This window comes from Gracilinanus agilis, chromosome 4 (genome assembly GCF_016433145.1).
Source record: "Gracilinanus agilis isolate LMUSP501 chromosome 4, AgileGrace, whole genome shotgun sequence".
NCBI classification, from domain to species: Eukaryota; Metazoa; Chordata; class Mammalia; order Didelphimorphia; family Didelphidae; genus Gracilinanus; species Gracilinanus agilis.
In genome coordinates this window covers 294,987,202-295,059,290 of record NC_058133.1, presented here as the reverse complement: position 1 = coordinate 295,059,290, position 72,089 = coordinate 294,987,202, and the positions used below count along the sequence as shown (strand labels likewise).

At 38.5% G+C, this 72,089-nt stretch overlaps 1 protein-coding gene across 1 annotated transcript; it reads right to left on the bottom strand.

Moving 5' to 3' along the window:
- Positions 1–13,253: 13,253 nt before the first annotated feature.
- On the bottom strand, positions 13,254–40,464 carry BEND6 (BEN domain containing 6). The gene is made up of 7 exons (XM_044675354.1): positions 40,269–40,464; positions 39,987–40,147; positions 38,136–38,231; positions 35,121–35,298; positions 18,143–18,360; positions 15,566–15,758; positions 13,254–13,396 (listed from the first exon to the last, which is right to left on the bottom strand). Exons 1-7 carry the CDS (start codon positions 40,462–40,464, stop codon positions 13,254–13,256), a joined length of 1,185 nt encoding a protein of 394 aa, XP_044531289.1.
- Positions 40,465–72,089: the final 31,625 nt, after the last annotated feature.

Here is a 72,089-nt window from a genome sequence, read left to right as displayed (position 1 = left end):
ATGGAAGAGATCTGGCAAGAAAATAACAGCTTAAAAGGTAGAATCTTGCAAAAATCACATGATTATCTCAATAGACGCTGAAAAAGCCTTTGACAAAATACAGCATCCATTCCTATTGAAAACACTGAAAAGTATAGAGGACCTTTCCTAAAAATAATAAACAGTATATACCTAAAACCATCAACAAACATCATATGCAATGGGGATAAATTAGAAGCCTTCCCAATAAGATCAGGAGTAAAACAAGGATGCCCATTGTCACCTCTATTATTTAACATTGTACTAGAAACACTAGCAGTAGCAATTAGAGAAGAAAAAGAAATTGAAGGTATCAAAATAGGCAAGGAGGAGACTAAGCTATCACTCTTTGCAGATGATATGATGGTCTACTTAAAAAATCCTAGAGAATCAACTAAGAAGCTTGTAGAAATAATCAACAACTTTAGCAAAGTGGCAGGATACAAAATAAATGCACATAAATCATCAGCATTTCTATACATTTCCAACACATTAGAGTGTAAGAGGTAGAAAGAGAAACACCATTTAAAATCACCCTAGACAATATAAAATACTTGGGAATCTATCTACCAAAACAAACACAGCAATTATATGAAAACAACTACAGAACACTTTCCAAACAAATAAAACTGGATCTAAACAATTGGAAAGCCATTGGTTGCTCATGGGTAGGACGAGCTAACATAATAAAAATGACCATTCTACCCAAATTAATTTACCTATTTAGCACCATACCTATCAAGCTACCAAAAAACTTCTTTACTGAATTAGAAAAAACTATAACAAATTTCATTTGGAATAACAAAAGATCAAGAATATCAAGGGAAATAATGAAAAAAAATGTGAAGGAAGGGGGCCTAGCAGTACCAGATATTAAATTATACTATAAAGCAGCAGTCATCAAAACAATATGGTACTGGCTAAGAGACAGAAGGGAGGATTAGTGGAATAGACTTGGGGTAAATGACATCAGCAAGACAGTGTATGATAAACCCAAAGAGCCCAACTTTTGGGACATGAATCCACTATTTGACAAAAACTGCTGGGAAATTTGGAAAACAATATGGGAGAGATGAAGTTTAGATCAACATCTCACACCCTACACCAAGATAAATTCAGAATGGGTGAATGACTTGAATATAAAGAGGGAAACTATAAATAAGTTAAGTGAACACAGAATTGTATACTTGTCAGATCTCTGGGAAAGGAAAGACTTTAAAACTAAGCAAGAGTTAGAGAAAATTACAAAATGTAAATTTAAATGGTTTTGATTATATTAAACTAAAAAGCTTTTGTACAAACAAAAACAATGTAGTCAAAATCAGAAGGGAAACAACAAATTGGGAAAAAATCTTTATAACAAAAAACTCTGACAGGGCCAAATCCCGGGGCCCGAGGTCCCCTCTTCTACTACTGCTCTCCCAGTCCGCGCAGTGGGCCCTATGATACCAGGGGGCCCTCTAGTCCATCAGTATTGGCCTTTCACGTCCAGCGATCTTTATAATTGGAAACACCAGAACCCACCCTTCTCTGAACAACCCTAGAAACTAATTGACTTGATAGAGTCAATCTTTTTGACTCACGGCCCCAGTTGGGATGACTGCCAACAACTCCTCCACACCCTTTTTACCTCGGAGGAACGCCCCACCGTGGATCCCACTAGCCTCGATGCTGTTTTTCCTGTTAACAGCCCAGACTGGGACTTCACTATGGAGGAAGGTAGGGAGTGTCTTCGAATCTACAGCCAGACTCTCTTGGCAGGGCTCCGGACATCGGCATGGAAACCCACTAATTTGGCTAAAATTGAATCTATAAGGCAGGGTCCTGAGGAAACCCCAGGGGCGTTTTTAGAACGCCTCCAGGAAGCATTCAGGATTTATTCTCCCCTAGAGCCCACTGCACCCGCTAGTCAGACTGCAGTCCTGCTAGCATTTGTCAATCAGGCAGCCCCAGACATTAGGAGAAAGCTTCAAAAGCTGGAAGAATTTGTTAACCAACCTCTCTCTAGCCTTCTCAAAATAGCTGATAGAGTCTTTAATTCACAGGAAACCCGGGAGGAAAGGGCAGAGCGGTTCAGACAGGGAGACCTTGAGTGTCAGTTACAGTGCACGAAGGAGGAGGAAGAGAGGGAGAAAAAGAGACAGGAGGATTTTCAGGTCCGGGAGGACAGATCCAGGAAACAGTTCCTGAAATGTCAGCAACAGACAACCCACATTCTAGCTGCTGCCCTTGCTTACTCCCCACCCCAAGATCCCCCTGTGGGGCGTCTCAGGGCCTTGGGAGGCTGCTTCCACTGTGGGGACCCAGGCCATTGGAAACGCCAGTGCCCTCAGTTTCAACGAAGGGAGGGACCATGCAGAACATGCCGCTCCCTGTGGCACGGCCATCCCTACCTGGCCCTCACCGTCATAAAGGAGGATTGAAGGGGACGGGTCTCGGGCCCCCTCCCCGAGTCCTGGGTAACGGCAAAGATTGAGGGGAGCTCACTTCCTATGTTGGTAGACACAGGAGCTGAGCACTCGGTTTTAAAGGTCCCCCTTGGGAAGTTGTCTTCTAAGTCCTCGTGGGTTCAAGGGGTGGCCAGGGTCAATCAATACCCCTGGACTAGCTCTCGTACTGTCAACTTAGGAACCAGACAAGTCACTCACTCCTTCCTGGTCATTCCAGACAGCCCTGCCCCCCTTCTAGGGAGAAACCTTTTACACAAAATTGGGGCTCACATCCAATTCTCTGCAGGGAAGGTTATAGTCACTGACAACTCTGGAACTCCCCTACACGCCCTGACCCTCTTCTTGCAAGATGAACATAGGCTCTTTTCTACACCAGCGTCTGAGGGCATTCCCCGCCATGTTCTCCCCTGGGTGGACAAATTCCCCACCGTCTGGGCAGAACGGTCAGGGGTGGGCCTCGCTGTCAATCAAGCCCCCATAGTGATAACTCTCAAGAGTGGGGCTATGCCAGTACGGGTCAAGCAGTACCCCATGTCCATGGAGGCGCAAAAAGGCATTCAACCTCATATTACTCGTCTCTTAAAAGCTGGGATCCTAATGCCTTCCCAGTCCCCATGGAATACCTCTCTGCTGCCTATTAAGAAACCTGGGGGAATGGATTACAGACCAGTACAGGATCTTAGGGAGGTCAATAAACATATTGAGGACATACACGCTACTGTCCCCAACCCATACACGCTTTTGAGCAATCTCCACCCCTCCCTAATTTGGTACACCACCCTGGACCTGAAGGATGTCTTTTTCACTCTTCCTCTCGCACTGGTTAGTCAACCTATTTTTGTTTTTGAATGGTTTTCCCCTGATTTCCAGGCTACAATTCAACTCTCATGGACCCGCCTGCCCCAAGGCTTAAAGCTCAGCCCTTCTCTCTTCAGTGATGCCTTGGCTCGGGACCTACAGCCATTCAGTGAGCAGAATCCCGAGGTTACCCTCCTACAATATGTTGATGACCTCCTTATTGCCACACGAACTGAAAACTCTTGCAAGGCTGCAACGGAAGCCCTACTCCGTTGCCTTGACTCAGCAGGTTATCAGGTGAGTGCCAAGAAAGCCCACATTGCTCGCACAGAAGTCTCCTGGGATATTGCTTGCGAGATGGGTTGCGTTGGCTCACCCCTGAAATGACTCAAACTATCCTTTCCATCCCAACCCCATCAAACCTCCGGCAAGTCTGGGAATTCTTAGGGACAGTGGGGTACTGTAGGTTGTGGATACCTGGATTTGCTGCTTTGGCCAAACCACTATATGAGGCCACCCATGAGTCCTCCTCCTGGACATGGACTATTGACATGGACACTGCTTTCCAGCGCCTTCGTGCTGCAATGCTCGAGGCCCCTGCTCTGGCTCTTCCAGACCCAGATAAGCCTTTCCACCTTTTTGTGGCAGAGGCCGGCGGAGTGCCAAGGGAGTCCTTACTCAGAGACAGGGACCCTGGGATTGGCCGGTGGCATATTTGTCAAAGTGCCTTGACCCTGTAGTCGCTGGCTGGCCAGTCTGCCTCCGGATTATAGCAGGAATAGCCCTTTTGGTCAGGGATGCTGATCAACTTACCCACGGCCAGCCTCTAGTCATTGCTACTTCACATGCAGTGGAGAGTGTTCTCCGCCAGCCTCCAACCCGCTGGATCTCCCACGCCCGCCTTACACACTACTAGTCCCTCCTCTTGGACGGGAGCTGACTCTCCTTTCGGGTAATGGCCGCCTTAAATCCGGCCACCCTTCTGCCTACCAGCTCGGGGACAGGCCCAGTGCACTCCTGCCAGGATGTGCTCGTGGCATCCATCTCCGCCCGGCCTGATTTGAAAGACACCCCCTTACAGAATTCGGATTTCACCCTTTTCACTGATGGCAGTAGCTTCATTACCCCAGCCGGTTGGCGGGCTAGTGCAGCGGTCGTGGATGATGCTGGTCAGATTCTGTGGTGGGCCGCCCTCCCCAATGGGACCTCCGCCCAATGAGCTAAGTTGGTTGCTTTGACTATGGCCCTGCGTTTGGCTAAAGGGAAGCAGCTGACAGATTACACCGACAGCCGATATGCCTTTGCTACATTGCACGTCTATGCCCCAATTTACCGGGAATGGGGATATGTCACCTCAGCAGGTAAACCAGTGTCCCACCTCCAGGACATCCAGGAGCCGTCTGGGAGCCTGTGGAGAGCCGTTGGATGTAGAAATGCCATTGGAGAAATAGGATCAAATTTAGGGTCTGTTATCTGGATTCCCTACGTGACCAATCCAGACTGAGGCAGTCTTTGTGTTTGGTTCTGGTCACCTGAGCCCCAAAAAGCTCTGGTACCAGCAGATAGGTTAATCCAAAATCAACTTGATCCCTCCAAGAGGCTATTAGGAGTCATTTAGAGAAACAGAGTCTGTAACAGATATTTTATCTGGATCCCATTACAAAATCATCGGCAAGTAAAACTGTGTGTATGATTTTTCTGCACTGCATGTCAGGTCAGACAGAATGGGCCATCTAAGATAAAAATCTGAGGCTCCTCTTTTGACTCAGTCTTTGATCCCCACCTTTCTTAGAATTCTTATTGGAGAGCTTTGAAGTGGCAGACCAGCATCTACTGAGTTAATGATTCCTTTCCTTGATAATTATAATTGAGAAGCCTGAATCCTAACAAATGTTACTTAGATAAGACTGCATATTTAGATTAGAACTGGCTCCTTTAGTCTGGACTTCATTTGCCAAATGTAGGATTTGACTGGTGAGCATCTCCATGGGGTATTTCCTCTCCCAGAATTATCCCCTACTAAGTTGGTGGTTGAAATTTGACCATTTGTCTTTGCACCTTTACTCTTTAAACTTCAATGGGTTATGTGTGATTTATTACCCCTTCACAACTGTGATTCCTTTTGGTGTTCTTTGCTTGAAATCAGTATATAATAAACTCCCAAGCCCGCAGAATTCGGAACAGCATGGGCTAACCACTAGTCTAGTTGTTCTCATTTTCTTTCTCCTGCCTTAACCATCCTATGCCACCGTGGACCCCAAAACCATATAGGGGGCTGGCCCCCTATAGGAGCCCAAAGCAGTTGTGGTAGTACATACCCCAGGTACGTCCCCAGAGGCAACGGGGAATTGGCGAGCTGATGAAGCTGCCAAGGAAGCAGCCCTGCAAGCACCACTGTATGAACTTACAATTGTCACAGATCCACCTGGACTTTCCGACCCCAGTGCTAGTATCCCTGCCCCTCCGTTGGACCCACCTCAGTATTCTCCCACTGATCTAGAGTGGGTCTGGACCAAGTCAGGTCACCTATCGGGCTCTATGTACAGAGATCCGGATGGCAATCTTCTCCTCCCACAGGCTATGGGCCAGCTTCTCTCTACCCACCTGCATCATCTTACTCACATGGGAGCCACTAAGTTATGAACACTACTCCAGAAGGGGCGGGTTCGGTTTCATGGGTCCAGCAACTTTTTGGAGGAATTAGTCCAAAAATGTAAGGCTTGTCAGCTGACCCGTGCTACAAAGAAGGATAGCCATCCTGGAACCAGACTCCGCGGCACCCGACCTTGTGAAAACTGGGAGGTCGACTTCACAGAAATTAAACCTGGGAAATATGGGTATCGGTACCTACTGGTTTTTATAGACACCTTTTCGGGCTGGCCGGAAGCTTTCCATACCAAGTCTGAGATATCTCAGGTGGTGGTCAAGAAACATGGAAGAAATCATTCCTAGATTTGGGGTGCCCATTTCTTTGGGATCAGATAATGGGCCTGCCTTTGTGTCTAAAGTCATTCAATCCCTGACTGAGTCCTTAGGGGTTAAGTGGAACCTTCATTGTGAATACAATCCCCAAAGCTCAGGTCAGGTGGAACGCAAGAATTGGACCCTAAAAGAAACATTAACTAAAATGGTCCTTGAGTCTGGTGGTGACTGGGTGACGCTCCTACCCCTAGCCCTCTTCAAGGCTCAGAATACACCGGGTCCCTTATCTCTATCTCCTTATGAGATATTATATGGATCATTGTCTCCCATTCTATCTTCTTTTCCCTCCCTGGATAATAGCCCAGCCCCACAATTGTGTGATTTTGTTCTTTCTTTCTCTTTGCTGCAGCAGGAACTTTGGCCCTGCTTACAGGCTCAATTCCAACCTCCCCTGCATGATCCACATTCTTATAAGCCAGGGGATTGGGTCTGCGTCAGGAGACATCGGAAATGGGCCCTTCAGCCTCGCTGGAAGGGACCGTTTGTTGTCCTTTTGGTCACCCCTTCAGCTCTCAAGGTCGACAGGATCGGGCCCTGGGTTCATCATTCTCACGTGCGGTCTTCAGAACCTCCTGACTCCAAGCCTGCTGCCTGGATCACCTGTAGCCGACCTGATAACCCCCTGAAGCTCTGCTTAATTCGCAGCTGAACTATTATAAGCATGATCTCCTGGGTGGCTCTCCTTGCCCTACTCCCCCTTACCCTACCCTTACCAGCTCCTAACCCCCACCAACCTTTCAAATGGGTGATTATAATGGGGCTAACAACCGGGTTTTGGCCCAGAATATAACAACCTCACCTGCACCGCAGTTTCAGTTGCACCCTTGTGACATATTTGGGCCTGGGTTGCTTTCCTGTTTTGGCACCCCTCCCGACATCTATTTCTGCCCAGAGTATAAATGCAGGAACATTGCCGAGTTTTTTTGTCCACACTGGGGATGTGTGTCCTTGTTGACCCCAGGTGTTGGTTCCCCACAGACAGATCCAGATCTTTCCTTAACTTATCTTGCTAACGATCCTCTTCCCCTTTTGTTCACAGTTATTCAGGGGGCCTCTGGGTGGGAGGACCCAGGGTGGATTACAGGAAAGACTTGGGGAGTCTGACAATATGTCATTGGCCCTGATACGGGAGTATTCCTCACCATTAGGAAGACCTCGAATACAGCCCCGTACCAATGGGTCAGTGAACAGAATAAGCTTCCATCAGACCATCCTGATTGCAAGTGGGAACCAGGACAACCCACCAATCCCTTATACCGACAACCTTTGGGCCCCAATACAGTGCTCAATCCTCTGCAACCAATGCCCAGGCCACCAACCACACCCACCTCAAATCCTTTCCTGACGCAATCCAGGAAAAACCCTATTTCCACAGCTCCGGCCTTGGTTGCCATGGGCCCTGGGCCCCTGTGGCCCTTACTGCAGGCTGCTTATACTACCCTCAATCGCACCTTTTCCAACATGACCAGGAACTGTTGGCTTTGCCTTGACTCATGACCTCCTTATTATGATGCTATTGCTCTTAATTCTACATACACCACCTCCTTAAATCCTAGCCCTGCGGCTTGTGACTGGGGGAACCGGCATGTTGGGATCACCATTGAATCCATTCTCGGTCAAGGTATTTGCACTGGGGATCCAGACCTCATTTCAAAATTACCACAGTGCCTCCCCCATTCACAGGCTGTGACTTCAGCACTTTGGTACATCCCCCCTGAGGGTTCCTGGATCTGTACTACCACAGGCCTTACTCCGTGCATTTCCAACTCCGCCCTGGCATGGGTTGGGGAGACATGCCTCTTGATGACCCTATTACCCAGGATCCTCTATCACCCAGGGGACCAGTTCCACACCATTTGGGCCCAACGAGCTTCCCGTCCCTGCCTCACAGTATCATAGTCAAGTTGAATGTCCTGAGGTCACAGTATACTGAGAAGGATTTCTCACTATGACCAATCAGAAGTGGGGAATGAAGTAGCTGAAACTAGATTGTAGCTCATAGGTCAAAGTCCCCTGCCCCTTTACAAAATGAAGAGACAAAGAGAAAAATAGCCATAGCTGAAACCAGCTAGAAACCCCCTACATGTTTGGGGAAAACAGCCAAAACCACTAACTACAAAGGCTCTCCAACTACAAAGGCTATAGAAGTTACGCTTCAGGAACTATAGGGCGCCCCTAAGTCTGTCAATACCCGCCACCTTACGGGCCATCCCTTGACCTCCCTTAACCACCAGCCCGGACCTTACCCGCCACTTTACCTGCCATCCCTTGACCCCCCCTTAATCACCAGCCTGGAATCCCAAACGTATATAATCTTTGCTCTGAATATACATCACTGGAACTCCTTTGCTGAGCTCTCCTAGCGCGCACTAGAAATAAAGACTTCCCTTTGCTTGGATTGCATTGTCTCCATGTGCTCCTTGGGCGGCAATCCATTTGGACCCCAACAAAAACAGAGAGAAAAGAGTATCAAGGAAGAGAGGATGCTCAACAGAGTTAAAGGCTGTATGGATATAGAGTAGGAGAATAGAGAAGAAATCATTGGATTTGGCATTTAAGAGCTCAAGAGCTCATCGGTAACTTTGGAAATTACTGTTTCAATGGAAGTATGTCTTCTAAGAGGTTAAGAAGAAAGTAAGAGGAGAGAAAGTGAATTCGCTTTTATAGATGGAATTTTTGAGGAATTTTGTAACAATGAGTTAAAGGAGGATAAGAGTCATGGATGGGTTTATAGGCAATATAGAAGGAGCCAACAGACCCAGAGAGAGACTGAAAATAAGTGATAGAATGGGGATGACAGGAGGGAAATCACTTGGAGGAGATGGAAATGGAATGGGATTGCTTGAGAAGATAAGAGGTAATACACTAGGAAAGTTGCTTTATTCTAAGGTTAAGGGGAGAAGTTACAAAATTAACTAACCAATTATGTATTACATTCCTCTCATATGCTAGGTCAGCACTGGTGATACAGACAAATAAGAAACATCATACATTTCTCTTTTTTTAAAAACTTTTTTATAATTTAATTTTTTTGTTTTTACATGGTCTAAATTTTTCCTTGTCTTTTCTCCTCCCCTCTCCAAAGAGCCATCCCAGTAACAAGGAATTTTACACCCTAACTTTCTAGAAATGATGGTCTACATTGCATTTCTTCACCATTTACTCATTCCTCAACCCCTTATAATCAGGCTTCAGCTCCCTATACTTCTAGAGAAACTGCTTTCTCCAAAGCCTCCAGTAACCTTTAAAAAACAACAACAAATCTTTACCTTTTATCTTAGAATCAATACTATGTATTGGTAAGGGCAGGGCAATGGGGTTAAGTGACTTGCCTTGGGTCATATAGCTAGGAAGTATCTGAGGTCATATTTGAACCCAGGACCTCCCATCTCTGAGTCTGGTTCTCAATCCATTCAGCCACCCAGCAAACTCCTCCACCCCTACCCCACCTATAATATTTTAATCACATTGTACAAATACATTTTCGTTGTCTTTATCCTCCTTGGCCTTAGTCTTTTCACAACAAATTATATCACTGGTAATTCCCTTCTTTGTGATACTCTTTCCTCCTTTGGTTTTTATGACATTGTACTCTCTTGATTCTTGATCTTAGAGATAGCTGCAGAGTCTCTTTCACTGAATTCTATCAGTTCTCTTGCCCATCCCATCCCTATACCCCAGGGGAAGGAGCAATGTCAAATTGGCTGTTCCATTTTTGATCTAGGGTATTTATAACATCAAGCCATCAAAAGCAGCATAGTAAATGGAAGAACACTAGTTCTGAACTTAGAAGATGAGTATTCATAATCCTGCCTCTGATTCTTTACTATTTCTATGACTGTGGATTCAAATCCAAGCTATAACAACATCATAAAACATCTGCTTGTTGAAAAGGGACATTTAAGGTTTTGCTATTGGTAGGTGGTCCACAATTACATATACTTTTTTTTGGTAATACTTTATTTTTCCTCCAATTACATGGAGAAACAATTTGAGTTCTATATCTCCCTGTCTCCTTCCCTTCCCCCCTTCCAGAACTGGTAAGCAATTTGACATAGGTTATAGATGCACACACATTACTATTAACTCATATGTCCAGAATATCTAAACAGTGAAGCTCCCTGGGCTTCAGTTTCATCTCTAAAATGAGAGTGTTGGATTAGATAGCCTATGAGGTCCCCTATGGCTTTAGATCACCAATCCTTTTATAGCCCAGGAGTGGACCACAAAGGGTTAATTAATATGTTCTATGCAAATATGTGGGGATACTAGTTCTTCTAGCAAATATTGGGGGAGAGAGGGAAAAAAAACCACACTAAGCTTTTTATGCAAGTAGATTAATATCCAGTGGCAAAATAATGGCATTACAGTCAAGTGAGAACTTAGAAGAAAACTCTGGTGGGCTTTTCTTTGGCATGATATGAGTCCATATGTCTATTGTGATAATGAGATTAAATCTACCTTACCCATTCTCAAATCTAATCACCAAAAGTGTAAACGACTCCACTTAACTCACAAGTTGGGAAGTCTGTGACCCCCTTGTGCTAGAGTGAAGAATCAGAATTTACTGACTGCCTCCTGGGCAGTCCTAAGAAAAGTGGCTGTTGTGATTGGACACATAAACTAGGAAGAAGGCACAGGAAGTGATGCAAAAGAAGCCCCTGTAAAAGAGAGTTCGGTGAGTTTAGTTTTGCTCTTCTCCTTCATGTCTTGGACCTGAAGGAACTCTTCTTGTTGGTGGCTTGGACTTGGAGGAGCTCTGGCTGGGACCTTGAGACCTTGTTGAATGAAAAAGGCTGACTGACTACTTTAACTTCCCTGGAGGTACTAGCCTCCAAGAGGCTCCCTTGATTGGGAGAAGCCCTAGTGGCTAAACCCCTTGTTAATTGACTTTTAGGCTCTCTGGCTAGGCCTCTGGAGTCCTGTTGGAGTAAAGCCCAGACTTGAATACAAATCTAGTTCGTTAAATTAGATCTCTTACTCTACCCTCTTCTCATCTCTCTACTTCCACTCTCTCCTATATTTTGTAAATAAATTACTAAAATCATTTTAGTACTGTATCTGCTGTAACTCTTAATTGCTCTATTAATGTAGGTTATGATTTGTCTTATATTTATCATTAATAGCTAATAATGGGTAACATTTGTGTGGCATTTACTATATGCCAGGCACTGTGCTAAGCATTTTACATTTATTATGATCTCATTTGAACCATACAACAATCCTGAGAGGTAAATGCTAGTAATATCCCCATTTTATTTTATTATTATTTTTTTTAACTTTTTTTTTTAACCCTTAAGTTCTGTGTATTGGCTCCTTGGTGGAAGAATGGTAAGGGTGGGCAATGGGGGTCAAGTGACTTGCCCAGGGTCACACAGCTGGGAAGTGTCTGAGGCCGGATTTGAACCTAGGACCTCCTGTCTCTAGGCCTGGCTCTCAATCCACTGAGCTACCCAGCTGCCCATTATTATTATTTTTTAAACTCTTACCTTCTACCTTAGAATCAATGCTGTGTATTGGTTCTAAGGCAAAAGAGTAGTGAGGGCTAGGCAATGTGGGGTTAAGTGACTTTCCCAGGTTCACAGCTAGGAAGTGTCTGAGACCAGATTTGAATCCAAGACCTCCTGTCTCACTGAGCCACTCAGCTGCCCCACATATCCCCATTTTAAACATGAGAAAACTGAGGTAAACAGAGGCTAAGTGATTTGCCTAGGGTCACACATGTAGTAAGCCATAATGGAATTTTCATCTTCCTGACTCCAAGTCCAAAGCTCCACCATTGCACTGCCTACCTGAATTCATATGGTTCCTTTCACTTCTTCCTTTTTTGGGAACATCTCAGACTTTTGAGTTCTTTCTATAATTTGCTAGTTTCTGCAATTTACTAGGATTGGGGGCAATGAGTTGATTAACATGAGAATTAGGAGCTTATTTTCTCTTTTGAGAAGAAAACTCCAGCAATGAACCTAGGACAGGACTATGTCATTTCTGGGTCCAGAACAGAAAGGGGTGGATATATGTTTCTATGTGTGCATATATATGTATACACACACACACACAAAGACATAAGACAAAGAAGTATAGAGAGAGGCAGGAAAACAGAGACAGGGCTGTATAGAAAAGCTATAAATATAGATCAAAGTCCAAGGATTAAGCATTTGGCACCCTCAGAGCACTAAATCTTTCTTATCTTTCCAGCTGTTCTTTTGATGGGGAAGAATTCTAGACATACCTCTTTAGCTCAAGGAGCCCCAAGAGCAATTATGAGGTACTGTGAATCATAACATCATACATATGTATATTTGTGTGTGTATATATGAACGCATATTTGTGCAGGGTTCTAGAGGCAGAAATATTACTTCTACATAGAGTGTGTTTAATATGTATGTATATACCTCCTATATATGCAAAAAGTAGGTAATTCTTGTAGATTACCATTTATATCTGTACAGATATATTGATAAGGCTGATAGATTCTGATCAGAGTCACTTGCAATTCCTACTGATTTCACTGAACTGAATGAATAGTGTGAATGAATAATATGACTCAGATCAAAAGACCTCTGGAAAAGGGAGACAGACACAGAGCTCTTGGGATGAAAAATTGTTCATCTTTGACCTTTAATCCAACTCTCTTCAGATCTCTTGGCTGTTAACCAGGTATTAAACCTATGGACCTTCATTTAATCTAAGCTCTTTTCTGAAGTTTTGTTTGCTGTTTTATGATTGAACTTCTACACCCAGTGGAGAAGTTAGCATCTTTCCATTATTATCCCCAAACCCTTTGTTGATCTTTGACTGTCCTGATCTTCTGATAAATCTCCTTTTGCCTCAGCTCTTCAGATGGTGTCCTAAGGCTCCCTCTCCCTGACTCCCTTCCTTTCCCATTCCTCTATGTACCTCTAAGAAAATACTGTCCAGAAGAGTATTCAGGTTCCTTACCCATCTGGTTCTATTCCCAGCCATGGCTAGATAGGACAGGATAATGCCACAGATTTAGAAGACTTACCAAAAGGCATGCTTCCTAAAAACATGGGGATTAAGATCTTGGCTTAAAATTGGCTTCTTAGTACAGTTATTTAACTTTTGACCCATCATTCTCCTAATTAAAGCATCATCTGTGTTGGGAAATAACTGTTTTGTGACCCCTACAAAATTAGAAAAAAGAAAGAAAGCATTTATAAGATAGCTCAATTTGAAAGAATGAGTCACTATAATAACAATGCATATTTATAAGGCTCTATGTTAATAAAGCACATCACATTTATTGTTTTATTTGATCCCTCATTTCTCTGGGAGGTTGGCAATATAAGAATTATTATTTCTATTGTACAGATGAAAAAACTTAAACTCAATTAATACCTATTAACTAGCAGAGTAAGAAATTCTTCACCTAAAAAATGTTCTCCCTACAAATTAGGTAAAATAACTACTTTCCACATTATAAATTACCTCATCTCTCTAAAATTTGCTAAAGAAAACCTCCAAATAGAGAAGAGTTTAGTAGAATTATTTAAGGGGATAAAAAAATTGGTAGCTTTTGCAAAAAGGATCAGCAAATACAAGAGGTATCCACTTACTAGCTATATAATTAATGGATATAAATCCACTTGCCTATAATATGAAGCTCTTTTTGTACCTATTTCCAAAGTGTGCTGGTAAATGTTTTATCAGTTAGCTGGAGGGGAGAGGAAGATAATATATTGTGTTCAGAACATACTTCTAAATTTAATCTGCATTATTAGCATTTTTCTCCATAACTTTCTTAAGCTTAGTTGATCAATAAAACAATAAATCAAATTTAGACTTTGCTGATTTCTCAAGTATAAATGCTCACAATGGAAAATTTTACAATTATACTCCTGAGCAGTTAAGAGCTGGCTCCAGCACAGATCTGCCTGCTTCCAATAGCTGATGAAACAATTGATCCTGGTTTGATATTCTACCAATTTAAAACACATGCTGGTAAAATACACATACCACGTGAGGGAGAGAATTTGCAAACTGACTATATCTTGTATTATAATCCAAATATTTATATTGACATATTTACAATTGAAATAGGCCCTTTCCTCCCAAGTGCTTAAACGAATTTTTTGTAGATGAGGTATTCATGCTTTTTAAAAAAAGGGTTAATTTGATCTTTCTCTGAGCTCTATTAAAGGTAGGGGGAAAAGATCAGTAAATAATCATGACAAATGTCTCACTGAACTTTTTATTTCACATTTTGAAAATTTTAAGTTTTTAAGAATTTCAAATTGTGGCACTTCTGGTTAATAGGGTGGCATGTAAGCTCTTAGGGAATTTGCCCAGGTCTATCACATGTACTTCAGCAAAAATCAGCACCAAATTGGAAAAAGATCAAGAAATACATAGGTAAATTATAGTATATCCCTTCATCCATGCCAGAATTACTTAGAAAGTCTATTAGACACCCATAGGGCCAATTATCATTTTAACCACTTTACCTTAGGGGAATGGACCTCTGATCTTCTGATGTATTAGAGACTACTGAAACCTGTACTCTTCACTGAAAGTTAAAGGTGGATTTGGGGAGCTGAAATTCTGGAGTACTTGGACAGGAAAGTCCTAAGGTAGAGATTAGAAACCCACAACACTGATTATTCTGACTACAGAGTGATCCAGGAGCCAACAGTTCTCTTTTAGGGACAGGAGGGCTGGAAGTTTGCAAAAATCTGACCTGAGAGAAAGGCTTTGAAGACTGTAAGGTTTTTGAATGCAGACAATATAGGGAGAACTGAAAACCTGTTAGCCCTTTGAGCCCAGAAACAACAGCAGAGGTGAAGTTAATAACAGGTTAATAGCAGTTAATAATAATAATAATTGAGGTCAGGACAAATAAGGCCCAACTGTGCTAAGAATATGGAAAAGATGGATTCTGGCCCTGGCACAAAGTCCCAAATCAGTAACTGAGGCTTGAGATATAAGTAAAAAGAAGGCAATAAACATAATGAAGAAATATAATAGACACCCAAAAGGCAAACTCAGAAATAATTCCACAACCATACACAAAGCCACAGTAAAAAAAAAAAAAAAAAAAAAAAAAAATGGCCTTGAAGACCATAAGAGTATCTGGAAGAAATGAAGGAAGTAATAAAAAATAAAATTTTATAAGTGAAATAATCTGAACAAAGACATTTAAAAAATCTCTGGAACAAAGACATTTTTAAAAAATCTAACAAAAAGTACAACAAACTTGAAATCTAAGAACTACAAAAAGAATTAGATCATACCTACAAAAAGTTTCTAAAATATTGCATTGAGATTACATGTAAATAGTAAAAGCTTATTGTCACCTATGATTTCCTGGACTTCATTTTGATTCATAGCTGGTTTTGCTGCTTTTTCCTTAGAAGAAGAGGATTTGGCCCCTGTTAAACTGTGTGTTGCCATATATTCATTGGTATAAAGTGCTTGCATTATATCATTTATAAATTTCTGGGGTTTACTCTTGTTGCAAAGGGCAATCTGCCATTTTTCAATCTTGAACTGAAAAATAATACAATTTGTAGACATTAATATTTAATGAAAATTCAATAAAGCAATTGTTTCTTTTCAATTGAATGTTTCTTTTTCTTAATTTTGCTGATTTTTTGTTCTAAATCCCTCCTAATTAGAGAAATGCAAATCAAAACAACTCTGAAGTACCAGCTCACGCCTAGTAGATTGGCCAATATGACGATAAAAGAAAATAATAAATGTTGAAGGGGATGTGGCAAAATTGGGACACTAGTGCATTGCTGGTGGAGTTGTGAATTGATCCAACCATTCTGGAAGATAATTTGAAATTATGACAAAAGGGCTTTAAAAGAATACATGTCCTTTGATCCAGAATATCACTGCTGGGTTTGTACCCCAAAGAGATAATAAAAAAGGGTTGTGCAAAAATATTCATAGCCACACTCTTTGTGGTGGCAAAAAAATTGGAAAATGAGGGGGTGTCCCTCGATTGGGGAATGGCTGAACAAATTGTAGTATCTAATGGTGATAGAATACTATTTGTGCTGTAAGGAATGATGATCTGGAGGAATTCTATATGAACTGGGAGAATCTCAATGAACTGATGCAGAGTAAAATGAGCAGAACCAGGAGAATATTGTACACAGAAGGTGAAACACTGTGGCACAATCAAATGTGATAAACTTTGCTACTAATAAATAACAGTGCAATGACCCAGGATAATCCCAAGGTACTTATGAGAAAGAATGCTATCCACATCAAGATAGAATCTGTTACCCTAAAAACTACAATTCCCAGCACCCCACTCTCCTCATGTTACATGCTGACATATGGAGGATATAAATTTGGTGTAGCCCTGCCTCTCGTTCTCTTCTTTTCCTGTTGCAACTTTGGTGGAGCTGTCTCTTTAAACAGGCAGGGAGAACTTAGTCACCTGGTCTTAATTTTGTTAAATAATTAAGTTTTTTTACTTCTATTTCCTTTTTATTCCTTTACTCTTAGTGATTATTAATAAACTTGGAGTATTAGACATTAATTTAAATCCTACAGAGTAGAAACATAGAAGAAAAATATGATTTATCACCTGTTTATATGGGTATATGATTTGGGGTTTGGGATTTAAAAGATTACAAAAATGAATAATATGGAAATAGGTATCAAGTAATAATATATGTATAACCCAGTGGAATTGTTTATCAGCTCCAGGAGGGGTGAGGGAAAAGGGGAGGGAGAGAACATGAATCATATAATCATTTTGGAAAAATATTTTAAATTAAATAAATATATATTTTTAAAAAGAACACCTGATTTTATATATATATATATATCTATATATCTATATATCTATATCTATATCTATCTATATATATATATATATATTTATTTATTTATTATGCTGACTTTTTTCCCCCTTGGGTGCAAGACAAAGACTAAATCTTTGAATTTCATTGGAAGAGAGTCCTAGTGTGGAAAGTTCCTCTACCAATAAAGATCAGTTACTCTGTAACTGATACTCTTAGAATTGTCCAAGGAAATAACAGATTGACTCTTATCTGAATGATATTTGGTCATGGAACCAGTATACTTCAGAGTATAGAACTTGAGCTTAGCTCTTCTGGTTTCCAAGGCTGGCTCTCTGTCCATAACACTTATTGTGGCTATTTGTATTACCTGAAATAGCAGCATCCCTTTAAATGTATGACAATTGACAGGCTAGGGAATGGACCTATGATTTTCATTGTTATAGAGCAATGATTCCTAAAGTGGGCGCTACCGCCCCCTGGTGGATGCTGCAGCGATCCAGGATTGGTGATGGCCACAGGTGCATTTATCTTTCCTATTAATTGCTATTAAACCTATTAATTTCCTATTAATTGCTATTATATTATTGGGAACCACTGTTATAGAGAATTCCCAGATGAAGAAACTCCCCAGATCAATGCAGGTCTCTAGGTACCTTCTTTGCTTCTTTGCTACTGTAAATCTGAAAGAACTACCTAGAATCCTGAGAGAGTACCCAAGGTCATTCAGTCAATATGTGCCATAGGTAAGCCTTGAACATGGGTGTTCATGGCTTAGAGGCTGACTCTACAGCCACTCTACAGCTGACTCTACTCACCTTACTTCCTTCACTATATTTAACATATTTAAGTCATAAATGTTAATATTTAAATATATTCAATACATTCCATGTTAAAATGTATTAATTATATTTTAATTTATTAAATTATATTACTATTTTACATTATTAATATAAAAAAACAAGAGAAAGTGGTGGTAGTTAGAGGCCCACAATATTAAAGAAATGGTTAAATGTCAATGAGTCATTTGAAATTGTAAAGATATCTTTATCCATTCACTGTTTTTCATATTTTACTATTCCAGAGATTAACAATTCATATCATTTAACTAACCTCTTTGTCAGTAGAATGTTCTTCCTCTTCCATCTTCAAGGAGATAGGTGAATTGGAATCACTGTCCACTGTAAACCTGGAATCTGGGACAGAATTTCCTGCAGCCTTCCAGATGCCTTGGGAATGAAGACTGGATGCAGAGGGGGCTCTTCCCCTTTTAAGCAGTGCTTCAGCTAAGCCCACCAACTCTTCAAACTGGGTAACTGCCTGGGGTAACACTAAGAAGAGAACACAGTGGTGTGGAACCTTGTTTGGATTCATAACTGTTTCCATGCTCTAGTTCCTGTCATGAGCGACGAGGCCATTTTTAGGTCCATCTTACTAGGACCTTCGATCTCTGATAAAACATCCACAAAGATCTTTGTAGGCTGCTTATTGACTTTTTAAATGTAATATTATGTATGTGGTGTTGTATTCTAATTAATTTTGTTAAATATTTCCCAGTTATATTTTAATCTGGTTTGGGTTTTACTCAGGAGTGATGCAGGTCATACATAGCATGATACCTCTAGATTAGATGACCACCAAGATTGGCCAGATAGCTGAATATGAGGCTTCAGGACTAAAAAGAGGAAGACCTGTGTTCAAATTCAGTCTCAGATATTTACTAGCTATGCAATCCTGGGTAAGTCATTTAACCCTGTTTATCTCAGTTTCCTCATCTGTAAAATGGCAAAACTCTATGGTATCTTTGCCAAGAAAACCCCAAGTGGGGTCATGAAGAATCAGACATGACTAAAATGATTGAACAAGATGGTTATATATCTATGAAGTGTGATCCTAAATGGCTTTTCTTTCTCTCTCTTTGCCTTTCTGGCTCTCACATCTTATTTTTGTTGCCTTATCTACATTTTATTTTCTCCTCTTTAATGCATCCAATCCATATTACATTTGTAGTCTAGTTATTGATTATATTTAAACTTTGTATGGACTTGTTCTGAACACAGGGGTTTTTGTACACAATATGAATTTGATTATTGTATTGAATTGAATTCAGTCAATCAATTTTTATTAAGTACCTTCCATGTGCTAGATACTGTGCTAAGGCTATTTATCATCCTTAGGCATTCTGAATGAGTTTTAGATGACTTTAAATGCCACTCCTCCCATTGTTTGATGATCCGAATATCTCAAATGTAGTTTGACCTCTTTATTCAAGGAAAAGAAATTGTAAAATTAACAAAAACATATTCTTTTCAATGAAATGGTCCAGTCTTCCAAAGGTGACTTGGGCATTACAATAAAGAAGTTAAATGGCTCCTTACTCTCTTAGCTTTTGACCTTCATAGTTTTACAGTTTATATTAATAGCTCTGTAACTGAAATGTAGTTGTTTCTTAGCAACCTGCTCCCAGCTGGCCTTTTTTTTTACTTGCCCCCAGCCATAGAGATCTTCAGAATCTGCTAAAAGGTTTAAAACAAAACTTTTCTCAAACAGAAAAAAAATAACCCAAGTATGTGTCAAAACAAAGATTCCCTCATCACCCCACCACTCCCCAGTCCTTTTTCTTTAAATATATAGCTTCACCTCCTTATTAAGCAAGTTTGATAGGAGTTTGCCACAGCCAAGGCACTTGATTCCCCCAGTTCAGATAGTGAGTGGAACTATGAGTCCTCACCTGCCCCCACCTTGGGCCTTAAACTGGAAAGAAATCTGCCTCTCACTTGTGAAAAAAAAGGAGTTATTGCATCACTGGCACTCAAAAGTTAGAATGGACTTCAGAGGGCACTTAAAATCCAGGGAAATTGTATCCATGGCATTCCCCATCATCCTATTTAATGACTCTGACATAAGGGATGAATATAGTATGACTCGTTCTTGATGAATCCACAGCTGGCATTTTGTGGTTACCATTTCTTTTTCTAGTTGTTCACTGACCATCACTTCAATAATACTTCTTGGAAATTTGCCACCCAAAATTATTGGATAAAATTACAAGTAGCCTAAAGGTAAGTGGCTATTAAAGGAAGCAACAAAATTAAGGGCATAAATTTAAAGGCTAAAATTAAGAAGGGAAACGTTTTTGAAGCATACAAAAGAATCAAGCTGTAGAGGAGGTAGAAAAAATTAAGTGAGGAAGTACTTTGGTACTTTGCAGGAGGAATCCTGTGCTGGAACCAAAAAACAGGATGCTTTTAAAATTATCATCTTTATGCATGACTCAGATTTCTAATTGTCTTTCAAGTAGATGTCTAAGAGACATCTTAAACTCAGCATGTAGAAACTGAACTCATTATCTTTTCCCCAAAACCTACCTCCAGACTACTCTATTACCATCATTCTCCCAATCCCCCAGGTTTGCAATCTGTGCGTCATCCTTGACTCCTCACTATCTCTTACTCCTGCCTCCACCATCCAGTTTTGTTGCCAAGGCCTGTCAATATTTACCTTTGTAACATCTCTGGAATAATCCCTCTTCTCTCCTCTGAAACTGCTATTATGGTGTTCAAGAAGAACTAGTACCTCTGGTATGAGGTACTTTTCAGGTTTGGTCATCCACCTTTAGTGTCCACATGACACTCAACTCTCACCTCTGGCTCCAAAAAGTTATAGCATGTGCAGCAGCTATACCCAGATTAGATCATCTTGGCAGATGGGCTAAACCAGGTTGAACATAGCTTATGGATCACAAATCCATTAGTGAGTTAGGGTGGTGTCTACTCAAGCATGTGAAGACTTTCTCCCAGTGAAATGGGCAGAGGAAAACAATTTGTTTCTATAGCCATGAAGGCAGCTGAACAGCAGGCTCTGTGGGGCACTTAGATCTTGGTCAGACATGGAGGATGCCAAAGTCATCCACTATATCCTGTGCCACCACCAGTCATCCTGACTTTTGTCCTTCCGCTGGACTGAGATGACTCTGCAAGAGAGAGTAAAGCTGAAGACTGTGCAGCTCTGCCTCACTTGAATCCAATTCATGCACAGGTCAAGACATCAACCCAACCATGATGTCATTGGGATGCTTTAAAGATGAAGGAATGGTTTGGGATAAATTCAAGATGAATCCTGGTTCAGGGGCTCATCACCTCATACTTGGACTATTTGGTAGCATATTGGTAGGTCTTTATGTCTCAAGTTTCTTCCGAACTCCAATCCATTCTTCTTCAATTGCAAATGATTTTTCTAAAAGCATAAATTCTCCTTACCCTTCACTCAATAAATTGAAATAATTGTCACCTCCAGGATCAAATACAAAATCCTCGTGTTCAAAGGCCTTTATAAGCTAACTATCCCCATCCTCCCCAACCAAACCTTTCCAGTTTTCTTTTCTTTTCTTTTTTTTTTTAAAACCCTTACTTTCTGTCTTAGAATAGAGATTAAGCATTATGGGAAGGGATAGGCAATGGAGGTCAAACAGTTAGGAAGTGTCTGAGATCGGATTTGAACCTAGAACCTCCTGTCTTCAGACCTAGTTCTTTATACACTGAGCTATCTAGTTGCTCCTTATTCCTCACCCCATTATTCAATCCAGTGATAGCAACCTCTTGGCTGTTCTGTGAATAAGACATTCCATTTCTTGGCTCTGGACATTTTCTCTGGCTGTCCCCTATGCCCAGAATGTTTTTCCTCCTCATCTCTGCTTACTATAGGAAGTCTTTCTCAACCTGTCTTAATTCTAGTTCTTTCTTTCTACTAATTATTTCCTGTTCTCCATGTATTTTAGCTTGTTTGTACATACTTGTTTACTTGTGTTCTTTCCCACTTGATTGTGAGTTCCTCAAGGGGAGGGACTGTATTTTGCCTATCTTTGTTTCTCCAGAGTGCCTGGTACATAGTAGAACTTAATAAATGCTTATTAACTGACTGTTTTAACAAAAATTTTCCTTGATCAAATTCTGTGATCTATTAATATTATCTGATGTTCTTTTAAAATACCATCATGGAGCACAGTGAGTCAAAGGAAAGAACTCTTTTTATTGATATAACTAAGCTCATTCTCAGAACCTGGGGAGTAAAAATTAGTAAAGAACAGCTCACTAAATTTCTTGATTGGATTCCCTTAGAATTTTGGCAAAAAGTTGGCAATGATTTGAAAAATTATTATACTGAGCACAGACTACAACAAGTGCCAGAAAAAATTTCATTGGCTGCTGAAAAAACAACTTTGTTATCTGGTCAGAATGCAGAGAATGAAATCTTTAAGGTTTCAGTGTTAGAATTAGAGGAGGAGGAAAAAGCTCATGGTAAATCAAAACGGAGCTCTAAAAGGCGAAGGAAAAAGTCACAAGCAGCAGACCCTCTTCCACCTAAAAACCTCTCTTCCAAAGAGGAAAGAGAGATAAAAGCAGAGGAACCTCTGCCACTTGAAGCTCCGATTCTGCAGCCACAGCCCCCAAATATAAGGTTTAAAGGGGCAATTCAAAATGCTCAAAGGGATGGGGACATGTCATCATGCTTCCCTATCATTTTTATTTTAAACCTTCTGTTTTGGAGTCAATACTGTGTGTTGGCTCCAAGGCAGAAGAGTGGTAAGGGTAGGCAATGGGGGTCAAGTGACTTGCCCAGGGTCACACAGCTGGGAAGTGTCTGAGGCCAGATTTGAACCTAGGACCTCCCATCTCTAGGCCTTGCTCTCAATCCACTGAGCTACCCAGCTGCCCCCTTCCCTATCATTTTTAAAGGAAATGACTCTGATAATAGTGATGGAGAGAAGGAACCTTCATTGGGAACCTCTCCCCTATAAAGTTTCAAAAGAAATTAAGACGATCTGTAACTCTTATGGCCCCACCAATGACTAAATTTAATACAAGAATTCATCCTAATTTAGCCATTGCCTTGCTAGAGTTACTCAACTTTCTGAATAATAAACTTTCTTTTTTTCTCCAGATTTCTTTAGCAATATTAGATGTGATTTATTGATCTTTGATAGGATGTCTTATATTTGTTAGAGTATGTGTGAAATGCCCGGGAAATGTGTCCTTGATCAGTCTGTGTGTCTATATGTTGTGTCTATGTGTCTCTGATCAATTTGAATCTTAAGTTTTATTGTTGTGTTTGTCTGTGATCACAATGGAATTTTGGAGAAAATAAATCTCTCTCTTCCTCATTCATTCCAGAGGAATGGGAAAGACAGACAGGGGAGTTTGAAAATTTCAGAAAAATAACATCTCTAATGTATTTCTGAGAGTTTTAAACTCTAAGAGAATTTAATTGACTAAAAGAAATCATATTCTCTGCTCTCATTAAGGCGAGACTCAACAAGATAATTTGTCTACATTTCTTCTTCCATTTCTTACTGGCCATAAGAAAGGGAACAAAGAAATCATAAGACAATAACAAGGGACAGATTTGATCCCACCACCAAATTCTATCAACAGGTTAAATGCTGATATATATATATATATATATATATATATATATATATATATACATATATATATATATATTTTTTTTTTAAACCCTTGTACTTTGGTGTATTGTCTCATAGGTGGAAGATTGGTAAGGGTGGGCAATGGGGGTCAAGTGACTTGCCCAGGGTCACACAGCTGGGAAGTGGCTGAGGCCGGGTTTGAACCTAGGACCTCCTGTCTCTAGGCCTGACTCTCACTCCACTGAGCTACCCAGCTGCCCCCTGAGATATATATTTAATCAAATTTACCAAGGATTCTAAATGCAATCTAAGAAAAATTTTATTCATACAGAAAAAGCAATGATTCTGAACTGTATACTGAGGTACAGAAGTACAATTTAAAATTTTCTTAGCTAATCAGAATCATCAGTTCTCCTAAATACTTAACTGAAAGTGGTAAAAACTTTTTGGACTGCCACAAGTTTAATCTACCATTAATCACACTGATGTTAGTAAAAATCTTAACATAAATTACTAGAACAATACCATTGGCTTAGAGTTCATAATTAGACCCCTTTAAAATGAGAATGGTTCATGAGAAAAATTTAAGCCAAAATCGAATCATCCATGCTGCCTCAGTTTAGCAAGAAATAATTTTGGAAAGTCAAAAAACATAGTTCCTTTTTCTTGAGACTCACAGCCCTTTCTCTAATTCATTAGGATACATGTTTGCTAAGAATTTGAATAGATTCTGATGGTATAGTATAAATCTACTGATTAACAGTTAGAAAATGGAATTTTAGTTAATTTTACATGTGCACAAAATTATATTGGAAAAGTTATATATTAAGACTTGCCGTGTGTAAAATATGGATTAAAATAATCACATTTGCCAAAAATGCTTATCAAACTGAATTTGAGGATTGCAAATGATAAGTGCAAATTATATAAGGATACTAGTTCATGATTTAAAAGAAATATTTAATCTGGTACGTAGATTTGTCCTAAGGTATAGAGAGGCCAGACTACAGGTTTTATTCTTCTTTAAGCAGGGGTCTGAAAGAATAATTAGTATATGTAGGAAACATTGTTAAGAAGTTTTAATCAGGGACAATTTGGATGCAGTGAAGTTTAAATTAATATTCATTTGGAAGTGATAAATCATCAAGGTTTTAAAATAATGAGGCAAATTTTATAAATGCAGTAACTAAAGAGTTAAAGAGCTCAGCCTTGGACATGTTTCAAAAGTAATTTAACCCCTTCTACACATAGGAGGGAGAGTCTCTGACTATAAATATTTTCAGCAACAGTTTTTATTAACACAAACTCAGTAAAGGGAAACAATTAATAAGAAGCTAATGTTAATTTTGTAACTTACAGAAATCTGGCTCAACTTCAGTAGTTATCTCTTTCAATTAATATCAGAATATGCAAAAAATTATTATTGTGATAACTTTAATCTAAGCTTTAAGGTACTAGATCCTAGTCAAATTATGTCTCCTATGTTCACTATTTCACTAGTATTTACAGGTTAATTGAATAGATTGTATTTTCATAATATTTGTGATTTGTAGTAGTGCATTCAAATCCAGAATGTACAAATATAATAAAATGCATAACCCTCATAATAATTTGATATCATTGTTAATATGTACTTGATTGTGATGGCATTAATATTATTATAATGTCTTTTACTTTGTAGTGATGTTGATGCAATAAAAATTAATAAGCAAACTTGTCAATATTATAACAGTGTAATTGAAGAATGCATTAACTAGAAATCTTGATCATCTCAATAATCCTAAGGGACCTGAAATAAGACTATTATTTGCAAATGTAAGAATATTCCAAGGTACCTGGTTGAAAAATTTGAAGTTTTAAAATCAATAACCTTTGGAGAGTAATTTTGTATCAAGATCAAAACATGTACCTTACTTTGTGAAAACTGAAAACATATGTTCAAATGTAAACTATGTGTAAAAGCTATTTGTTAAAAATTGATCATGCCTATTTACAATAATATATGATTTGTATTATGAACTAAAAGTTTAAAGTAAACTGACTATCACAATAAGTTAAGGGAATAACCAGCCCCTGTCTTAACCTTTTCTAATCAAGATAACAGTAATGAAAACTTAATTCCAATCAAAGTTGTTAACTCTTTTTCTGTATTATTGGAAAGAATTACCAGATAATTTATATATTGAGAATTTGTTGAAAAAGAAAATTTATCATATTTTGTAACATTATAATTTTTCATTGTGTATGTAAATCTTGGAAACCTTTCAAATGCTATTGGTAATAATTACTGTTTAAGGTAAAAGTCATTGGATTTGCAACTGATATTACTCATTTATGGATTATTGATTTGGATTCACCATTCAAAAGAAAGCTATCACTGATAAATAATCCTTGACTCTTACCTCAAGTCAAACAATGTTATACTCCCTTCCTTCCTTTTGCCATATTCAAAGCAAAGTAACATAATAATTGAAGCCCCAGAAATTTGAATGTAAAGCAAGCCAATATGTTCCACTGTTTACTTAAGAAACTGTACCCATCCCAAGTGTTTTTTTTTTTTTTTTAACCCTTGTACTTCGGTGTACTGTCTCATAGGTGGAAGATTGGTAAGGGTGGGCAATGGGGGTCAAGTGACTTGCCCAGGGTCACACAGCTGGGAAGTGGCTGAGGCCGGGTTTGAACCTAGGACCTCCTGCCTCTAGGCCTGACTCTCACTCCACTGAGCTACCCAGCTGCCCCATCCCAAGTGTTTTAAAGTTTAAGTTCTTTTGAGAGTAATTTCAGGATAAGAAATTTGCCACCTTCTCAGAATCCAGACAACAAACCTGTTTGGAGAAGACACCATGAAGATGCCTGCAGGGACCTTTACTGCATTAAGAAGATCCAAAAATGAACTTTGGGGTGCAGTTGCTTGATCTATGGGTAGTTAAATGCATTTGTTTTGAATGTACACTCTTGTACCAAACGGGACTGCCCCCTAATTGGCTCTTAAAAAAAAATGTTTCTCTTGCCCTCCTGACCCAGGAGAATATAGATAAAGGATTAGAGGACCGAGTTAATGTTCTTGAAGAGGCTGTCTTATACATTGGCAATCAGATTCAACACATTAAGACTAGGTTTAAATCAAAGTGTTATGCAGAATACAAATGGATTTGTGTGACCCCCCCTTGTTTACAATCAGACAGATCTTGGGAGAATATACAATAACACATCTCGGTGTATGGAATCATTCACAAGCCTCTATTGATCTAAAATTGCTACATGATCAAATTATGGCAATCAGTCATTCTGCTATTTCGGACTCCATCCCAAAGTTGGCCTCCTCAGTTTTTGAGAAAATTTCATCCTACGTTACTGTTCTGTTTGGAAAAGCCCCCAACCCTAAATGAAAATTATGAATCTTTGACTTTCCTCAAAAGTTCCGTCTTATTTTAGTTTTACTATGAAATATAATTTGGCAGTTTGGATCAGAAAGAGAATTCAGATTAGTAAGCAGAATTCTACCTGTCTGGACGTCTCCCTAAATAGAAATGCTGCATATTAATAAATTGTTTCTGAATGTTTTGGCTTAAAATGCAAAGTATAGAATTTTTCCTCCATAGTTTATAGGTGCCAGAATTCAGGTTCTAATGCATGATAAAAGTCTGCATGACTGGATCACACCTTTTCAGAATATAATCAGGTCAGCAAACGTAGGTAATGGGTCTAATCATTTAATCCTAAGGATAATGCCCATCCTTTATGAATATCCTCCTAATAAAAAATTAGAGTGCCCAGTCTTGCTGGCTCCTCATATAAGTTCATTAAATCTGACTTTTTAAAAAAGTCATCTTTCAGTTACTAAGAAGGTATTTGTGCATATATTTCTGCCTATGTCTGTATCTGTGGCTGCATTATGAATTGTACAGTATAACTCCTAAACTACAACAGTACAAGTTTTTTTCTATAATTTAATGTCACGTGTCCAGTCTGAGATTAAGGTAATATGAGGCTATTTCAGCTACAACATACCTTTTTGCCATCACAATGGAAAAAGGCCTCGTTGTGTTCCAAAAGCAAGGGATATTATCACAATTCTATGACCAAGTGACTTTTAAAAAATCCTTGTCCTTAGCACTGGATGGAGAATAAACTTGAGACTAGGAGCTGTGCTGTTTAAAATATTCTAAGCCCTGGAAGACTACGTCTCCCAGGATTCCCTGCAACAACTTCCTCTGAGTCCTCCCACTTTCTTTGTGGGAGGGGTTGGAGAAAGTATAAAAGAGAGAGTTTTGGCGCCTTGTTGGGAGGCCGGCCCTGCGCAGCACATCGTGGCACATCATGGCGCATTGTGGCGCGCCCCTGCGTGGCGCATCATGGTGCATCATGGCGCATCGTGGCACGCCCCTGCATGGCGCATCATGGTGCATCATGGCGCATCGTGGCGCACCCCTGCACAGCGCATCATGGCACACCCCTGCGCGGCGCATCATGGCGCATCATGGCACGCCCCTGCGTGGCGTATCATGGCACGCCCCTGCGTGGCGTATCATGGCACGCCCCTGCACAGCGCATCATGGCACACCCCTGCGCGGCGCATCATGGCGCATCATGGCACGCCCCTGCGTGGCGTATCATGGCACGCCCCTGCGTGGCGTATCATGGCACGCCCCTGCGTGGCGCATCATGGCACGCCCCTGCGTGGCGCATCATGGCACGCCCCTGCGTGGCGCATCATGGCACGCCCCTGCGTGGCGCATCATGGCACGCCCCTGCGTGGCGCATCATGGCACGCCCCTGCGTGGCGCATCATGGCACGCCCCTGCGTGGCGCATCATGGCACGCCCCTGCGTGGCGCATCATGGCACGCCCCTGCGTGGCGCATCATGGCACGCCCCTGCGTGGCGCATCATGGCACGCCCCTGCGTGGCGCATCATGGCACGCCCCTGCGTGGCGCATCATGGCACGCCCCTGCGTGGCGCATCATGGCACGCCCCTGCGTGGCGCATCATGGCACGCCCCTGCGTGGCGCATCATGGCACGCCCCTGCGTGGCGCATCATGGCGCATCGTGGCACGCCCCTGCGTGGCTCATCATGGCACATTGTGGGGCGCCCCTGCACGGCGTATCGTGGCACGCCCCTGCGTGGCTCATCATGGCGCATCGAGGGGCGCATCCCAGGCCTCTCTCGCCAGCTTTTCTAACAATAAGTGCTACCTGTTCTTTATTGAGCTCCGAAGAGCTCAAGTCAGTTTCCCCTCCTGGGCTTGGGGGCTACCCCGGCTTCCCCACCTTTACAGAGCTCTTCTAGACTTTACAGAGTCTTCTAGCTCCTCTGGGAATTTTGTGAACCTCTTGTTTATCGAGGTACAAGGATTCCTATCTGGCACATAAGTGATAAATTGGGCCCAAATGGCATATGAGCAGCAGGTTTGATTTTTTTTTCCCCAACATTGTTTGTTGGTGGCTTGTTTAGTATGTAGATTTGTTCAGTATTTAGACAGGCTAGTCATACATGTAAAATTACCAAGGCTAGAGATGTCAAACACATGGTCAAGGGGTTGTACACGGTTTAGAAGTTCAACCTAAATCAGATTAAAATGTAATTGGCAAATATTTAACAAATAAAAATACTATGAAACATAGATAATATTATATTTTAAACGTTAAGCCAATATGTAGTCCACAGGAATCCTTATGTACAGATTAGTGATCCCCATTTTTACTTAAGTTTGACTCCCTCCATTGGGTCATACAAAGATGTGATAAGGACAGCAAGAAATACTGCAGAGCCACAATAAGATTTCCTGATTAGGAAAGGTTTGAATCAAGCTCCTGGTGATTAATGAACTTTAAAGCCAGAAGCTCCACTATTTAGGAGAAGTCAGAATAGAATATCTGATGAAAAAAATTGAAGGAACCTCAGGCATGTGGAACCAGAGCATCTGAGGATAAGAATGACTAACCCAGAAAAGGCCATTTTATTTTTTTAAATTCTACACTTAAATATCAACTCCAATGAGTCCTTCCTTATATAGTAGAATAGTAATGTTGTGTGTAAAACTATACAACTCTTAACTTTTACACATCTCTTATCGTATTGGGTATTCTTAACTTGAATAGCAAACTATACATCTCTACTAAAAAGAAAAGCAAGATTTTCTTTTCAAATATCAGCAGTAACTTTTAATGCTATCCTGCTTGTCTTTGATTCCTTTAAAAGAGTTGCATTTTATAGCATATATATATTTATATATTTATATTACAGAAATAGAATTTCTAAGATCTTAAATGGAATTGACACATCAGAGATGATCAGACTAAAAAGTTTCAAAAGAAAGATACTTTGAGGGGCAGCTGGGTAGCTCAGTGGAGTGAGAGTCAGGCCTAGAGACAGGAGGTCCTAGGTTCAAACCTGGCCTCAGCCACTTCCCAGCTGTGTGACCCTGGGCAGGTCACTTGACCCCCATTGCCCACCCTTACCAATCTTCCACCTATGAGAAAATACACCAAAGTACAAGGGTTTAAAAAAAAAAAAAAAAAAAAAGAAAGATACTTTGATTCAATTGAACACTCGAGGTTTTAAAAAAATCCAACCTTTACCTTTTTGTCTTATGTCAGTTTTAAGTCTTTTTCATGTCTTCAGTTTGGAGTAGGAATTTATCTTTTTTGAGAAAGCAAGTGGATCTGTGATTTAAGTATATTTAAGTATATTTATATAATTCCACCTGGTGAAATTCCCTGTACTGGTAATGTCCACAGCAATTTATGATCTTGGGAACTTGTCCAAAGACCTGGGATAGTTATAGTGACTTGTCTATAAATTTTTGTATGAGTTGGGAATTGAACTCACTAACTGCTTAACTTTCAGACACAACTTTAAGGAAGTAGAGTGCCAAAATAAAGCAAGCCAAATATTTTGAGAAAAGACAGTATATCTTTTCCCATGGATAGTTTGATCTCCAGAAGGCATGACTACCTGGTAAATCTGACTGATTTAGCAGAATTTAATTGTCTAGTTAGTCGAAAGCAAAGTCACCCAGAAATTAGATAGAAAGAAAATATTGGAACAAACCATAGGGTTGGAGGTTCTTAAGAAGCTAAATTAGAATATGTTGCAACCTAAGGACTTAGAGAAATGTCTGACAGAATTGAAGTTCAGAGAATTGGAATGGAACATCTGGAAATGCAATGGCAAAACCAAATTCCTTGACTCTGCATGTATTTGAGAGGCTGGGCTTGAGATTCAATTTCTATTTCCAGAGGTAATGGTGGTGGCATCTACTGGGTCTATGGAGTGGTTGTGACATACATTGGTGGCAATTTTTGTTGGAAAACAGCAAGTGTGACAACAGGTTGTGCTATGGTGGTTGGAGAGACAAGAAGCTGCAGCAAGCATTTTGTGATGAGAGCAAACCAGAATCTGAATATTTCAGGCTTGGTTCCAGAAGCCCCTACTTTAACTCTTTAGACCAAAGAATTCTAATGGAAGTGGAAAAATGAATTGACATTGAGAAGACAGTAAAGGTTTTATTACCTTCTCTGGTAACCTTGTGTGTTGGCAGGCACTTTGCACATGATTTTTTTTTTGTTTCTGTGATTTTTGATTCCTATAAGTTATAACCAGTCATAAGTGATCTATGATTTGTGTACATGGTTGTGGTGATGGTGGTTGTGGTTGTGGTTGTGGTGGTCAGGGTGAGATAATGCAGTCAAAGAGCTCAGGGACTAACTTGGTATACACAGAATAAGTAGGCCAGAGGATTAGACCTTTATCCAGAATACTAAAGTTTTCTTTCCCTAAAGGGTGGTTGAGCCACTTAAGATTAGAATCTTATGGTTTTAATTTTTATAATTTTTGTAAGTTTATAACAGAGGTGGATGAACTACATGTCCTCTCCTCCCAGGAAAATGGAGTTGGTAAACCAGAGTAAGATGTCTCTTAGGGATGCTTTTGATCTCCAGAGTGAGGGGTAGAGAGTAAGAGTGTAGACCTAGGGGAGTCTGCTGGTCTTCTTAGGAGAAAGATGTGTTTCGGAAAGAATTTGCCCTACCCACATTCTTAAAATGAAGGTGTGGACTAGAAAATTAGATAGTTATTTTGCTTTTGCCACTCAATCAGGCAAAAAAGCATCTATTAGGGGCCTGCTGTGTACTACGCATTCTTTTTGGTGCTCCCCCCCCCCCAAACCATTTGTGTGTATGTGTGTTTGTGTAGTTTTAATTTTTTCCAATGAGCAGAAATCTATTGACTCTTTTTTCCCATCTCTCCCTTTCTTCCACCATGGTGGGGAAGAATAATTTAGCCACATAAGAAACTTAGAACCTTAGTCATGGTTACTGGAGAAATCTGAAAGGAGTGATTGTCACCTAGGCTTATACTCCCCTGATGCTCCTCAAATCCCAGTTAGGTATTCTACCCTTATGTGACTTAAGGAAGGACAAATATGGCTAATTCCACTAAGGAGGTAAGGAAGAGGGATGGACAAATACCACCTATTTCTTGTAGATATAACAGTAGCACACAAGTTGAATGGCAGTAGGCTGATGACAAAGCTCAAGAGAGACAGAAGGAATGGTCCTGGGTTTGATGCACCTGATTGTGATAGAGTTATTCTCAGAATAAGCATTCAGCTTACACCCCAACAAAGAATGAAATGTGTAAAATCAGTTCGTTTTCATTTCAAGGACTTTGGTTATTTACCCAGAAGATTTAGGGGGCAGGCTTGGCGCCTTGGGAGTATGCAGATGAAAAATGAAAGGCCCTTATCCAAGGCAATTCACCCAGCCAGCATAGCTGCCTCCTTATCTCTTCTTACCCTTGAAAATTTAGGGTGATTCTCTCCTCCCATGTGATGAGCTCATGTATCTTGCTATTTTCTGACTTGAGGTAGACTCTATGCCTAGATTATAAACCCTGGCCTCCAGACAAGGGTGGCAGGAGGGAGGAGGGTAATCTCAGGTCAGGAACTCATATAATGTTGGTATTTGTGCCCAGGGCATTTGCATTTGCCACTAGGGAATTTGCCTTCTCAGGAAAAGAAATAAACTTCTATCTCTTCTACTCTCATTCTCTGACTCCAGGTTTGTAATTGTAATTTGGGGTGAATGCTCATTTTTTATCCTACTCACATCCAAAGATAACCAGTTTTTGGCCCAGGTTGAAGAATTCCCCCACCCCTAGAGCAATATCCAGGAGTAATTAGATAAGGAGAAAGTAATATTAAATAGAGTGAGCTTTTAGCTTCACCCCAGTCTTGAAGAAGACACTTAAATATCTGATGAAAGGGTCCCAGTCCCAGGAAGAGACAGAGCCTGGTATCCAGTAGCTACAACCAAGAAACTTGTAAGACATATGCATAATTACACAAAACTAATTCCTATATTGACCATAAGAAAAAAAATAATCTACCTCAGCCTGTATCCATAGTCCATCACCTATCTCTGTGAGGAAATGGATAGCATATTTCATTATAAGTCCCCTGGATTGTGCTCACCTTCCAAACACTACCAGACAAAGATATCTGCTACTTACAGTGATTTACATGGTAAAAAGAGAAGCTGATTGTAAACCTGAACATTTTACCTCTCATCACGAAAAGTTAGATAACGAATTTCAGATATTTTGTTCATGCCCTCCTCTGGGGGCCACCTTCCCAACTTGCACTAGAACTTGAAGGTTGGATCCGTCAGAGAGTGACTGGGTGACTACTCTAGGTTTCTAGAGTAGGGGTTACACTGTGAAACTTCACTTCTAACATTGTAGCTCCTGAGTTCTCACCAGCATGCTTCTTATTAACAATCAGCCAATAGTCTCAATTAGCTCTCATCAAAAGGCATTTACTAGGAAGATATATTAAGAACAGTTATTACAAAATATTTTCCCCCCCAAACTCGGAGTATTTCCACAAATAAACACAGCATCCATGAGAAGAATGAACTAAAATTTAAAGGGCAATGGAAGAAAGGTACACATGTATGGAATATGTACAGCAAAAGGACAACTCACTACTCCTAGTTTAGGAAGGCTGAGTCCATAGCCAGCTTTCTTCTCTGGTACAAGGAGTTGTACTCCCTGAAGCTGCTTCCTTCCTTGATGTGTCTCTTCATTTTCAGCTGGGTACATTGTCTCTTATTTGTCCAAAGGTTTTGATGATGTGATCAATGGTGGGGATAAGGGGGAAAGAGTATAACAGCTCCCGCCATGTTTACTTCTCTCCCCCTCTTCTCTCTGGTACAGGTACATAAAGCATTTCTGCCTTCTTAAAGTATTTCCAAGCTTGGAATCTTCCCCCAATGGATTGGTTTGTTCCAAGACTGGCTTGCTGTTTTTATACCTAAAGCCAGGACTTGTAACTCTCACTCAGCCCATCATATTGCTTTTTTTCTTGGCCCTAGTAGAGAGAAGTTTGTACTTGATAAAATGATTAGAGATTAACCAATTTTGCTAACTCATTAAAATCTATCTAATCATGTGTGATTACATTGTTTTAGAGTTATAGGAAAATCTCTTAATACCTACCACTTTGTGATTACTTTTTAGTCTTATTTGATTGATTGGTTCTATGATCCAGACAAAGATGCTTTGGCACTTAAAGTATCAGTGCTTATGCATATCTTATTTATGTATTTAAGTTGAACTTTTTTTTCCCCTTAAAAGGTATTGAAACCATCCTTGAGACTTTATTGACTTAGAGGTCTGAAAGTTGATGCTGTTGACATCATTTTCTTGTCACCTGAGTACTTATTAGCCACAGTTCTTTGATGTTTGGTTGGCAACCTTTAAAACTGCATTTTTTAAACTTTAGATTTATGCAAGATGACTTAAAGCAAGTAATCTATGTTTGGCATAGTTGTCCTGTGTTCTGGATAGTAATTGGTAAACATTTGTCATGCCTTTGTATCTGTGAGAGTAAGAATGTCTTATGCTAGGGCAGCTAGGTGGCTTAGTGGATGGAGAACCAGATCTGGAGATAGGAGGTCCTGGGTTCAAATGTGGATTCAGATACTTCCTAGCTATATGATCCTGGGCAAGTCACTTAATCCCAGTTGTCTATCCCTTACTGCTCTTCTGCTTGGAAACAATACTTAGTATAGATTTATTTATTATCTGTTTATTTATTTAAACCTTAACTTCTGTGTATTGGCTCCTAGGTGGAAGAGTGGTAAGAGTAGGCAAATGGGGGGGGGGGTCAAGTGACTTGCCTGACTCTCAATCCACTGAGCTGCCCCCACTTAGTATACATTTAAAGACAGAAGGTGGGTGTTTTTTTTTTTTAAAGAGTGTTTTTTGTTTCATTTTTTTTCTGAAAGCAACCAGCATTAATGCTAAAAGTGAGGGAGTAATGGGAGGTAGTGTATGATTAAGTAGCATGAGATTCTGTCCATCTGAATCTCAATTCAACCAGAAATACTTGTATGCAAATAGGTTGTTTCTGACAGATTTTAGTTGACATGTTGTGTAGAATTTTTCTTCTGTATTTGGAAGATACCTTTTCATATTATCCTCTAATTCTTTTTATGAATTCTTTTTTTATCTTGCTATTTTACTGCTCATGATATGATTTTGTTGAATTATTCACAAAACTAAATGTTTCCAATATTCCTAAGATACTCTTTATGCTATTTTCCCATTCATGCTAGGTTTTTCCCATTCATCTAAAATGTTACGTTCTCTCAGATTTTACCTTGAAGTGTTACCAGTGACTGCCGAAGACGGCAGTTTTCTGTCATGCTGTCAGAGAGTTTCTGTTTCAGATTTTTTATTTTGGCACACAATTCCACTTTTGATAACTGGATTAAAGACTCTTCATCATCACTGCTGCTTTCAGTGGGCAGAAGGGCAATTCCGGAAGAAGGTTCTCTCTTTTAAAAGAAGGAAGGTAGAATGGAAGGAAGGAAAAGATAAAGTATTTGAGAAACATATGAAAGTTTTAGGTTTTAATAAAACGTGCCAATGCTTCATGCCCTCAGTCCTATTATCTTTCACATTACCCGTCACCCATCTCTTACTAGCTGTGGGGCCACAGGTAAACGTTTTAAACTCTCTGAGTCTTTTTTGGTAAAATGGGGATAAAACTTAATAGTACTTACCTCATAGGACAAATATAAGGATCAAATAAAACATGAAATACTTTACAAACTTAAAAACAAAATATAAAACTTAGTCATTATCAGTGTAAAATGGGGATAAAACTTAGCAGTACTTACCTCACAGGACAAATATAAGGATCAAATAAAACATAAAATACTTTACAAACTTAAAAACAAAATATAAAATTTAGTCATTATCAGTTTTTGTGTCAGAAATACACTGTCAGTAAAACTTTTCACAGAACTCAACCTGCTTTTTTTTAGTGTAGTTTAAGTGTACTTGTAACTGACAAACCCATATAAATTATTTAAATCTCAAAGAAGTGTTTCCTATAATTCTTGCCCCCCCTCCCTGCCCTATAATTCTTTAGTGATGCATGGTCTTATCACTGTGGATGCTCCCTCTACCAACACAAGAAGCAACCTCACTAGAGCTTGGTTGATGTCTTCAAGAGCTGGCTTAGTCTGTGTGACTTGGGAAAATTTACTTAACCCCCATTGCCCAGCCCTTAAAACTCTTCTGCCTTGGAACTAATGATTCTAAGACAGAAGATGAAGGTTAAAATTTAAAAAAAGGGCTGGCCAGTGGTTAATTAGTCAACTAGTTCTGAGTCTTTCCCATTTTACCTAGGCTGGTTCTCATACAACTGACATAGCCTCTGTCTCATGACCCATTTTATGTAAAAAGAGAAAATAATAAATATAAACATAAGCATAGATCATTCTAGTCTCTGTTTCCTATAAGGTTTGGAAGAAATGACAGCTTTCACTGCTACTAAGCTGCCATTTTGGCTCTGTCCATCGGTGCCCTCTCTGCCCCCCATCTATGTGTATGAATCTCACTAAAAGAAGCTGTGGTCTATGAATTCCAGAAAACTTTAATCCAACTCCAAAAATATTAATAACAGTACTTGAGCTTATATTTCCTAGGTTGGGGAAAGGAGTTCAGAAAGAATGAAAAAATCAGAAAAGGCAAAGTGCAGAGAAATGATGGATGTAATGGAGACCTCTATTTGTGCCTGTTTGTATAGCTGTACAGAAGACAGAAACTATTTGTATCTATCAAATGGATTAAAAAAACTACTTTCAGTTGCTTCATATACATTAAGGCTAGATGAGTATTGGATGTCAGAGAACTGGATGAGGCTCTGGCAAAAATGGACTATTGGGGAAGAAAAAAGAATGTTTATTAGGATAGATGAAACAAAAAGAGGAAAGATGAGTAGAAAGAAGGAAATAAACTGAGTGGTTACTTTCTTTTTAACGCTGTATTTTTTTGCTCCTTCTACCAGAGATTAGAAAAGAGAAGGCATTTCTTATTCATGAGTAGGGAACTTTTCAGCGAGAAAACTCTTTGTCTTATTTTAGAGCTATTCCCCAATTTATAGTGTTAGAAAGTTGTCTGGGGCGCTGAGAGGTTATGTGACCCACATAGCCAATATGTGTCAGAGCCTGGGCTTAAACTCAAGTCTTCATGATTTCAAGGTCAGTTACTATCTAAGATTCCTTTCACATCTGTAGATTTAAAATGTTTTCATTTATTTATTCATCTGTTTGTTTATTTGAAACCCTTACCTTTTGTCTTAGACTCAATACTATGTATTGGTTCCAAGGCAGAAGAGTGGTAAAGATTAGGCAATTGGGGATTGAGCGACTTGCCCAGGGTCACACAGCTGGGAAGTATCTGAGGACAGATTTGAACCCAGAACCTCTTGTCTGTAGGCCTGGCTAGAGACTAAGCTACCCAGTGGTCCCCCTAAAATATATTTAAATACAATTTTTTCAAATAATAAGCATTTCTTTTTTCTCCTTCCCATACATCTCCAATAAAAAAGAGAAAAGAAAAACAAAACCTTTTTAAAAAAATATCACATCTATATTTTAAAATAAAGTGCTTATATAGAGGGTATAGATTGGTTGATTTGATATTGCTAGGAAGTATCTCTAAAGATCTAGTAAATAAAGTGCAGGTTGTTCAGCATTTGAGCAGGTGATATGTTTTTCAAATCTATCTGTAAGAGTTCTACAAGCAGTCAGAAGATAATGAGGATGGTGGCAATGAAAGTGATGTAATTCTCTTCACTAGCACAGGTGTCGGCAACATATGGCTCTCTTGAGGCCCAGATATGGCTCTTTCTGCAGGAGCCATAAAGTCAATTTTTTTTCAGGCGCTGTTACAGGAGCGCACACTGTGAGCACTGTACGGCTCTCACGAAATTACATTTTAAAAAATGTGGCGTTTATGGCTCTCATGAACAAAAAGGTTGACGACCCCTGATATAGCATAATACTGATTTGTATTTCATAGGCTATTAACTCCTATAGGTCCGTGCCTGTGCACTCATCTTTATCTTGAATGAATGAGTAAATGGAGTTATATGGAACTATTGAATATATAGTCACCATGAAACTTTTGAAACTAGGAGTGACTGTAATTATTAAATATTATTGAACTCATAAATACGAATCTTTTAAAATATTTACATATTTGTAAATCATGAATCCTTCTAGTACCCTCCTAAGTAGGTTTCAGATATTCTTTGCTCAGGGCAAAAACTTCTGATTTTTTTCTTCATATTGCTGAAGACTATCACAGATGAAGGATTTACCAGTTTGTCCGTCAAAGGTGTTTCCAGGTGATTCAGTTCATTAGCAGGAGAAGCCTGTAGGGATTTTTTTCTTTTTGTACTCTTGGTTATCTGTTCCTGAAAGATGTATTTTAACAATTTTTATTACATTTAATTTTATAGTTCACATGTCTAGAAACAAGGAAGAAAAAAACTTTAAATTTCATTATGTTTTCTAGAAAAATTAAAAATTAACCTAAATTTTATGTCATTATCAATAATCTTTGAGAGTAGATATTATTTAATTTCTTGTAAATATATTCTCAGTATCTATTATGTGCCTGGGAAATAGAAGGCAGTTTAAAACATGCTTGTTGATCATCTGTTTGTCTGCATTGAGCTTTTGCTGCATGATAACATATATAGTGCCATGGGGAAAAAAAATGAATGTAGAGTCAGGAAACCTGAGTCTGTATATTGCTTGACCACTTTGTAGCTGTGTGATAATGGATCATTCACTAAAAATGTCTATGTTCATTCTCTGAAAGTGGACTAAAATAACTGCTCTGATGGCATCACAGGATTACTATGAAGAAAGCATTTAGTAAGCCATAAAGTAGTATTTATGTTTGAGTTTCTCTTAAGGACAGTTTTTTTTTTAATTTTAACAAGGACTCAGGCTCAGTATTTTCACACATCAGTACTTAAAAGAACTATGGCATTTATGGTCAAATGGACAGAGTGCTGGCCCCGGAATCAGAAAGAGCCAACTTTAAATCTAGTTTTGTATACTGCCTCTGTGACCCAGGGCCAAAATGGGGATAATAACAGCACTTACCTCACAGGGTTATTGTGAAGATCGATTGAGATAATATCTATAAAAAGCATGGTAGGGCAGAAGGAGAGATGACATGACAACAGATTCTGATCAGATGAGGAATTTCAGAGTTCATAAACATAAAAATGGAGCATTTGTGGGTGATGACAAGATCAAGGGAATGGTCATCTCTGTGTGTGGCTGAAGTGAGGTAGGGGGAAATGAGAAATGAGCAAGTTGAGTAACTGAGAAGTAAAGATGTTTGGAGAAATGTTAATATGAATGTTGAATTTCCCTAGTATAAAGGCAGAAGTGGAGGAGAAAAGAAAGATAGTGAGGTAGGCACTGAAGTCACTGAGGAAAGAAGGGGATGAAACAAGCAGAACATATATATATATTACAGCAAAAGAGATATTGTTTGGAGAATAACTGTGAATGTCCACCTCCAGAGAAAGAACAAATAGAAACATGCATGACATATCTGTCTCCTCACTGAGACCTGACTTCCTTTGCAGCCTCCTCAACTACTCTTTTCTGTAATAACTGCATTTTAACTCACTTCCCCTGAAAGATGCTAGAGATGCTAGAGAGATTGATGAAGTGGAATTGATGTGACGGCTCTAATTTATGAATTTGCTAACTCTCCTTCCCTGTTGTCATTTCACTATGATTATTATTTATTAAAACTCTTACCTTCCATCTTAGAATTGATATTGAGCCATTGGGTCCAGGCAGAGGAAGAGTAAAGGTTAGGCAAGTGGGGTTAAGTGACTTGCCCAGGGTCACATATCTAGGAAGTGTCTGAGGCCAGAACTGAATCCTCCTGTCTCTAGGCTCGGCTCTCTATGCACTGAACTATGTAGCTGCCCCTGTCAGTCTATTATTAATAGCAACCAGATGGCCTACTTGTCCATAAAATTGCCAATTTTTACAATTAGCTTTGGTACCTAATATATGAAAATAGCTCTTTGAAATGAATTCCTTTACCATGTTCATACACCACTGTGAGCACCTACTTAGGCAGGATAAGTTCATTGACAAATTCGCAGAATTCATTAAAATTAATGTACACCAACCTGTTCTTGATCACTTTCCCTTTCTTTATTCTTTGAGATAAGTGTTTCAGTTTGTTTCCTTTTTCTTTTTTGAAGCCCTTGTGTTTCATCTGCTTCTAAAATCTTCTTTTCATCTGCTTCTAACATCTTCTTAGTAATTTCAATCAGCTCTTGAGGATCATCTGAAATGAGATTGGGATGGGAAGGGAAAATGTCAAAGCAGATGATGCTATCTGTAGTTGGTCACCAAAATCTTTGTGGGAAAGAAAAAAAGGTAAAACAACAATTCATAATGTCACTCACCACTCATGGAAACTATTTTTGCTAACTGTTTCTCTGTCTTTTTCTCCTCCACTGGCCAATTTACTAATACATTCTCATTTGTCTTTGGGAGACTTGCAGCTTCATTGTCATTATGGGGAAGATCCTGTATCCATGAAGTCTCTCCTACACGGAGGGAGCTGTCATTTGCAAAATCAAAGAGTGCAAACTTTTTCATCTTGGTAAATTTCTCTTGTCAGAGTTGTGTGTAGGCCTAAAAAAAAAAAAAAAAGAAAAAAGAAAAAAAGAAACAGTACACATTTATGTAATTCCTAGTGACTTGGGAGATAATTTCTTGGCCTTCTGGAAAATGCAAAATGAATCATAACTTATCTAGCTAAGGAACAAGATTTGCAATGTGAGGTACCAATTAATTTTGAACTATTTTGAAGTTTATTGCTAGCACATTGAAATCTTGGGTTTAAGGAATTTTCTTGGGGTGGGGTAGGAGGGAGACAAACATCCAATGAATCATACTAGCGGAAACTAAGGAAGAAACTGTTAAAGACAAGAGTTTATTTCATGACATCAGAATGGGATTCCCAAGATTTAGAGACTGGTAAAATGATAACTGTAAAAAGGAACTACTCTTTCTTGGAGGGAGAGATGAAGGGCACAAATGTGTTTCACACCAGTGCTTGTTATTCGGGTATATAAGACAGATCAGAAATTTTAGAAGTAGAATCAGGAACAATAGAGATAGAAAGGATATTAAGAGAATTGTGGAAATAGATAAGGGAAATGGAAGGAAGAGTGACTGATTTTGTGAATCTAGTGCCCTCTACAGCATTGCTCAGAAGGAAGTGATCACTTGGCTTTTTTCACTGAAAGGTCCTTTTAAGAGGTTTGGATTCCATTTAAATTTTTTTTTTTTTTAAACCCTTACCTTCCGTCTTGGAGTCAATACTGTGTATTGGCTCCAAGGCAGAAGAGTGGTAAGGGTAGGCAATGGGGGTCAAGTGACTTGCCCAGGGTCACACAGCTGGGAAGTGGCCGAGGCCGGGTTTTGAACCTAGGACCTCCCGTCTCTAGGCCTGACTCTCATTCCACTGAGCTACCCAGCTGCCCCCCCATTTAAATTTTTAGAATGGGAGTGTGTGTGTGTGTGTGTGTGTGTGTGTGTGTGTGTGTGTGTGTGTGTATGTGCTCGCGCTATATTTTAGGGATGTTCTTACTATAATTTCTTATTGTTGATCTTTCTTAAAAAGAGACTTTAGGTTTTCATCTCTGTGACTCTGTCTCTGTCTCTGTCTCTCACCTCAGAGAATGTAAGGTTAATTTCATTACTAAAAATAGAAATAGCAAGGACAACTTCCAGCATTCGGCTGGGGTATTGCTTATGTTTGCTGAATTTGTATTCTGTAGCTCTTTACAAAAAGGCAAATTCAGCAAACAGAGTCCAGTAATGAAGCCCTAGTAGGATCACAGACTTACAGCTGGAATTGCAGAGATCATCTAGTCTGACCTACCTCACATTGTTAAAACAATGGTCCCTAAGGGAATAACTATCTTAAGCTAAATATCCCTGAGGGGATTAACTATCCTAAATTCAGCCTAGGCTGAGGCGGGTTTCAAACACACTTTCTCTAATTCTACATCCAGTATTCTTTTTGCCATATCACACTTCCTTCTACAAGTCCAAGGTCACTGATTATGTATGGTATCAATTTCCTAGGGAGACCTCCTAGCATCACTCCTTTATTTTAATGTCCTTTCCATCTCACAGTATAACAACATGAACTAAATGAAAAGATGGTCCCCTCTCATTTCATCTATTTTGAGAGATAGTATAGTATAATGAGGCAGCTAGATGGCCCAGTGGATAGTGTTGGATCTGGAATCAGGAAGACCTGAGTTCAAATACAGCCTCCAACCCTTATTAGCTGTGTGACCTTGGGCAAGTCTCATAACCTCTGTTTGCCTTATTCTACTGAAGAAGGAAATGACAAACCCCTCCATTGTTTTTACCAAGAAAATATGATGCTGTCAACTTGAAATCTGGAGACCCCAAGTTTGCCCTGTCCCCTGAGAACTCACCCCAGGGAAGTCCCAGACTCACCCATTTCAGATAAAACAATAGATCTTAAGGTAGACTTAAATTAAATGTTGGGTACCTTTTTGTCCTAGTAGTTTCTCCCTTTGTATCAAAGTTCTCTCCCAGGTAGCCCAGCCTTTGGCTGGATCTTTCCCTTTGGTGTCCATTGTAAAGCATCAGCCTCTCCCTGATAATCCTGTCTTGGAATTCTCATTTCCTTGTAGTCATGATAATGCTAGTCAATCATATTTCCCTGTCCTTAGTTCATCAAATGGTTTTTAAGTTCCTCAAGTTCTGTTGTTCTTTGGAGAATCATTTAACGCCCTGCATTCTTCCAAAGATACCATCCCCAGAGCCCTAGAGTGTTGACTCTGTAGTTTGTGGCACTTGGCTTAGTGATAGTGGTGAATTATTGGACCTATCTCTTTCCTGATTAAAGACTTGGTTTTTCTGAGTACTTTAGTAGTTCTGTGTTTTTACACGTTAACAACAATGGACAATATGGTCACCAAGAGTTGGACACAAATGAACCAAATTTAATCAACAGAATAATGGGAAATGTGCTGGGTGTGGAGTCCTTATACACCTCAGCTGAAATCTTCTCTTTGACATATTCTAGCTTGGCTGCCATGCTTAACTTTTCTAAGCCATCATTTTCACAGCTCTAAAACAGGAATAAGAAAACCTTTTATATTTACTTTACATTACTGTTGTAAGAATCAAATGAGATAATGCATGCAAAATACTACACAAATGTTTCCCACCATCATATAAAATGATCTTAAACTTTAGAGTTTGTTATTTGCAAGTTAAATACCATTTTGTATTGTTGTGAAGGAAGCTAAATAAATGTGAACTATTATTTGATTATTAATAAGTCTTTGGGTTTTACTCTTAGCATTAACATTCTTAAAGTTATATTTTAAAAGAAGTATTTATTGTTACTCCTTTTTAAAAATAGATCTGATCATGTCACTCCCTTATTCAGTAAACTCCTGTGGCTCCCTATTGCTTCCAGAAATAAAAATAAAATGCTCTGTTTGGTGCTCAGAGCTCTTCACAACCTGTCCCCTTCCTTTCTAGCCTTCTTATTTCTTAGTCTCTTCCACATAAGATACAGTGACACTGGCCTTCTTGCTATTCTTCACACAAAGATATTCTTTCTCTTGACTCCTGGCATTTTCATTGGCTTTCTTACATGCATGGAATGCTTTCTGTCCTCATCTCTGTCTCCTGGTTTCCTCCAAGACCTGTCTTCTATAGAAAACCTTTCTCAATACCCTTTTAATTCTCTGTTAGTTATTTCCCACTTATCCTGCATATAACTAGTTTGTATATATTTATTTTCTTGTCATCTCCCCCATTGGATTATGAGTGCCTTGAGGGCAGGTATTGTCTTTGGCTTCTTTTTGTATCCCTAGAGTGCAGCCCAGTGCCTGGCATACTGTAGGCACTTCATGTTTACTGAATGATTGCCTCAAGATGGTGTCTGTATAAGAGGAGAAAAGGAGGCATGTAGTCAAGTGATTTTTGCAAATGGTGAAATCTATAGACCTTGGTAACAGGCTGGATATGGAGGGATGGTGAGAGTTATGAGAAGCTGAGGATGACAGGTAGATTGGAACCTGAGGGACTGGGAAGATGATGGTCCCCTTAACAGTATTAGGTACATTTGGAGGTAGAGAGCATTTAGGGGAAAGTTACTGAGCTCAGTTTTGGACATGTTGTATTTAATGTATCTACTAGACACCTAGTTTGAGGTGTCTGAAAAGCTTTCAGAGTTGTGAGGCTGGAAGTGGATAAAGGGGTTAGTAGTAGATTTAAAGAATCATCAGCATAAAGATGATGGTTAAATAAGGAGAGCTGATGAGATCATCAAATAAAATTGTATAAAGGGAGAAGAAAAGAGGGCCCATGACAGAACCCTGTGGGATACCTGTGGATAGAAAGCATGACCTGGATAAGAATCTGGCAAAGGAGAATGAAGACTGTTTTTAAGGTAGGAGAACCAGGAGAAAGTGGTGTCCTGCAAACCTAGAGAGAAGAGAATATCAAGAAGAGCAGTAGTGTCAGTGCAGAGAAGTCTAGGACACTGAGGATTGAATATAGGCCATAAGATCTGGCAATTTAGGAGATCATTGGAGAGAGCAGTTTTGGTGGAATGATAACTTCAGAAGTCAGATTATAGAGATGTAAGAAAAGGACGAGAGGAGAGAAAATGGCAGCACCTACTGTAGATGGTCTTCTCAAAGGATTTAGCCACAAAGGGCAGAAGAGTATAAAAATGAAAATGAATAAATAGTAGTAACTTTAAATATTTTTATAAGATTTATTTGTAATCATTAGAAGTAAAAGAATAAAAAGGTAACAAAATAAAACCATGTGCCTAAGCTGATCTACCTGTTCAAAAGTCCCTCATTCACAGATGTCCTCTTAGGAAGTGTTTGTTTCGAATTCAGGGAAGTACTATTTGGAAGTGTCTAGCAGACTCCCTATGGACACATGGGGCCTTTAAGACTACATTACCCATGATTCCAATGGGTTTCCAGTCTTTGGGCATGGGGACATCAAAGGTCCCCATGCAGGGGGCAGCTTAAATTCAGAGGAGGGCCTAGAGGAGGTCTCTTGGTTTTCCTGAGTGGCTGGCTGGCGTAGGAGAGGGACAAGATGGGCTCCGGCAGTAAATTTAAAAGATAGTCAGGTGCGGTTATATATATTTTATCAACATGGCCATGGCTTTAATTAAACTAATATTTTCTCTTATTATATCAGTCTTTATCATTTTTAATCGTAACAGAAGGAAAGGGGCTAGACATGAAAATCCACTGAATTTATCTCCTGTCTACATCAGCACAGGAAGTCAGTGGGCTCCTGGGTAATGTAGTTTGAAGGTACAAAATTTCCAATTACACAAGAGTTATATAACAGTAGTAGGTAGGAATGGAAGGGTCAACATGAGGAGGCTGAGGATAGAGAAGATATAGGTATGGCTGTAGTTATAGGGAAGGAACCAGTAAACAGGGTGAAAATGAGGACTGGAATTGAGACATTCGAGATGAGAAAGGCTGTTGGAGGAGATGGGATGGAATAGCATTTTTCAGGTTTGACTTGATCCTTAAGGAGTAACATCACCTCTTCATGTGAGAGAGAAGTAAAGGAGATATTGGCAGAAGGCATTTGAGTCATATAAGATAGTGAAGATGGGGAAAGACAGAGCCGATGGAAAATGGCCTCAATTTTGTCTGTAAATATGAAGTAAAGTTTTTAGCTGAGAGAGTGGGGTGCTGGAGAGCCATGGGAGACTTAAGGAGAGATGAAAAGTTTTGGAAGAGCAGATGTGGAGAATGGTCTCCCATTGTGTGCAATGTAGTTTAAAATATGTCTGGATGTAGTTCAGACTCCCCTTCACAAATTGCCTTCTGACATGCTGAATGTTGTCCTCAGCAGTCATGTCCCTAAAACCCAGGAGAGTCTCCCCAGCCTCCAACAATCTGTATAGATAAATGCTCAGGTGTTCCTCCTCCCCCTGCCTCAACTTTTCAAATGAGCCCCATGCATTTGATCTTCTAGCATGAAGCCTCATCGCTTCTGCCAAGTCCTCCCTGCACCTCCTAAGGTATGACATATTTGCATGGGACAAAAGCTCCAAATCTTGATGATGTTCTGGCCACGATGCAAGATTGGGATTGCTCCTCATTTCAGCAATAAACTTCGCCTTCTCGCTAGGGGTAAACAATTCTGATAACAGGAGTTCTATGTCATCAAAATTTGGATTGTAAAGCCTGACTGCCCTTTTAAATTCCTTGATCGCCTTGTGTGGATTTACAAAAAACTGGGGGAACCTCCTTTTTAAATTTCTAGATCCCCCCCAGTAAAAGGTTTGTAGCCCTTTACGTGAATGATTCCAGCATCTGGTTGCACAATTGTCCTATCTGTTTCTGCTTCTGCCTCTGCAACTTCTTGCTGTTCTGGCCTTCATTTTTAATCTGTTGCTTTATCTCACCCCCCTTCTTCATTGTGACCATATTCTCTATTATCTCCAATTGCATAATCACCTTGGCATCTAATTCCTTCCCTTCTCTGATCTGTTTATTTATCTCTATCAATGTCTTTATGTGTTCTAACATTTGTTCTACAACCGGGTTAGTAACTTCAGCCTTTCCAAAGCTAGTACCTTCCTCAAAATCATTAGGGCCTCATAGCAAGTTGCAGTCATGGCTATTCCTGATGGTACATAAGCTAAGGCATCACCTACTGTTATAGTTAGCCAAAGGTAAGTGTCATAGATCTCTATCACCCTTTTGAAAAATTGGGGAACTGTGATAAGCCAAAATGTGGCACAAGTCTGCCAAATCCCATACAGCAAGACCCCAGAGCACCCCAAAGTAACAACTGCCCTATTGATCATATTGGCTATATATATATATATCCCTTCCCCACTAGGTTCTAGAGTAAAAAGCCTAGGCTGGCTGACCAAAACTGTTATGTTGATAAATAACAGATATTTTGGGGAAGCTGATGATTATGCCAGGGCTAGTAACCTTCAAGTCACTTCTTCTCACAGACACTGACTAACAAGCTTCAGTGAGAAGGGAGGGGGTTAGACACTCTTGACTCTCAAACCCCTCCCCCCAAGCAGTTGAGGTTTCAGTTGAAAAAATGGAGACTGCCTGAGGTACTTCTGGTAAGTTTCTGTTGAAGCTGAACTTCAATGATGTTCCCTTTCTTTAACTTATATTCCCCACAGGTCTGATAAAGGAATAAGTAGAAACTAGTTATCTAAATGTTGAGGACTGAGATAGATGATCTTCTTAAATCTGGCAGCTGACAGGATTCAAGCTAGATGACCAGACTTGAGCAGTGAGTATCCCCAAATAATCCCCAGGCACAGATATTGAAGGTAAAGCTTATATTAAGAAGTAAAAGGAAAAGCTAGAGTGGGTAATTAGGTTTTAAATAAGGAAAAGGTGACCCTGATCTGTTAGGTTGAAGCTGCCCTTCCCCCCCCCCCAGCCCCCACAGGAGGGGGTGAAGGGCCCCTGGCTAAATTGGCTCTCTTGCTAATAATTAATATTTCTAATCACTAAACCACTAAATAATTGTTATATTGATATTGGTAAGGACTAATTCTCTTAAGCCGACTAACTCCTGAGTAAAAACCACAATGGCTTTGCCACAATGGCCACTCAGGTGAACCCCCCAAGTCAGGAGCAGTAAGCAGTGTGTCTGCTCACCTCAACCCCCACAAAGCAACTGCCTTAACTCCCTCTCAACTGCCCCCTCACCCAAAGTTCTCCAGGGGGGGTCCCCTGGAATTCTGGGTGAGGCTGACCCTGTATTTTGCAGGGATTCCATGCTGCCATCTCTACATTACAGTTGAGAACCTGAGAATAGTAGTGGGGAGATGGCAAAGAGAATTACAACCTCACTTCCCAATTTCTTATATCCCACTTCTTCGAATCTAGTGCCTTTCTTCTGTTCATTATTTCAAATTTATCCTGTATATAACTTGTTTGTCCGTAATTGTTTGCTTGTTGTTTCCCTCAATAGATTATGAGTTTCTTGAGAGTAGGGATTGTCTTTTGCCTTTCTTTTGTATCATCAGAGTTTAGGACAGTGTCTGACACATAGTAGGTGCTTAGTAAATGTTACTGATTGACAGATTTATAGGTGTATGAGAAAGCAAGAGACACAGAGGCTAGACAGCTGGACTCTTCAGTCCAAAGGATCTGGATTCTGATCCTGCCTTTGATTCATACTAACAGTGTGATCCAGGACAAGTCACTTAAAATTTCAGTGCTTAGGTGTCTTTGAGACTATTTTTTGCAGATTTTGGTGTACACTCACTTTTTAAAGGGAGTTCCCTTTTTTGGAATTTTTTTTTTTATAATTTAATTTGCTAAACATTTATTAAACACCTACCAGGTGCCAGGTTAGGTACTAAGCTCTAGGGATACAAAAAAGAGGCAAAAGACAGTGCCTTCCCTCACGGAGTTTACCGTCTGATGTAGGGATGGGGCAGGGAGTGAGGAATGGTGTGAGAAAAACATGCCAACAAATATATACAAAGCAAGCTATATATGAGATAAATGGGAAATAATTAATAGAGAGAAGACACATAATGAGGAAAAGATGAAATGATTAAGGAAACAAAGATGTGATCTTTTGAATGTATCAATTTATGAAGCAATGCATGCCAACTGCCTAATTAATTGGGACCAAACCCCTTCCTCCATTTAAAGCTGGACCTAAACAAAGGGGAAGATGAATCTTTGTACAGCAAAAACTGTTAATCAGGTAAATCCAATTAATTAAAAGGAAACAATACAACATTAGATAATCTGATTTCTAATTGAAGGAAAGATTAGGGACTATCTAGTTTGGGAGGAGAATGAACAGGTAAAATTCTTTGAATTCAGTAAAAGAGATGTCCCACTCCTCCCCAAATATTTGCAAATAATCAAAGGATCATAGAAACAATAACTGATTGATCAGTTCTCAGATAAGATATATGGGTTGAGATGTATATTTATGAGAAAATTCCTTATATCAATCTTAGGATCTGACTGTGTTTCTGGTCAACGTAACCTAGGTCCTTGGTTAAGGGTCTCTAAATAGCAAGTACAGGTGGTCCAGTTTCCTAGCCATGCAGGTCTAAACAATGGAACATGGTTTCCTTCCAATTCCTACAATTGAATTAACTTTTCTCGAAGGAGAGAATTTGGACTAAGCCCATAATCAAATAGAAAGGGAACTAAGCTAGCTCCAGAATCTAGTCACAAGATGGAGTCAATGTGGTTCACTCAATTCCCACAATTAATTACTTGCTGTCCCAATTCCCTCAATTTTCTTATAGGTACTAGCTAACATTTATATGTTACAAGGAAATCATTGGTCTGGCCCAACAATAAAATTACAAAATAAATGAAACCAAATTGTAGGAAGACCAGACATAATCTTACAAAAATTTCCGTGTAGCCTTTTTGAAAAGATTAGTTTGGAGTATACACATATGAAAGATTAGCTAACCAAGGGAGATTTGCATTTTCTGAAGTTTTATCTAACCCTCATTATCTTTTATTAATGCCAGTACAAATGTAAAACAGTGACAAAGTCCCCATCACAATATTATAGCTAGATAAGGAATGATGAACCGCTTGATTTCTATATGAATTAGAAGAACCTCCATGAACTGATGTAGAGTGAAATGAGCAGAACCAGAAGAACATTAGACGCAGAAGGTGAAACATTGTGTAATGATGAAATACAATAGACTTTGCTACTAATAGTAATGCAGTGATCAAGAACAATTCCATAGAATTTATGAAAAAGAATGCTATCCACATCTAGAGAAAGAACCATGGGAGTAGAAACACAGAAGAAAGGCATATAATTTATCACTTGGTTATATGGGTATGTGATTTGGGGTTATGGTTTTTAAAAGACTACTCTATTACAAATATAGATAATATAGAAATAGGTTTTGAGTAATAAGACATGAATAACACCGTGGGATTGCTTGTCAGCTCTGGGAGGTGGGAGGGAAGCGAGGAGGGACAGAACATGAATCATGTAACCCTGGAAAAATATTCTAAAAAAATAAATTAATTAAATAAACAGTATCATAGCTAATGACCTTTGTATAATATCAGCCCTTTCAGACTGTGATTGGAATGAGTCGGTGTTCACCTTATAAAAAAAAAAAGCACCATTTCCAATTTGCAGTCCTATGAACATTTTGATTAGAGAAATCAAAATCTTGATCAAGTCAAGGATCAATCAAATCAGTAAATATTTATCAAACACTATGTGCCAGGCACTGTGATAAGTACTAGGAATGGATAGGATGGGTTTGAGCTTGTGATTTCATTAGTACAGAGAATTCCTGATGAAACTCTTTAAAACTGTAACTTGTATATTAACACCATTTCTGCAGCTAAGTGGCCAATAGGGTGGGGACAGTTAGGTGGTACATTGGCTGGAGAGCTGGGCTTAGAATCACAAAAATCTGAGTTCAAATCTTTCCTTGGGCACTTACTAATTGTGCAACTCTAGATAAGTCAATTCACCAGTTTTCCTTAGTTTCCTCATCTATAAAATGGGGATGGTAATAGCATATACCACCTAGAGTTATTGTGACAATCAAAGAGATAATAATTAACTGTGAAATGCTTAAAACAATACCTGGCACATTGTAAGTAAATGTTATTGTAAATGTAAATATATGCTATTTATTTATTATTATTACTATTATGCAACATAGTCTTCAAAGATTTCTTGGAAGCTCTGAGCAGTTAAGGAATTTAACTATGGTCATTCAGCTAGCATCTGTCAGATACGATAACCCCAAAGTGAGTTTTCCTGTCTTCAAGATTAGCTTTTCATCTATTATACCATATAGTGATATAAAATAAAAAATGAATTATTGTTTGCCTCATGTCTAGGAGTGTTTTGGTAAATGTTTAACAACTAATTCTCTCCAGGGGAAAAAAGTATACACAACACTTTTGAGTTTAATCTGAATTATTAATATTTTCTTTTGGAAGTCTAGACAATCAACAAAACAACAAATGAAGCCCTGATTTATAGCATTCACCAGTTTCTGAGATGTAAATGGTTACACAAGTTTTACCAATCGATTTGGGTTCTATCTGGGCTTCAGAATTCCCTCATTATACTCCTGAGTTTGGGTTCTATGATAGACTGTTGGTTTTTTTTTCCCCAGTCACTGCAGCATTTTGATAAAGTCATAGGGATGCTGGGACTCAGTGGGTGCCTAATAAGTGCTTGTTGACTGTGTGCCTCCCAGCCTGTCTGATTTCATTGCAGCTGCTCTATCTGCTCTTGAGTTCTACAAAAAATAAATTCAAGAATTGAGTCAATTATGTAGCTTTCCAACTTCTTTTCAAATGACATAAAGCTCATCAGTTTCTAAAGAGTTTCAGCAATTACCTGATTAAATGAAGATCAGAATATTTCAGAATGTTCCACTGATATTGCCAGACTTTTATTCATTGCATAGATTAGAATGTGGGACTGAGTCAGCCTAAGAGATGTAAATCAGTTTGGGGGCAAAAAGGGGCCAGGGAAAATGTTTCTAAACCTAGAAATCTTTTGAAATTTTACATATGGAGTAAGCAAAAAAAGTGCTATAATCTGGCTAAAGTTTGCAATTATACTTGCCTTCAAGCTAATCCAGCAATTCAGCAGTAAAACACAACCCGGCAATTTGTAGAAACTAGAGTTTAGGAAAGGCTCTCACCCTTCCTTCACTAGTACAACTCTCCATATGGCCTCTTAGTTCTCTCCCATCCCATTATCCCTTCATCTAAGCATTTCCTCTATAATACTTTCAGCAGCTCCCTGTTCTTATTTTTAATGACAAATTTCCACATAAAATTTCGGAAGTTAAATGTTCCAAATTGCCTCCCTCCCTTCTTCCCTCTCTCCTCCCAGAGCTGGCAAGCAATTCAATCTGGGTTGTACATGTACTTTCATGTAAAACACTGCTCCCTGTTCTTGACTCTCAAACCAGAAGGACCAGCTCCAGATGCTGAAGAATTAGGGATAGCAGAAGCTCTGGTGTCTATCAATAAATCAACGAACATTCACTAAGTGCCCTTCATGTCCCAGGCATAAGGAATAAGAAGACAAAAGTAAAACAAATATCTGCCCTCAAGGAGCTTACATTCCAATAAGAGATTCACCATGTGCCAATATATATTTGTACAGATTATATGAAAAATTAATACAAAGAAATTAATACAAAGAAAAATTAATACAAAGAAAAATGAGGGAAGGCATTAGCAATGGGGAATGGGAGGGTCAGGAAAAGCTTCATTTTAGAAAGAGGTATTTGAGATAAAGTTTTAAGGAAATCAGGGGTTCCAAAAGGTGGAGGAGAAGAGGAAAAACATTCCAAACTGCTGAAATTTGTTATTTTTATTTTTAAATTCAAAAATATTTTATCTTCCCAATTACATGCAATAATAATTTTCAACATGTTTTCCAAAATTATAAGATCCTTTTCTGATTATTTACATCCTTAATGATATCTCATGCCAGACAAGTTGTTAAAACCAATACTCCTTTCAAATATTTTTTGATTGTCCTTTGGGTTACCTGACATACCAATTTTTCTGAAATTGTGCTGCTCCATTATTCATAACCCCATATTATCAAGAAGAAAATATTATATATATTTGTACATGTATACATAATATATATCTCTATACATATAATATTCTGTATCTGGGCAGCTAGTTGGCACAGTGGATAGAGTGTCAGGCCTGGAGTCAGGGAGACTCATTTTCTTGAGTTCAAATCTGGCCTCAGACATTTATTAGCTCTGTTAGTTTGGACAAGTTGCTTAACCCTGTTTGCCTCAGTTTCTTCATCTGTGTAATGAGCTGGAGAAGAAAATGTCAAAACACTCCAATATTTTTATTGTCTTTGCCCAAACCCCCCTCCCCCTCCCAAATGGGGTCATGAAGAGTTGGATATGGCAGAATCTGTTATAAAAACAGACCTTTGAGGCAGCAAGTATATTGGGATCACTGAAAATGCTATGTACTTTCCCAAATTCTATTTGGTTCAATTTTCCTCTTTACTTCAACTTTAGGCCCACTTCATTGGCTACCTACAAAAATTATAAGATTGGAAAGTGATGGAAAAGGACAAGAAAGAATGATGTTTGTATGTCTGTTGGGTTGAAAAGCCCTCAGAAATGAGGATGATTCAACTTAAAGTTTTGAAACTTTTAAGCTAACCTACAAAGGCAAACTAGAAAAAGAGCTTCAATTATGTGAGAATCTAGTAATTTTGAAGAGCTAAATTACATTTCTTTGGTCACTTGTTTATTTTTTTTTTCTAGATCTCATATTTAATTTAATGAATCATATGGTTATTGAGATCCCCTGGGTGAAGATCAATTCTGGATAAACAGAGTTTCAGGAGAGGTTAGAAATTACCCCTTTAATCTCAAGGCCATTGTTAGGAAAGCTAATTTTTATACTCTGTTGTTATAAAATGATGGTTTCAGGGCCTGTGGGTATGTTTGTTGATATACATCATGGTTTGAGACTTCTGTGCTTTTTAGATTCTTTGTCTGCTTTTTATAGTTCTTCTGCCTCTTCTCTGTCAGTTTGCTAGTTATTACTTCTTTGAAAGCCTGAAGAGCTTTTCTGTAAATAAGAAGCCTCAGCTTCAGTGTATGAATTGTATGGCATCCATTTAGTGATTTAGGAATCTTTTTTCTTTACTTTTTATATCTCTGTTTTGTTCTAGATAGATAATGTTGCTAGGTAACTAAATCTGACTGAGTTTGGTATATTAGAAAGAGCATTGAATGCAGAGTCAGGAGACGCCTAACTGTGGCCCTGGTTCTACTGTTTATTAGCTGTATGGTTTTAGTCATCTTATTTAATGTCTCTGAAGAAAAACTCTTCAGCTGTAAAATGGGAGAAACAATATTTGTACTTCCTATCTCAGAGGATTATTGAGAGGAAAGTGATTTAGAAGCCCTAAAGTGTTGTATAAATAGGAGCTATTATTACCACAATCCACTTAAAAAATCAAGAATAAATTTTTGTAGTACTGTCATCTGAATTTAATCATATTTTTGAAAGTATTTGGTCACTATTTACCAATTTCTCTGCCTTTAAAATGCAAATATGATCCTTTTGTAAATATTTAAAAATCTTTTAAATTCTCTTAAAAATATTTCATTCTTTGTTTTGGCCACTGAAATCAGAGTGCCTATAGGAAAAACAAAAAGTAACCAGTTATATGGTAAACAGAAGGAATTTTAAAAATTTACTATTCTTTATATTAACTAACCTGAATCTAGATAGGTGCTGGATAAGTATCAACTCTACACATGGGTCCAAATGATCTTAAAGAATTACAAGCTACATTTTAGAAAAAATTAAATTCATATAAAAACTTACTTGTGGGTTGTCTCCTATATATAAAATTCCATTCAGATTTAAAGTTGGAGTCAAATAACATGAAAAGCTAAAAGAAATGAAACGAGAGATTTAAAAAGTGAGATAAAAACTTGGTAGGGAAGAATTGGAAGAATAATAAATAACTTAGAAGAGAAATAATAAAATTTGCCCAAGTAATAGACTAACTGAAATTAGAATAAACAGAAATTAATAACTCCATGATACAGTAAGAAATATTAAAACAAAATTGAAAGACTGAAAACAATAAGAAAATGCCAACTATCTCATATAAAAAACAATTCACCTGATAAAAAGGGGAAGAAGTTATAATTCAAGAATCCTTTAAGATGACACCATAAGAGATGGCAAACAAGATGATCACAAAAAACCTGGAAAGATTGTAAGAAGTGATACAAAGTGAAGTGAGTAGAACCAGGAGAATGATATGATGAATTGATATATATGATACATCATATCTATGATATGATGATCAGTTGTGAATGACTTTAATATCATTGCTGGAGTCAAGGGTCTAGGACAATCCTAAGGTACTTATAATGAAAAAAGGACATCCTACACCATAGAAGAAATAGTCTGGGTCCAAATGCATGCTGAAACACACCATTCTTCATTTTTATTTCCTCCATGAATTTTTCTCTTGTGTAAGCAATACATGTCTTGTTTTACAACATAACCAACAAGGAACTAGGTATTACATGATAATTTATGTACAACTTATATCCTATACTTGCCTTATTAGAAAGTGGGAAGGGATATGAGGAAGGGGAACAAAAAGAATGAGACATAGATTATAGGGCATGGCTAATGTGAGAAATTGTTTGTCTTAGATAAGCATATATATTATAATTATACATTTATAACAAAGCATATATGATATTATTGTTATATTACATATTATATTATGTTGTATATAAAATGGTAACTAAAAATAAAGAATCATTAGGCTTCCTGAAAACTATGATTAAATATCTCAAGACATCATAAATGAAAATTGCTCATATCTATTAGGACTAGAGGGCAAAGTAAAGATAGAATCTATTGACCACTTACTCAAAAAAATTCCCAAATATAACTCACAGAAATGTCATAGCCAGAATGCAAAGTTCCTATGTTAAAGAAAAAATATGGTAAACATTCAGAAAAAGTACCAAGGCACCATAGGCAGGATTATGCCAGACATGACAGCAGCTTCTACCAAATATGAAAGGAACTTTTAGAATAAAGTATTCCAAAAGGCAAAAGATACAGAATTACAATCAAGGATAAGTAACTTTACAAAGGTGAAACAATACTAATCTATGCAGGGAAAAAAGATCTTTAATGGAATAATTAATGTTTTCAAGCATTTCTGATAAAAAAAAAGAAAAACAGAGATGAACAGAATTTTGAAAAATGAGCAAAAGCATCAAAAGAAATCTAGAAAGACAAGTTTATTTAAGCAATTAGAAGAGGCTATATAATGATGTAGTGCTAAAACTCTAATAACAATGGAATGTTAACATTGTAATTGGATGATAAGAAAAAAGTGAAAAAAAATTAGAATTAAATTTCAGAAATTTAATGTCTGCAAAGGGTACTGAAGAAGTCAATTAAAAAAAATAGAGGACACGAGAGTGGATTTATTCTGTTTTTAGGATATGAAGAGATATGAGAGTTTATCGAATGAGGTGGGAGAGGGAGGATCACATGGTCAGACTTGTCCTTTAGTTAGATCACTTAGCTGAGCAGAGGATGGATTGGACAGGGAGGTCCTTGAGTCAGGGAGCTGACCAACAAGCAGGCTATTGCAATAGTGAGAGGTGATGATGGTTTGCATCAGGATGATGGCAATGTCAGAGGAGAAAAGGGGGACTATATGAGGGATATTCTGAGGCTAGAGCTGACAGGACTTGACAACAAGTTTTTAATGGGAGGTGAGAGATTGGGGATAATAGAGGGGTCAGTCTGCTGGAGACAACAAAATGCAATAGGATGAAGGCTGCATGTAGAGGGGTTTGCCTTGGTGAGAAGGGCCATCTCTTCATGTGAGATATAGGTAAAAGGAGAGATAGTAGAGAGAGGGCACCCTAAGTTATATGAGAAAAGGAGGAGAGAAAAGGGAAGGCAAGGTCAATGGCTTTAATTTTTTTTCAGTGAAATAAAGCAAGATTCTTAACTGAGAAGGTGAGAAAGAGAAAGCCATGAGAATGGATATAAAGGTTTGAAGAAGCTGCTGTGGACAATCAGATAGTGCCTCAATTAGGGAGATGTAAAAGGACTGTCTTACTGCAGTGAGGGCCCAGTTGAGATTATGTAACATATTTATAGTGGACTCAGTCAGTATGGTTTCATGATTTTCTCCAGCTTTGTTTAGCAGCACGTAAGAGCATATGAACATGGGGTTTGGCTGGGCAAGTGTCTTGAAAGGATAAGGACACAAGAGACTTGGGAGAAGAAAAACTGTAGAGTTGAACTGTTTTACCAAGGGATCAAGATGGGAAAGGGAGGAGAGTACAGATGGTGAAGGGATGATGGCTTCAAAAGAACTACAGGGTAAAGAGATTGGAGGATGAGGAACAAGAGAAGTAGGAAGAACAAATGGAATTGAGAACAGTGGAGAAACACATTAGGAAGAACAGGATGTATCCAAGTAAGCTGCATCATATAGTCAAATGATCTATGTGAAGGGGTGAGGAAAATATCAAGGTACTATAGGTTGGGAAAGGAGGTCATAAATTAAGAACAAGGGATAGCAGAGGGAGAGCTTAAGTGTTTCATTCATATGCACACATTGTAAAATCCTCTGGAGGAAGTCCTCCAATCTACTGAATGGCTCCTTTGAAGGGAGAATACAGCCAAAGATTACATGATATGGGAAGGAATGGGTGGCTGTTATTTACACTCATGGTGAAATTTAAAAAAAACCACTTAAAATCGAAGATGTCTTATATGTACTTTGCAATAAATTTAGGAAACTCAATTGGCTAGCTATATAACTGAAGAATCATATATATGGAAGGAAATTCAAGAATTAACTTGTCTTCTCAGTCTCACTTAATATATAGTGTTGTGAGGAAGATTAGATTAGTTATTGATTAAGTGTTAAGGTGTATCTAACAGGAAGGAGCTGGAGCTGGGAATTCCAGGTTGGAATGAAGGAGCAGGAAGAAGTGACTTGTGCTCTGAGTGGGACTCCATTAGGGGTTAACACAAACTGTGGTTAGCCCTGGGAGAACTCAGAGTAAAAGGACATCTTGCATCCTGATTTTCCCCTGGGATCCTGAGTGGTGGCATCTAGCAAAGAGAGAAGATCAACAGTCCTGTGCCAAGGAAGAGGAGAAAGTTTGAGAATCTGGTGGACAGTGTTTCAAGCAAACCCTCCCTACTTGGTACCTGAGACCACCTTGGCTCTTGGCATCCAGAGATCATCAGTGGATTGCAGTGAGAATCCCAAAGCCACAAAGCCCCTAGCTGAGCTGTTCAAGCCTGGCAGGTTCCAGGTCTGAGGCAGTCACCCAGAGACTCCACTGCTCCTTGGGCCCTGTCAGTTTAGATTACTAAGTTAGTGTAGAAATAAGTCTTTCCTTTCCCTGTGGGTTATGTCATTAGATTTAAGGTTTTAGAGTAGATATCCCTATCCCACCTTTTAGGTGTTCATAATTAAACCCAGTTATATCCTTCTACCTTGTCTGTTGGATTCAAAGCCTCTGGCCAGGGTGATAGTTGGCTAACTGTCCTTTGTCAGTTAGGAGCAGGTTGGCTGTTCAGGTCTTCATGTCCAGGTCTAGTCTCTCATAAATCCCAGTGTGTGCACCCACAAACCACTTAGTTTATTTATAATATCCCTGGTGAGCCCATTACCTTTACTTATATTTTCTACAATAGTGCTAGGGATTAAGATTTAAGCAAAACAGAAGACCAGGACCAAGGGTCTAGTGCAAGTAGGAACATCTATCTGACAATTTTCTGGTTCCCAACTTCCCACAGATCAATCTCATTAAGAGTTAAGAGAAAGCATGCCTGGGATTCATGGGCCCACTATTAAAAGAAAGCTGTGCAAGGGGCAGCTGGGTAGCTCAGTGGAGTAAGAGTCAGGCCTAGAGATGGGAGGTCCTAGGTTCAAACCCGGCCTCAGCCACTTCCCAGCTGTGTGACCCTGGGTAAGTCACTTGACCCCCATTGCCCACCCTTACCACTCTTCCACCTATGAGACAATACACCGAAGTACAAGGGTTTAAAAAAACAAAACAAAACAAAACTGCAATTCTTAAGTCCATTCCTTCCCTGCTTTACTACTCTGTACTGCAACTCCAGGATTCTATTTCAATCAAAATACAAGGAGAGGCAATATGTTATAAAGGATAGAGAGCCAGTTTGAATATTAAGCAGGTCTGGTTTCAAGTCCTACCTCTAACATAAGATGCTACAGTTCTTTGGACAAATCCCTTAGCTTCATGGTACCCCAGAAAAATCTATATGACTATGAGTTTCAGTGCTTGTATGGACCTTCATTGGTATAGAAAGTTTCCTATAACAAAGGAATTAAAGGTTTGTTGAAAATTTCCTTCCCCCAAAATACTTTGTCCCTTGCTCTTGATCTTGCCTCAGTCCTATTTCTGACTGCCAACTTTACCTCTTACAAGGCTTAGAGTTCTTGAAATAACCTTTCTTAAGGGCAGCTAGGTGGTTCAGTGGATAGAATGCCAAACCTAGCATAGGGAGAACCTTAGTTCAATTCTGGCTTCAGACACTTTCTAGCTGTGATGCTGGGCAAGTCACTTAATCCCAATTGCCTATTCCTTATCGCTCTTCTGCCTTGGAACCAAAATTAAAGTAAGGATTAAAAAAAATTCCTTTCTCATTGCTCCTTCAACTTGGCATTAAAAAAGGGGCACATTTAAAAATAAGTATTATTTATTTTGCTTTTGTTAAAAATGAGAAAATCTTTTTAAAAAAGCATTTAGCTTCTTTCTTAGTATCATTCTTAGAAGAGCAGCAAGGGCAAGGCAATCAGGGATAAGTGATTTGTGTAGGGTCACACAGGTAGGAAATGTCTGAGGCTAGATTTGAACCCAGATCCTCTCAACTTCAGGTCTGGTACTCTATCTACAGTGTTACCTAGATGCCCCTAGGAAATGATTGTTAAAACAAATATTATTCAGTAACTTCAGAGGCTCATTTGTGAGGAGTGGCACTTGGTTGCCTCCTTCAGGCTAAGGCATAGTTCATCTGCTGAGGAATATCTCCTTTTAGTATTAACTTCAGATAAGTTGTAAAGGGCTTTTGTCAAAGTGACAAAAAAGGACAATGACAGTTGTTGGAAAGGTTATGTTAGAACAGGCACACTAAAGCATTCGCTGTTAGTGGGGATATGAATTGGCATAACCAATGTGGGAAGTGATTTGGAACTACACTAAGATCACTAAATTGTGCATATCCTTTGATCTAGTGATACTACTTTTAGGTCTATACACCTAAAAGATGAAAGAAAGAATAGTGTGTGTGTGTGTGTGTGTGTGTGTGTGTGTATGTAACAGCTCTTTTTGTTGTAGCAAAGATCTGGAAAAAAACCAGGGGTATCTATCATCTGGGGAATGGCTGAACAAATAATGGTATATAAATGTTATAGAATATAATTGCACTGTAAAAAATAATAAAAGGAAAAGTTTTAAAGCAATCTTAGAATATTTATCTGATTTGATGTAGAGCAAAGTGAGGAAAACCAGAACTATTTGTGTAATAAGAACATTGTTGGGAAAACAATTTTGGAAGACTTTAGGACTCTGATTATTGTAATAATCCACCATGTCATGTGAGGACCAGTGATGAAACATACTTCTCATAGCCTTACAAAGAGGTGATAAATTTTAGGTACAGAATGAGGCATACATTTTTGGAAATGGCCAACATGTAGATTTTTTCTGGGGCAGCTTGACTATGATTATTTATTACAAAAATTTTTTTCTTTTTTTTCAATGCTGATGGAAGAGATTTGGGTAGGAGAGAAAGACTAGTGATAATGCCAGAAAAAAGAAAACAGAATAGAGGGTCATTGAAGCTTTTAAAACAAAAGGCACAGAAAGGAACAGCAAGATCAGAAGGAAATAAAAACAAAGAAGATAGTTCTGAAAGTAACATGTACTTTTTTAAAAATTATATACTTTTCAAAAAAGCAAGGTGTATGTAATAGAAATTCATGGTTTTACTAATGCTTTGTTGGTGGAGTTGTGAACTGAATCCAACCATTCTGGAGGGCAATTTGGAATGGTTCCACAAGGGCTATAAAACTGTGCATACCCTTTGATCTGGTAATACTTGGTCTGTATCCCAAAGAGATAATAAAAAAGGAGAAAGGACCTATTTGTACAAAAATATTTATAGCAGTTCTTTCTGTAGTGGCAAAGAATTAGAAATTTAGTGGATGTCTATCTTTTAGGGAATGGATGAACAAATTGTGGTACATGTTGGTGATGGAATACTACTGTATATGAGAAATGATAAACAAGATGATTTCAGAAAAAGCTGGAAAGATCTGAGGGAACTAATGCTGAGGGAAATAAACAGAACTGGGAGAACATTGTGCACAATAACTGCAATATTGGATGATGATTATCTGTGAAAACTTGATTATTCTCAGCAATGCAATGATCTAGGACAATCTTGAAGGACTTATGATGGGGAATGCTCTTCACCTCCAGAGAAAGAACAGTTGGAGTCGTCTTTCACATCACTGTGTTTATAGTTTTATTTTGAGGTTTTGGTTATGTATGAGTTTGTTCTTACAACAATGACCAATATGGAATATTTATTTTGTAGGATAATAAAAAAGTAAAAAAATTTAAAAAGAACTTCATGGTTTTATGTAAAATATCTAGGTTCTATTTTGTTGGTATAAATGCTTTTTTATTTTTGGTATTTGTTGAGCAAAATTAAAGTTAAGTTTAAATAAAAAAAAAAAAGGTTTTTTGTTACCCTTTTCAGATCTTTGTTTTAAGGCCCACTCCCTTGCTGACTTGACTACCTCTGCTACTTTAAGCAATAGGTAAGTTTTGCTACTTCCAGACTTTGGTTGCTGTTTGTTACTTCCTGCCATCTAGTGGTGGGAACATGATGTGTAGTGAAAACAATTCAGGTTAGATTTGCTTGGCTAATTTTAAAGTGCAGAAAATTAGTGAAGGTACTAAAACACAGAGTAGTACTGTTGGTCCACAGAGACAAGAGGATTCAAAGGTTGAGGAAAAACAAGGTCAATAAAGGCATCTAGGACCGGGCAATTCAGGAAGTTCAGGGAGAGGAATTTGCCTTGTGATTTTTAATTTCAAGCAAAGGTACTTTTATCCTGTACTCTGACTTATATTCTGGACTCTATTTGGTGAGTAGAGACTCCTAGGAGTACATTTGCATATATAGCAGTGATTCCCAAAGTGGGTGCTACCGTCCCCTGGTGGGTGCTGTAGCAATCCAGGAAAGCGGTGATGGCCACACTTTTTTTGTATTCCATTCTATTCCGAGTTCAATAAATAGTTTCATAATTTCCAGGGGACGCTAAGTAATATTTCTGGAAAGGGGGCGGTAGGCCAAAAAAGTTTGGGAACCACTGATTTAGAGAATGTCAAAGCTCTACAGCCAGGATCCAATTGTCCTTTTGTTACTCTAGATTACACCTAAGGGATTTTCTCAAGTGTCTGCTTTCTCCTGTATTATATAGTGGAAATATGAAGAGACTCCAGATTTGAATTCTGCTTCATACACAGACTAGCTATGTGACCATGAGATACTCTCTCAGCCTCAGTTTATTCATCTGTAAAATCAATCAATCAATCAATATCTAAACCAATCAACAAAATATCTAAAATCTACCAGTCACTGTATTAGGTGCCCAGAATTCTCTCTCTCTCTCTCTCTCTCTTTTTTAACCCTTAACTTCTGTGTATTGGCTCATAGGTGGAAGAGTGGTAAGGGTAGGCAATGGGGGTCAAGTGACTTGCCCAGGGTCACACAGCTGGGAAGTGTCTGAGGCTGGATTTGAACTTAGGACCTCCAGTCTCTAGGCCTGACTCTCAATCCACTGAGCTACCCAGCTGCCCCTCAGAATTCTCTTAATACTTACCTCATAGAGATGGGGAGGACTTGCCCCACTCATAGAATTTTAAAAAGGAAAAGTGCTTTGTATACCTCATGTATATGTTACACAATCTTTGACATCTTACCAGCCAGTGGGACACCAGGAAATCTAATGTATTAGATGTAGGATTTTTCAACAATCTCATTACTATGGATAATGTAGAATCATAATATAACATAATATAATACGTAATACAACTACAAATATATGTACTTCATGATGAAAATCCTAAACGGGACAGGAGGGACAACTTAGCTCAAAGTTTCTTCCTAGAGGAAACTAACTGATGTAAAGAATGGGACCAACCAGATCAGGCAGAATCAGAATCATTTCATGACACAGAGATATTTCAAATCCAGGTGACCCATGAGGAATTGCCCTAGAAGATGAACAATCTTGAGCAAATATTGAAACTTTCCAAAGGCAGCCTAATGATCAAGGAGGTCTCTATCTCAAAAAACTCAGATTCTACACTGCCAGCATCAGTTGTCAGGAGAAGAAGGTGCCTCAGTAGAGCAAAACCCATGTTACCCATGTTCTCTGTCACTGGAATAGTCCTGGCTGGAGACGTCTGTCTTGGTCATGAATGGTTGGATGGGATCTAGATGATGCAAAACTGAGGCTGTAGGTGAGAACTACCCTGCATAGTCAAGGCTCATGGAAATAAAGAGCTTAAAAAAATAAAAAGCTACCACAGTTGGCCTTTTGCCAGTGTTAACTTCTCACTGTTTTCATTCCTCCAGTGGTTTTCCTTGTCCTGTTTTCTTCTCTCTGTCTCTGTCTCTTTCTCTGTCTCTCTATGTCTTTGTCTTTGTCTCTCTCTCTTCCCTCTGTCTGTCTGTCTTTCTCCTGTCTCTTTCTCTTCTCTCTTTTTTCTTTGCCCTGCCCCACTATATTCTAGGCACTGTCCTAAGTACTTTACAAATATGATCTCATTTGATCCTCAGAAAAACCAAGGGAAGAAGTAAAATGACTATCCTCATTTTACAATTGAGAAAACTAAGGCAGATAGAGGTTAAGTGACTTGCCCAGGGTCATTCAGCTAGTAAGAGACTGAAGCTGAACTTGAGTTCAGGTCTTCCTTACTCCAAGCTCAGCATTCTGGTCTATCAATTATACTACCTAGCTGCCTCATTAGCTTTCTTCCCAAACTCACTCCTCTTTTGCGGTGTTTTATCTATTAAGACCATCATTTCAATCATCCAAATTTACAACTTTGCAGTCATCTTTGGCTCTTAATTCTCTCTCCTCACATATTCAGTCATTTGCTAAATCTTATTCTTTCTCTTTGTCTCCTCATTCTTCTGTACTCTTCAACTCATTGATCACTCAGATACCAACTACCTTCCCCCATTCTTTCTCTCTTTACCTTTGACTCACATGAAGAGATGGTACTTTTCTTGTCAAGGTAAACCCCTTTACCTGCATAAGGAATCTCGTTCTCTCATCTTCTCCAGCAGATTGTCTTCACTATCATTTGCACCCTATCATCAATCTTCAGACTTCTGTTTCCTGGCTGCTTTAGGAATGTTTGTCTCTTCACCGTCTTCAAGAAAACCCTTAATGATCCAGCCATCTCTACTAGCTACTGCCTTATACCTCTCTTCCATTTCATGGATAAACTACTTGAGAAGGCTGACTATACTCAGTACCTTCACTTCCATTACTCTTATTATCTTTACTCTCTGTAGTCTTTTTTCTAATGTCATCCTTCAATTGAAATTGTTCTTTCCAATTTGACCAATGATCTCTTAATTACCAAATACAATAAATGGCCTTTTCTCCAGTTTCTAGAATGATTCTCTTTTCGACTCCTTTGCTTGATAAGTTGTAGGAGACCCTTGGGGTATGGAAAAGTTTCTTCTGCTTAGGCAAAAATGATTCTTCTTTAAAATTTTTTTAAAAATTAATTAACGTGTTTGTTACTTTAAAATTCCTACATATCTCCTCTCCCTCTTCTCCTTGCACTAGAGAAAGCATCATTTGACAAAAAGATACATGTATAAATAAAACTTTGTCTTGCTTGTTTTTATTTATCAATGCTTTCTCTGGAGGTGAATATATATGAATTATTCTTAAAATAGTATTTCTGTTGCTGTATATAATATTCTCTTGGTTCTGCTCATTTCATAAACATGATCCTTCTGTAACATTACTCCCATTAGAACTTGATCCTTGTGAACTTGATCCAAAGCCTTTGACTAATTTGTTGATTGAGATATGTTTTCATCTGTTTAAGATATCAAGATTAAAATGACATAGAAGTGGTTGCAATCACATCTTACATTTACATTTATTATCTCCTTGGATAGAATGTAACCTTCCATGAAGATGGGGACTTATTTTATTTTTATCTTTGTATCTCCAGCACTTAGAGCAGATGTCTAATATCCCCCTCTACTCTATTATTGCTCATAGGAGCACAAAATATCTCTATAAATTTCCTGAAAGTTCTTATTTCTGATTTGCAAGGGGAACAGTCAGGTGTTTAAAATAACAAATAGAAAAATAGTTATAAATTTGCAAGTCTTAAAATCTTCTCCTGAGTGGTTAGAGAGTTCGTTCAAGGCCAAGAAAGGTCAAGAAAACTTGCATTCAGGTCTCACCTTTACATATACTAGTTGTGTGAGCCTGTGCTGTCAACTCTCTAAGAATGTCAGATACAAAGAAGGCAGCAGATTTACATTAGTAGAAGAAAGCCTTCACTAAGAGTTCATTACACTGATGAAACAAACTACAGTACTAGTATAAAAAAAATCTGTCTATATATATTTTAGCTCTTTCTTCTGTTCTTGACTCATCTTTTATAAAAGACAATTCACCCTATTGTCTGCACTTTCATCTTAAGAGATCTCAGGCAGAGCTTGTAGAGTCCAAACAATTTCCTAGGCCAAGGAGTATTGTGAAGCAACTGGCTACATTAAAAATGATTTCCCATCCCAGCGGCAATCATTTTCAGTTAAGCATTGAAGGCAGCCAGAAAACACAACCCTATTGCACATGGCACTCATTCATCCACCTGCACACCGTAGTATATATATATATACATACATATACATATATATAGTACTTTTAAACCTTAAAGAATATATAAATGTGAATTGTTCTTTTTATTGCTTATAACTCTTGTAATGCAAACTATCATCATTGTCATATTTAGTGACTTGCATTTACATTTAGGAAAGTTTAGTTCTTTAAACCAATTTAAAAGTATTCATTAAGTGCCATCTACATGCCAGGCATTGTCCTATACATTAGGGATAAAAGTGGAAAAAAAAAAGAATCACTGCCTACTTGTTTATGCTATATTCTAATTGGGATGGCAAGTATGTGCATAAGAACATGTAGGATAAATATATAGAAAATAAATAGAAATAAATATAAAGTAGTTAAATACAAGGTAGTCGGAGAATGAGGATATAGCAGTTGAGAGAATTGGATATTTTTTGGATATTTGGTTATAATTAATTTATTTTATAATCTACTTGGATATAATTAATTTATTTTATAATCCTCTTTTCATTCATGTATTTTAAAACATTATTCTCGAAAGGGTCCATAGGCTTCTCCAGACATTCAAAGAAGTTTATGAGACATACAAAAAAGCTTAAGAGCCTTTGATGAAAAATAAGTGGAGCCCAAGCTACTTCTTCAAGAAAGAAGAATACAGTGGGGCAGAGGTGAGGGTGGACAACTATTCCAGGCATGGGAGATAGTTAGAGCAAACATATAGAGATAAGAGATATAAAGTAGTGTTGAGAAAGCCAATTTGGCTGAATTGAAGAATGTGGGAGGCCTTCAATGATGCTAGAAAGAAAAGGTGGGAGATTTTAAAAGTCTTTAGAAACTAAACAGTTTATATTTATCCTACAGACAACAGGAACCATTGAAATTTATTTAGTAGGGGAATAATAAAGTCAGGTCTGTACTTTAGAAAAATCATTTTAGCACCCATGTAGAGCAAAGATGTGAAATATGGCCCAAAGGTCACAAGTAATTCGCACTTAAGTACCTCCAAACCTGACGGAAATGTAATTGGAAGATATTTAATGAAATAAATTAAAATGCAATAAAACATAATGTTAATTTGTGGTTATCTAAGCCATTATGTGGCCTATAGCAATCTGATTTGTTTTTGAGTTTGATACCACTGATGTGGAGGATGAACTAAAGTGGGGAGAAACTCATGGCAGGGATGCCAGTTAAAAGGTTGCTTGCCACTACCTCCCTGGCAAAGGGAACATTCTGTTGATTAAGCAAGCAGATCCTGAATGATATAGAAAGAAATAGAACAGTCTGAATCTACAAGAATAGAAGTAGTGGACATAGGTCACAGGGGCCTTAATGTTTTGAGTTCTTAAGAAAGAAAAAACAACTAGGGTTATTAGCAGTAGAGGCGAATATTTGGGGCATTTCTTTTGCGACCCTGGTAACAGACTAGGAAACAACTAAGCAGCAGTAACACAGAGTGCAACAGTTTCTTAAGTTTGCCACTTTTTACAAGCTTTTCTTAAGTGGAAATGAAGGAACTATTTTTTTTTTCTGAATGAATCCAGGTGGACTGTGCCATCCATCTAAAATTTCTTTGGAGATGTAAATAAATGTTACTTAATACTTTTGTGAATCAAGTGATCTGATATGTAATACTTAACTCTTTTCTTCTTGGGATTATTAATTGAGAAATATATGTCTGGCAGGGGTCTTCCTTCTGCTTACTAATTGATGAAAGAGTAGAAATTTAGGAAAGACCAATTCTAGGATTAAAAGGAGAGGAAGAAGGGGGCAGCTGGGTAGCTCAGTGGATTGAGAGCCAGGCCTAGAGACGGGAGGTCCTAGGTTCAAATCCGGCCTCAGACACTTCCCAGCTGTGTGACCCTGGGCAAGTCACTTGACCCCCATTGCCCACCCTTACCACTCTTCCACCTATGAGCTAATACACAGAAGTTAAGGGTTTAAAACAAAACAAAAAAAAAATTAAAAAAAAAAAAAAAGGAGAGGAAGGAAGTTGAATAGGCTAAAATAAAGGGATCCTATGAAAGATTTAAGAACTATATTACATGTCATGATCAACTATAATTTCAGAGACCATGAAACATGCTATCTACTCCTTGCCTTCACTAAGAAGTGATAAGTAAATATGCGAATGAGACATCTTTTTGGACATTGCTAACAGGGAAATTTGTTTTGCTTCAGATAGGAAAAGTGGGAGGGAGAAAAAAATAAGGTTTGATTATTAAAAAAAATAAAAATTTAATTAAAAAAATAAAAACAACATCCTTAGTTACTCTTCTAGGTTAAGTAAGAGTCCCAAATTAGCTCCATCTAAAGCAGTCTGAGCTAAGCTTGCTCACTGACTATAGATTGGATACTGTCTCCATTGAGAAAGATCATAATCCTTCATTATCCAGTTCCTCTCAAAGAAAAGCCTTGCTTTTGGATAGAAAGCTTGTTTTTCTTATTACTTACACTTGTTTTCTAGAAATTGTTTAATAACAAAAATATAATTTCCTTTTGAATTTACCTATCTATCCCATTTCTGCTTTTTATACATAGTTTATTTTAAAAATGAGCTTATTTCACCATTACTATAATTTTTAAATGTTATCCTAGACTATATTGTAAAGACCATTTAAACATCATGGTGCAGTGGAAAGAGTTTTGACTTGGGAATTGGAAGACCTGAGTTAAAACCCTGCCTTTTCTAATTACTACCTATATAACTTTGGGCAAGTCGTTTGTCTTCCCTGGCCTCGTTTCCTCATCTATCAAATGAAGAAGTTCGCCTCAGTGGTCTCTGAGGTCCTTACTATCTGAAAAATATTCTATTCTCTAATTCATCTGTGCATTCTCACCCTCAAAGACTTTTGTCCATATCTTTCCATAAATCTTTTACAGAGGGTCCACCCAGCATTTTGCGATGTTGGTTTAATTTCTTTGATATTATATATAAGCCAGGGTGGCACACAGGCAGTCTATCCATGGCTCAAATTCCTGGTAGTCATATTTTTTGCCTTTCTTTGTAACTCCAGTGCTTACTACAGTGGATGACATACAGGAAGCACTTACTAATGTTCATTGATTGATTAACATACTCTGATTACATTCTTGGCTCAAGATTTTCCTTCACCATTCTTGATTGGTCATGTATTATATATCCTATTTATAACCTCCAAGCTTTTCTTCATTATCTTTTAGATGACTTGCAACTTTGATTCTTCGGATACTCTATATAACTCATCCACAAAGCATCTCTGGAAGAATATTATTGCTTGTTTCTTGGAGAAGCTTGGGGTCATTAATAAACATTATAGTTTCCCAAAGGCAATCCTTCTCACTCTCCTTCTCTTCACTTTTGGGCCAAGATCATGATCCATCCTTGGAATTTATTCAAGATATATACAGACAGTTCTCCCTTTAAGTAAGTGGTTTGTTCAGTAGACTTCTACCTACTTATTTTATATAATGCAAATTTGTGCTCAGACATTGAAGAAGGAGGCAGGAGGGAGTCTGCAGTCCGTAGAAGGAGGGGGCCAGCACATGGTTCAAGGACAGGTCGTAGGGGAGGCAGGAAGACTGAGTCAGCACAGAAAGACCTGACCAAACTAAGAGGAAGTGGAATGGGGCAGACAGACAGAAGAGGACAGGTAATAAAAGGTTGCAGAGGTAGGAGCAGACATGGACAGATGCAGGCTAGACTGCCTAGCAGGTGAGCAGGTGATTGGCATAGAGCAAAGGTCTTTTCTCTTATGCAGGAGGTCTCAAGCCAATTCCCAATGTAGTGGGCTGCAGTGTTCTTTCGGGGACTCAAGTTCTTCTGTTTTCACTTGCAGTTTGTTGTGTATGTGTGTGTGAGTAGAGTAGTGGGAGTCTGAGAACAGGGAGTGAGTGCGAGAGGCATAATACTTGTACAGTAAAGTTAACATAAGCTTTTTTTTTTTGAATGCAGATTCTTTCAGAATTCTTTTTTTTTTTTTGTCAAATTGTTGAGAGGTTCAAATGAAATTTTATAGATGAGGCATTTGTCTATAGTGATTTGTCTACAGTTAAATGGCTAGGAATTGTCATTTTTAATTCTATTTGTTTATAGATAGTCTAAAAGTGATTTGTCTAGAGTTAGACAGCTAGGAATTGTCATTTTGAATTCTAAGACCATAGATCTTGAATTGGAAGAATCTTTAGAGGATACCTACTTGAATTCTTTCATTTTTACATTTGAGGGATCTGAAACCTAGGGAGATGAAGTGAAATGTATTTGAAACTATGTATTTATTTATTTATTATTATTATTACTTTTTATCATTATACTTTTTATATATTATGATGTTTTGGATCTCCAGATATAGTTATGTTATGCAATGTCTTTGTAACTACCGACTTTCATATTTCTCTGGTTTCTGGTACCTATAAAATTTCATTGCAGTGAAAAAAATCTGATAATTCACTAGAGTTTTTGTGTTCTTCAACTTCATATGATATGCTATGAAGTTTGAAGGGTCATCCGAACATATCTAGTCTAACCCCTTCATTTTGTAGATAATGAAATTGAGGTTCAGGGAGGCTAAATGATTTGCACACATTTTGTCTTTGCTAGTTCTTGCCTAACCTGTACTGTATATTTAATTCATATTTAATTCTTTTAGGCCTAAAAAGTTTAATGCCTAAGTCCCTAATTTTAGTGGATGGGTGGCACAGTGGATAGAGTGTTGGACTTGGTATCAGAAAGAACTGAATTCACCTGCTTCAGCCACTTGGTAACTGTGTGACCCTGGGCAAGCCTCTTGATCTCAATTTGCCTCAGTTTCCTCATTAGTAAAATGAGAATAATAATAACACTGACCTCATAAGATTATGAGAATCAAATCAGATGATGAATGTAAAATGATTTGAAAATCTCAAAAGTCCTACATAAATGTTAGTTGTTAATTACTTGGCATTAGTTTAATAGGAAGAAGTTGGCTTGCAAAGGAGATTTCTTTTTAAGACTACTGGAATATTATTCATGACTATAAATCAAAGTGTATTAACCTCATATTAATCAGATCATCATACATCTCTCTGAAAATTCATTCCTTCTTCATTGAAGAATGGAAAGATGCCTTTTATTTTAAATGAGTCTCATCTTTAAAGTAATTGATTTGCTAATTTCCTATTGTTAGAAATGGAAGCCATTTTACAATATTTAAGTGAGGAGAAAAAAGTGATAACTTACAGTTCTAAAAGTCCTGGCTGGGGGCAGCGGGGTAACTCAGTGGATTGAGAGTTGGACCTAGAGATGGGAGGTCCTAGGTTCAAAGCCCTCCTCAGACACTTCCCAGCTGTGTGACCCTGGGCAAGTCACTTGACCCCCATTGCCCACCCTTACCACTCTTCCACCTAGGAGCCAATACACAGAAGTTAAGGGTTTAAAAAAAAAAGTCCTGGCTATTTGTTTTATATTTTCTGTTGGCAGTTAATCCAACTCTGAGTAAATTTCCCGGCCAATGACTCAGTATTTTGTTATATGATTAACCTTATATTAATTTCAAGCCTTGTGTTTTATTTGCTTATGGATTGCAAATTATTACTTTCTAAAACTGCTTTTCAAGCATTGAGTAATCATATAGTATGAATATTGTGGAACAAGATTTTATTGACAAGAAATTACAAAAACAGCCCTTATTGCTTTAGATGTCTATGAAACTCAAGAGAGGTTGATTAACTTCTTAGCAGTGCCATTGACTCAAGATCTGGTAATCCATAGGACAACCATAAGTTTCTAGACATACTAAAATATAAAAAGGAATAAACTGACATTTAGCTTTCAGTGATAACTATTTTTCTTTTACTATAATGATTCCTGTAAAGGACTAAATAACCTCCTGATATTTAGCTTTCAGTGATAACTGATTTTCTTTTACTATAGTGATTCCTGTGAAGGACTAAATAACCTCCTTTTAAAGTATTATAACAAAAATTAATCTCCAATACCATCCAACTTTAGAGTTGCATTATAGGATGGAGGGGATCTTAGGTTCTCAAAGGTTCTCTCTACACCAGAACACAAGCTTTGGCAGGTCCTAGAAAATGGGAAAAGTTATGAGTGAATGTCAATAAACCTACTATATGTCAGTTGTCTGTGGACTGGTCTAAGTTTGGAGAGAATCATTACTAAAATGCTATATATTGAGCTATGTTTTTTTTTTTTTTGCTACAGATACTCATAAAGACAATCTTTAACCCCAGAACAGAGTTGTTAATACCCTTTCCCCCTAATCACTTTGTATTTTTAAAAAATATCTTCTTGTAACAAGTAGTCTCCCACTCTACTCTCTTAGGGTATGTGACTCTTATTACTTTTCCTCCCCATTCCTTTCAGGGATCTCAGGGTACTTCCAGGGGATTGGGACATTTATCTTCTTCAGGGACATTATCTTGAGCCCCCATTGATTATGTTCCCCCACTTTTAGGATCCATTATTAGCACCCTCAGTTCCTTTTAACCACTTAACAATAATTAGTTTTTACAAAAAGATATTTACTTCACAAATATGGAAGACACAATGAACATTTCCTTCAAAACCAAGGGTAAAATTCTTCTTATGCCATCTGGCATATCTCTTGGGGGTAGGAGCAGGAGGGGATTAGATTAAAAACAGTTCAATTTCTACCTTAGGACATCAGTACTATGCTACCGGCAAACTTTGGGCTATAGAACCA

Bases quoted from the DNA above. Each gene is read 5' to 3' on its own strand.
- BEND6 (XM_044675354.1), bottom strand. From the start codon at position 40,464: ATGAAAAAGTTTGCACTCTTTGATTTTGCAAATGACAGCTCCCTCCGT. The intron at 40,148-40,268 runs GTGAGTGACATT...ATCTCATTTCAG, and splicing joins AAAAATAGTTTCCATGAGTG to ATGATCCTCAAGAGCTGATT. The intron at 13,397-15,565 runs GTGACAATAAGC...CTAATTTTGTAG, and splicing joins TGAAGTCCAGGAAATCATAG to GGGTCACAAAACAGTTATTT.